The sequence below is a fragment of the Hoplias malabaricus genome, chromosome 10, assembly GCF_029633855.1.
Source record: "Hoplias malabaricus isolate fHopMal1 chromosome 10, fHopMal1.hap1, whole genome shotgun sequence".
NCBI classification, from domain to species: domain Eukaryota; kingdom Metazoa; phylum Chordata; class Actinopteri; order Characiformes; family Erythrinidae; genus Hoplias; species Hoplias malabaricus.
This window is the reverse complement of record NC_089809.1, coordinates 17,914,996-17,986,121: the sequence shown is the minus strand read 5'-3', so window position 1 is coordinate 17,986,121 and position 71,126 is coordinate 17,914,996. Positions and strand designations below refer to the sequence as shown.

The window sequence follows — 71,126 nt, the reverse complement described above, 5'->3', positions numbered from 1 at the left end:
ATAGACTCCAAACAACTGTGCACAATCCACATTAGGGAATATTTCAGTACTAAAACTGCTGTACATGAGATAAACATCCAAACTTGCTTTGAATCTGTTAACACAATGTGTCTGAAAGGATGTGTATCTGCCAAGAAGCTGTTACTGAGAAAAGGGGAAAAAAAATGAATATCCAAATCCTGCAAAGAAGCTTCTGTTGCTGGCTGTGGTGGAGTGTGTGGCCCCTCTCCCCTCCATCTGTCAGCCAACATAACATAACTGGACAGTAAGCTTACTCCTCTAAGCGTGCTCAGCTGTCTAGTGCTGTTGTGTTAGTGGCAGTTTGGAAAGAGGTGTTGGTCCTCCCAGTTTGGTAGCATCGTGTGAATGGGGGAATATTTGCAAAGGGGTATAACTGTCAATCACTAAATTAAAGAAAATCAGCTACAATTTGAAAAAGGAGACATAATATAAATTAAAAAAATGTTCAAGCTATTTTCACATTGCAGTGTAAAGACAGGGTTAAACAGAGTAACACAGACACAACAAAAACCTAAAAAAAACAAAAGATAATGGCTAAAAAAACAGCGTTTCTGCTCCTCGCACCAGGGATCTCACACTGTCAAAAGCTGTGGCTCATTCTCATTTAAAGGAACAGGCACAGAGACCAGCCATTCTGAACAGGGCTGTTTAGACAGGGGAGAAATGTGCTGTGTTGTATGAGCCTCATGGTATTCTGACCAAAGCAGGTCACATGTTTCATTACTGTGTTAATATGTGGTAAATGGGTATAACACAGTTTCATATAAGTCACTCCCTAAAGAAAATCATTTCAAACATCCAATCAATCCACGAGCTAATCTATCAAAACCATCATCATGGTAATTCGCCTGATTACACAAAACAGCTGGAAAGACTTTTTTCCCACGAGACTACACTGTGTGAGTCGCTGTGTACATTGACTAAGTGTGTGAACAAGTAGTGCCCCATTGTAGCGGGCAGAGTGAACTGAGATAAGACTGCACCCGCTCCTTTATCCCTGACCGTGACATGGAGCCAGTCACTGGAGAGGATCAGAGACAGACTTTGCAATCCCTACTGACCCATATTTACACACACCCACACATACACGGTGTTCCTGTACTAAGCAGTTCAGATAAAAGACTACGGAAACATTGGCACAGCAGAGGCAGGCATAAGCCGATCAACGGTGGTATCAGGAATCAATGATGAAAAGATAACATTATGGTGGCTATTAAGGCAGGCGATTTAAATCAGAAAGCATGCTATACAAGGCCTTTATATACACACAGGAGAATTATCTTTGTTTCATAATCTGTAGAATCAGTTGGTGGCAGAGGAAAACACTGAACGTTTGTGTTTTTGAAACAAGTGCAAGGGTTAAATAAAACTGCAAAAGAGCAGTCTTCCATAAAAATGCTTCAAACAGTAAGAGGAGGCAGTGAGGCCAAACACTCATTTGTCATGCATGAGAAGAGCACATGACTAACTGAGCAAATGTTAACATCATCAAAGTTTTAGTGTTGAGCTGTAGCCGAGAATCCCCTCCTTGGCTGAAAAATTGCATGTATAGTCCTTGTGGAGATTCTACTCTCCGTTCAATAAGAAGTGTTCTTCACGGAAGAGTCTGAAATTCAGGCAAACTGTTTCAGAAGAACAGGAGTTTTAAAACTATGCTAATAGTACATTAAAATGTACCGTTATGCTGTTTATCTTGCTCAGGTTATACATTAACTCATTTTTTAATTTCTAAATGCAATAACAAAATATTTCCAATATATCATCACTTTCCAAAGAAAAACATGTATCTACACTTATGTCAGTTTTAAATTTACTACATCATTTACTACATTCCTTCGTATTGTGTAAAAATTTCATGATGAATGAATGGACCAATAGAAATGCTCCAGCACTATTTGGAATCAAATATTTTTACATTGACTTCCATTGAAAGTTTAGAAGAATTTGGAAAAAGTTTTTTTTTTTTTTTTGACAGCGATGATATGCAGCACATTACCATCTGTTCTACAACAGTCAATCATCATCTTAAAGTATGTCAGCTTACATCTTTCTAAAGTACACTTATAAAGGACTGGGACACTTCTAACACAAGTTTTTAATTAGCCCTCTTCTCTCAACTCCCTCCTTTTTTTGGTGACAAGATGAAAGGCAAGTTTTCTCCAGCCTGGATTGAATGTGAATTAAAGCCCAGAGCAGCCTCAGCCAGGCTTCCTCCTTTCCAGCTGTACCCTCCAGCTTCACTCACTCTCAATTTCCTCTCTTCTCAGGCAGGACTCCCAAAAGCCTCAGGCCAAAGGTCAAAGACTGTCCTGAAGATATAGAGAGTGATTGGTGGACACCAGGGGAGTTGTGAGAGATCGAGAGGGAGGGGTGGGGACAGGGGGGGAAAGGGAAAAAAAAAACTAGTACTCCCTAGGGAAGCCTACAAGGAGAGTGACATGAGCCTTTTTTCAGGAACAAAAGAAGCTGACTGTGAGGGGGCCAGGGAACTGTCGTTGTGGACATGCGCAGGGTGGTGTTACGAGCCTCTGCTGTATGTGAAGGCGAAGATGAGGGTGGTTATAAACAGTGGGAGGTCCGGCACGCCTGTCCAGTGGAACAGATCCAGAGGCCTCACACAGCCTCTATGAGAAAGAGGGGGAGGAAGAAAGAGACGCAAACAGCTGAAGCTAATGACTTTGTTTACATGTGTTAAAGCTGTTTGGGAGGTTCAAGTTCAAGGTGCAGTCTAAGGTGTATCATTTAAAAGCTACCATCGGCTGGAAGTAGAACTTTCCAAAACGTTGCTGGGAATCTCTTCCTGCGGCAGGCAGCATACAAATGTACCCCATAATCATATTAATTACAATGCAGGAAAATCCCAGACATTAATATTACCTGATTATAATTCTTTAGAAAATGACTCAGTGTATCTTTAATTCTCAAATTCCACCACAGTTTTATAGGATCACTTAAATAAACGAATTTACACAGAGTGCACAAAACTGACTGGAAAACTGTTTACATAGTAGTGGAATAATAAAAGCTTTTTTTGTGTGAAGGACAACATTTGAAAATATTTTTCATTACACATGAGGATCCACATGATCAACAGGTCCAGTGCACAGAGTTACACACTGTTCTTTGGCACAACAGGAGAGTATGAGTTTGTAGAAATCTGTGTGGTTACCGCCATCACAAGAATGCCAAATCTTGAGAAAGACTGGAAATAACCAGCGTCTTGGCTGCACTCTGATATCTCTGTGATCAGGTTATTCTGCAAAACTAAAATGCACACTAAAGTGTGTTTTTAGCAAATATTAAAAAAAAAGGAAGCTGTTAGAAACGCTTTCACTTCTTATCATACTGGAGGTCACTAGAAGAACAAATTCACAGCTAGGGTGAATAAAACCTGATGACTATAATCAACTGCATGTTACTTTCAAATAAATGAATAAGTGGTACAGTCATCCATCTGGGTTTCCAAAGCTGTGAATTTGAAAGTTGGAGCAACCTTGCTGTTTAATAAGAGACTAAACATGTCTGGATTTGCTTTAATAACTATAACATATAGATGATCCTCTTTAAATTAGATTAGTGTTCTGGTCATGTAAAAACAGGTCATAATGTGCAGTCATCTCTCCTTTTATCCGTCTGCCTTTTCTCCATGTGAAAATTTCCTGAGATTAAAGCGCAACTGTTCTATGCATTACACTCCCTACTGCACTGAAAACAAGACACAAAACATGCAGGTATCTAAGGAAAGCTGTGTGATAATCAACAACTCGACACTCCATATGCTCAGATGATAAAATAACACTAAGTAACACTGAGAAGTCACGCTGTCTGCTCCAGTAACATAACAATATGCACTATTGATATGCTCAAAGTTTAAGGGTAATTACGATTTATGCAGTGACCCAGTGTCTACACGCCTTCAGCCGTGATTGCAGTAATAATCATCAGTGCTGAAGTTTCACTCAGAAGGTGCACCACATTAAATATGGTTCATCTGGAGCAGTCTGCACAATCAAGACAAAATTAGCCATACAATTAGGTTAAATTAGGGCCGATTCAAAGAATGACCCTCTCCTAAAGCACGCTGGGGAGAATTCTGCACACCTGCAATCAAGTGCTCATTTAGTTCAACCTTGTACTGACTTTATTATCAGAGCAGCCAGAGATTACAAAAACAATCTTCAATATAGCAGAATGTGCAGTGTTATTAAACTAAAAATTGGCTTGTGTCAGTGCAAGTTCATACCTGGAATTGAAAGGAAAAACGTAACCAAAAAAAGTATACTAAAGCACGTTTATAGACCAGGTCGTACTGAATTGCACTTTGGCTACCATATGTGTAAGATGCACCAAATTACCGGTAATGCAGCATAAGGCAATAGGTAGAGGGCATGGCCTTAGAAAAAATATGGCAAAATAAGGAAATATCTTCAGGCCTGTTCAACTATAAGAATGAGAACAAAAACATTACATGATGATGACAGTGATGATGGTGCAAATTAATGCAGTTTTACCGAATCAGAAACAGACTTGACCGCATACCATTTCATTGGAGCCATCTTCATTTTCTGTGATGCAGAATGTGGTAGAAAGAAATGGCCAATCAATGCTCTTATCACAGTTTCAGTCAAAGAAAATTGGTCATGTAATTGGCCTGGGGGATAAAACAACAGCTATACATATTGCAGTAGACATGTCATCGATAGGATTAAGAAAATGTTCAATAGACTTGCACTTAAATGTGTTACCGACAGGAAAGCACCAAATGAATATGCAGTGTTTGGCTTTATGAACACATTCCAAACTTCAACAGCCTATCAGATCCCTTTATAATGGACCATTCTATAGGAGACATGCAAACAGCTTATCACTTATAGATTTCGGTTGGAGATAAAACAGGCTGGTCAGCTCAGCAGTTGGAGAGTGATTATCAGTGTTTATCACTATTTATTAGTGGTGTATAAAATGAACAACTGGTGTGGTTGCAGTGACTTGTGGCTACCTTCTTTGACACTAGTTTATGTGTCTTAGCCCTCTAATGATTTGCAAGTACCAAAATATAACCTTTTACACATAACTGTCACATTTCTAATTCACATAACATACATGCTAATCTATGAGGAACGCATCCCCAATTAGATTCTGAAGCCTTGCTTCAGTGTGTTTTCCCTGAGGCCTCTCGTGAGTGGACTGCGCAGTGGAGAAAGCCCGGACAAGTCCTCAGGGAAATCCAACGCTGAGCCAATCAATGCGCCAGCCGCCGCTATTCTGCTGAGCCAGAAGTCTGGAGTGTGCCAGAGCAGCCACACAAGCCTGTGTGTGTGTGTGTGTGTGTGTGTGTGTGTGTGTGTGTGTACATGGAGCTCAAGTGTCCTAACTTTGTAAGACGTCTCTCCTTAGTTTAATAAAAAAAAGAAGAAGGGAAGAGCATTATTGGAAAGAAGAACAGCTTTTGTTTGTGAGACATATTAAGACATGAGGTCTCTCCAAGGCGAAAAGTATCAGGTTTCATATTGCAGTGCAAGACAATTTGTGGCATTGTGCTACTACACTTTTAGTATTAAACAGTCAAGTTCCTCTAGACATCACTGCTCAATTTAGGACTGGCAGCAATTGTAGTTTTGCATCCTTTAGCAATTTTAATTACATGGATGAAATCAAACAAATACAGTAATCCCTCAATGAAAACTACATGACAGTCTTTCTGCCCTCTCACAGCACCAAGAGTACCACTAACTTTAAAAGCATTTCCATCATACTAAGACTACTATGCAGATTTTCCAGGCTTTTTAACAGGAATGCAGGGAGCAAGGCCTCTGGATAATTTTCCATGGTAAGGCAGTGAGATTTCTGTTCCAGAAAAAAAAAAAAAAAAACCCTAGATCCCGACAACACCAACACTGGTTTACCAGTATTCAAAGCATGCAAAACATCAGCTGGACATGACAGTATTATTAACAGCATCAACTGTTGAGAACTGGGCAGAAAGAAAACTGATAATAAAATTAGCCTAATGCTGAATATATGTTAAAAAGACTCAAGTGTTTATTAAGCAAAATAATAATGCAACAGTGAGATTATTCTTGTTTATACTTGCTAATTAGTTTGGGGGAAAAAAACAACAAGAATCCCTCGTCTGCAGTAAATTAAATTAATTCAATTAAAAGTATTTTACAAGGCTGTAACACAAACAGTTTCTTAGGCAGTGCAGTAGGGGGGCACATCCAAAAGCCTCTTAACACAAAAACAATGTAATTCAGTTTGGCCACGCATGATGTTTAAGCCAAAGTCAGCACGTTTAGGAGATCATTCTCAGTCCTAAACAGCATGAGGCATGAGGATTAGCAAACTGGAAGCCCCAATCCTGCTCTTAAAGTACGCTATTCCCTGATCATTTTACTTCCTTTCCAGCTCTAACACACCCACATTAACTTCATTAAGGGTCAGGGTTAGGGAAACCCATCCCAGACTTGGTGACCACAGGCTTTGCATGTTTTCTTTTTCTTTCTATAATCTACACACTACTAAGAACTGTAGCGTTGTACAATGTAGTGCTTATAATGATCAAGTATCAAGGGATTGACATGTGGCGCCCTGTTCAGTGTTCCGCTATAGGTTCCACAAAGGACTGAAACAGTCTTTGAGCAAAATTGCATCAAGCGATGATTAGACCAGTGTTTCTCAACCCTGCCCTGCATATTTCAGCGGTTTCCCTGCTTTAATACACCCCCTGCAACTCTGAAAGTGGTTGTTAATGAGCTGATTAGGTGAATCAGGTGTGTGGGGTGCTGGGAAACTACTAAAATGTGCAGGGGAGGGTTCCTCCAGGACCAGGGGTTGAGAAACACTGGTCAGACCATGGATGCACAAACTTGTCCACAATGAAACAGTTCTTCAGCAAGTTTTAAATTCCATCAGGAATCAGGAATCAGGGGGCACCTCATAAAATTAATTCATATCCTAACAACATTCTGCCATCCACACCAGCCCCATGTAGATCACTGGTTTAGACTAGAAACTGTGCTTTTTCCTTGTTTTATTTTCTGATATTGATGCAGTATTTCTGCTAGAAAAACAAAAACTTTAAATTCTTACCCAAATTAGTTATTATTCCTCATTTTACATTAAATATCCTATATGTACAGCATAATTCACAGCCTACTCTTTACTGTAAATTTTTACTCCAGAGGAAGAAATCCACAGCCAGTAACATGACACCAAAATGCGGTATTTCATCCTGAATTTGTTACAGGATTAGATACTGTTTCCCTGTTGGGCCACATTTCTGCTTTTATTGGCCCAATACAAACCAGTGCTGATATGCTATCTCCAGTTTAGACTATAAATGTCCCAGGTGCTCTCCCCTGCACATTTTAATATTCAAGATGCTCCAAAATGCTCATCCGAAACCAGGGAGGGCTTGTTAATAGATCAAGCATGCAGTGAGTGGGCGTATTCCATTCAAATAAATATGATGAATACTCTCATAAACAACGTGGAAAAACACTAGTTGATTTTCTTCTTACGGTATAAACACATTCCTTAGGGTACCGTTTTGGAGTAGCCCAGAGTTTCTGAATATTATAGCCAGGGCTAATGGATCTGGAGTGAGCTAGATAACCTGAGCCTGTGAGAACTGTCCAAGTCACTTTTTCTATTAGACACATTGGACTTCAACTTTTCCTGTCTGGTTAAACTGACGAAGCCTGCTTGTGGAATACACTCAGGTGTGTGTCCACAGGACTTGAACAGGAGTAACATACTCACATTGTGCAAGGGCTTTGAACCATAGAAGAACCCAACTCTGAATGCCACGTGTTTGAAGACGAAGGTTACTCATATTTGCAGATTCTACCTGAACATTTCTCAACTCTTTCCCTTAAATGTGAAAATGAGATGGAGTGAGTGACTGAGGCAAATGACCTTCAATCAACTCAACTCCTGAAGGAAGTAAGAAAGGAGCTTCAAGACGTATCGCCTCTGCTTGGACAAAATAAAGTTTTCCCATGCCCAGTTCACCCACACCGCATTCTGGCTCCAAATACACATTGTGTTTCATGTTAATGTCTCAAAATGAGTGGAAAATTTCACCGAAACCAGGAGAAACCCCGTCTGGAAGTTACTATACTTTCCCTGGGCTGGGTTAGAAAAGCAACACACGTCCCAAACTATCTCCAACTGGCAAACACCCAGGAAAAAGCCAAACTGAGCTCGCGTTACTTTAAATGAAGTTGAGTAAAAAGAACAGGGAATGTGCCCTTTCTCCCTCTCTCTTCCCTGTTCTTCACCCAGAGAATAGAAAGAAGCGCCATGTTGAGGACGCTGCAGCAGTTTTCCACCTTCAGAGGAGGGGAAAGAGCAAAACAAAACAAACCGAGCCCACTCACCTTGGCTATGGCTTTCTTATACCTCATGGCGGCTTGCTGAATGAGACTGTGGACTTTAATATTCCCATCTCCGCACGGCACGACCACCCGGGTCCTTCCGAAACACACCGTCACTTTCATATTCACATTCACCGAGAGAGAGAAAGATCCGAGTCCGCTCACTTTAGTTCATGCACAGCTCCGACGTCTCATGGTCCCGCGGACACATTATATCCACAACAGAAGATCACAGCCGTGTGAAAATCCTCATAGTAACTCATCATAACTCCTCCATAGGTGAGAGAGAGCTGCAGCTGCGAACGAAGACCCACCTGTTCAGAGTGTATGAGCGGACCTGAGAGTGTGTGTGTGTGTGTGAGAACGGGGCTGGGCAAGAGAGCACTGACTCATCAGCACTTCACTGAAGAACACACCTCATTCCCTCCTTCTCCACACAAACACAGTCTGAGAAACCTTCTCCCCCCACGGCTTTGAAGTAAAGACTTATCAGTGACGGTCATATTTACAAAAAAATAGTGATGTCTCAGATGTTTAGGCCTATATAAGATTTTTTATTCTTTTAAATATAAAAACTAATTCACATTAAAAGAATATATTAATAACGTTTTCATTTAATATTTGTCATTTTTGGACAAAGTATGTCAATGTTTATATAACTCAAAATTTCGAGAAAGTTCCAGTAAATTTTAGAAGACAACTTAGCCGAGAGATTCCTTTTGGACAATCCTCACTGTCCATCTTCCCAAACCCTGCTTTGTGGAATAACCCTAGAAGAACATTCCCATTATGTTTACATACTAATATAGGCCTTAGACATGTTTTAAGTATGATATCATAATCTGAGAAGTTTTATGTTAAATGATGAGTAAAACAGGAGTAAGCATTTCTGTGAATCTGGTGAGACACACATCATTGGGTTGTTTCCCTCTGTTTTGCAGTGGACATGGGATTGATAAGTGTGGGAGTTGTTAAACTAAGGTGATGACCTCTTTGTTCTGCTTCTGTCTGAGATGTGTAACTTTTACCCTGATGCCTTATAATTTCAAATGTAAGGTAAAATAGATCATGCCAGAAACACCTGTATGTAACATGAATAGATTGTTCTTTATTTCTATATTCAGTGAGATAAATATGTAAATAAACTACATGTCCTTATTACGTGTATAAACACCTCTTTAAATTAGTGTTGCTTATTGCTTCTGCATATTGCACCCAATGGAGTCACACATGTTCAACTGAGCACACAGTTTCTATAACCTCAGAACAGAACGAAACAAAATGTGTGGATGGGGCTTTGAAGCAAATGCATATATAAGCTTAATGCCACAGTGCTCAAAACCAAAAAGCCATCCAGCCTGTGGAGCAGTGGAAATGCATTCTATGCTCTGGAGCACCATCCAATACCTTTGGGATGAGCTGGAGGAGCTGGAGTAAAGTTTGTAATACGGGATCCAACATCTGACCTCACTAAAGCTCTTATTGCTGAATGCCTTCAAATGCACAGTACTGTTCCAACATCTTCTCAGCACTGTAGAAGCTGTCCTTGCAGGAAAGAGGTACATCTACAATATTTTCCTTCATTTCAAAATGATGAATAGGTATTTGGCCCTGTTGTGTATCATAAAGGAATATGACTATAATATGACTATTAGGAGAAGCTTGTAATTCCACTATACATGCTGTGAATCAGTGGAAAAAGAAACCTCTGGTCAAGAACTGACACATTATGAAACCTAACGTGTCTGAACAAGCACAATGTGTTGAAAGTCTTCCAAAAAAAATCTTTTTTTTTTTTGCTCTAGTGTTCAAGACTGGTGCTCAACAACAGCTGTTCCAGCATCAGTTTTGCCTACGGGTCACTTTTAAAAAATCTGAAATATGATTAGCAGCAGATCCCTAAATCAAATGAACAGTAATGTGACCAGGACAACAGTATATTATTTGCAGTAATATGCAAAAAATAATAAAATACAGTATTACATATTTAAATACAGTACACCTGCCCTGATGGACCCGTTTTTCTAATGAACATCGCTAAAAGCATATTATGCAATAAATATGTGGTCGGTTTTGTAAGTGACACCTCTGCGGTGCAGGTACCAGTATTCTGCCTTACAACGATTTAATCACTGACCAAATTAAAACATACGCTTTATGAATACTTACAACGATTTGTCTCTTGAACGTTCTCCGATTATACCTGCTTTTTTGCCCCCCATGGGATTGTAGTTACTTTACTCTGCCCCCTAGTGGTAAGTTGCAGAACCTGTTCAGCAAGACTTGCTTCATGTACAAATGTTTATCTTTTTCCCCTGGGTAAATTGAAATGACATCATCGAAACCACAAAACTTAGTGCCTTAAATGAGATGACAGTATATTGCTTCAGAGTACACACAACATGCTTTGCTGATGATGCAAACACAGTGGAAATGTGGAGCTGATCAGAAATGCTCATGTGGATCCTATTTAAAGAAGTTCCTCAGCCAAGAGGTAGCAACAACTGAAGCTATGGAACTGTGCTTGGGCTTGAAGAGAATCGTTTAACCATAAAACATCTACCTGAGATTTTGTCATTGTTCCCTACATAGAAAAAAAAGTGCTCTGATTTAGACTACTCTTTCAGAACAATCAAATCTCTCAGGTATTTACTATATAATATCTACCAAAAGTTTTTTTTTCTTAGATTTATTTATTTGACAAGCAGCAGATTCATGTTTGTTACCTCTTATTTGTTTACTTCTTTACATTTTCAAAGTAAATACAATTATCAGTATAACGGTTTTATTACAATATTTTGTCCTCTTACTCTGATACATTAAAAAAGAAAAACACACAACAACTGCAAACGTGAGAAAAGAAAGCATGGTTGTTTTCCTCAGACACTTTTTAAAACTCTGACACAACTCAGTATATCCGTCCGCTCCCTTGGTTTCTCTGGTTACGATTATATCGTCTAAAATGTATTATCAGCTCTCAGTTGAATAGCTATAGGCATTTTTCTCTTTTGTTTTCATTTGACGCACTTGGCGTGGCACTGGTGATGTTGTAAACAGCATAAAATCAGAAAGGGTGGGCTGGAGGGGTGGTGGGGGTGTTGATGGCTGCTGCCTGGTTACTTGAAGGCTCCTCCCCCTTATAAGACGGAGGCACAGTCCCGCTTCGTCCCATAGGGAGAGAGCCAGAGCCAGCCACAGCCAAAAATAAAGACATGGTTTTGCGGTCCGACCGCTGAGTGACGTTTCGTTTAGGCGACGTAGCTGTACTCATCCGCAGACGTCTGGCTTCGCTCTATGTACTGCTTGTCGATAAGCACCTCGATGCACTTCTTGATCATGCTGATACTGGGGTTGAATCGAGCTTTTGACTGATTGATCACCTGAGGGGGAGGAAAGAAATCAAAATAAATGAGTTAGCTTTCTGGCTCACACAGGAACAGGATTTAATCTCAGGTATACTGAGAATAAAAGGATACATGATATGGTAGTATCATTATTATAATTTATATCATATAATGCTTTCTAATGGTAATTAATGAGCAACTGCTATTTTCAGGAAAACATAGGAGAAGTTGCAAAACGGTTAAACCTTAAATAATTTGTGTAAAACATGTTTGTGTCATACAGTTATCAAACATTCAGATGTAAATGAAAACCACTTAAAATTAACACATTCAAATTTGTGCAGCATAAAACTCAGTAGGCTTTATTTATTCCAAAAGCAATACCTATAGGATACTCTGAGGGGAAAGTAATGTGAGGTCCAGCTCTCTGAAGAAAAGCTTCAAACAAGTGGCAAACTGCCTTTTAAACATATACATAGACTTATTAGTATTTACTGGTATTTATTCTGATGTTAGTGGGGATTGTTTATGAATAATACATGTTTTCTCAGCTGGTTGACTTTTGTACAGTAATGTAGGACTTACTATATGACCCTATAGATGTAATTTGTTTAAAAGGCATGTTGTGACAGTGGACCACAATATAGTCTCTCACTGAAGCCCTTTCAGAGCAGTCATATCTCACTCTGAAGGAATTCAGCTTAAAGACACTCGATAAAATAACCTCAGGGCCAAACCTCACAGTAAAAAAAGCAATAAAAGTAATTGTATTAAAAAATGTACACAATATTACATTGTTCAAATTAGAGCCACCACCACCAGGACAGTGAAGCTGTCACAACTTGGGCAAGACTCTGGGTTTGTGTATAAGAATGTCTGAAAAATGTGAGGTAGTTGAAGAGATGATAAACCATATGAAGGCTAAATAAAATGGTTTCTTTCATTGATTAATCCTATGTAAACAAAAGCACTCATTCTATGTGTTTTTTTTTTCAGTTTTCTTCTGTATTCCCCATAAACATAATATAAACACACACCAAGTCCCTTGATACATGCAAAAGTTAATCAAAACAATTAGAAATAAAGACTCACTTCTTGTATGAGGGCATTGTGTCTCAGAACTTTCCTGGCTTTCATAATCCTCACAATAGCAGCCTGTAAATACATTTTTCTGTCTTCATCCACAGCGCTCCTCGTCTGTTCCAATTCCTAATCCAGACATACAAAAATACAGTCATAAAACAGGCTTAATTTGACTACACAAACACCAATAAGAAAGATTTGATTTTTACTGACATTTACATTAGATTGATATTTCAGGATTCATAGTTACAGCCCACAATGTTCCGATGAACATACATTTCCTACCATTAACACTGTTAAATGTGATTAAAACAGATTACATACTATATATCTTAAGCACTGTATCGTACCTGCGGTGTGTCCCTCTGCATTGACGTAGTGATCTTAAACTTGGTCCTTTTACTAGTGAAACTCATATTTAGTGAAAATGTAGATTCAGTCTCAATTTCCTCCTAGATGTAAAAAGAAATCCATGTTAAAAACCACATAAAATGAACTAATGTCCTAAAATGAACGTTGGGAATATGTATGAAATGGGTCCAATTTTTATCCATGATAATTACAACCAATTAATTTAACTGGCTAAGTCCAATGACACAAATAAATCGTATTGGGTTCTATGCTAGCTTACTTTCTGTGAGTCGTGATTGATCATCTTGACATCTAGCAGGGACTTGATGGTCTTCTGCAGCTCCTTCTCACTCATCTGTGTGCTGTCCTGCAGCTCTTTATATCCCACAGTTTCACTGTTATTGAAGGCCAGCAGCACTGCCATTTGATAGGTAGTGACCATAGCCACATAGGGCTTTGACAAGTAGTTCATCTTCACCTCACCTGCAAGTGTATAAATAAATGAGTAAATAAAAGAGTAAAACATGAAATTAAATATCACCAGAATGTCTTTAAATATTTTCCATATTAATGATGTTTTATGAAAATATACACATTGGGATATTTGCAAAAAAATAGCATCATAGGGAAGTGATAACATTGCCTTAAGCAGTTTTGCCTGATGTTATCAACTGCTTTAATGTTTGCAGAAAATCCTTGTTACATTTCTAAAGAATGAGTCAACAATAGCACTTCCACTGAAATGGCACTCATCAAAGACCCTGCTGTCAAAAATGTTACATAAGGCCCATTGAAAAAAGAAACACACACAAACAAAAAAACAACAACAAATACCACAGTCTCAAAAGATGTAACAACAAATGTTTGTGTATGGGCTTTTGCCTTCTGTGCTAGTGTAGGACTGCATATGTTTTTATGCTGCAAGACATATGGCTGACCTCTGTATATAGATAAATTAGTAAATATAAATCATTCTAATCATGTTTGAATCCCATGCCTTTAGGAATGACATTACTACATCAATAAAAGTGCACACAATATTTTATGTAATGATAAAGCAGTCACGAAAGTGTTTCTTCTCTTTATTAAGGCATGTCTTAGCCTTGTCAGCCAGTCAGACTGTTGTTGACCTCTATATTAGCCAAACTGTGTTCAATTATAAGTTAATCTATTGGCCAGCAGTTCCACATTGTTGAAGCCTTATGTATTTCACCACAGCTTGTTGTGTCATTCTCTAGTTGCAGGTTGGGTTGCTTTGTGCAGACATAGTGAATGAAGGTAGATTAGATCATCAGTCTTTCTTATTTGACCAGCTTCCAAGCATTACCCTGCACAGCCTGCTAATTACATTCAACACAGATCACTGCCTACACTCAGCTCAGAGACTTTATCCACAAAGGTCTATAATAGTCTAGAAGCCTAATATACCTAGAGGAACCTGTCTCTATTCAGTGAAAAGTTCTGCAAGACTTCAGGCATTAGTTGTCTGGGGTGTGTTAGGTATTAAGAAAATGTCTTAAGGTGATATTCTGTTTTGGTTTTAAATGTTATTTAAAGTAGATATATGAATTTTCAAGGGAAAAAAATTATATATATATATATATATATATATAAACACACACAGAGTACTGTGCAGATGTCTTAGGCACCTAAGATAATTATATATTTAAACTGATGCCTTATCAGTAAGCATGGTGCTTCTATAAAGTTATTATATAATATATATTATATATTATGTATTAAATGTATGAGTACATTAGCACATCATTGTCTTCCGTAGATAGCAGGCACTTTAAAGTTTTCCTTCTCATCCGAATTTCTCCAATCACAACACAGGACTAATATAAGTCTCCCCTATTACAGAGCTGTACACACGTTTATGTGAGGAGCGCAAAGACGAGATTAAACGTAGCAAAGCAAAGACATCAGTTGTGGATATTCAGTGGAATTAAATGGAGTGAAAACAAGAATGAAAAAGAAAGATAAAACGAAAGTGAAGATGTTTAATTTGTTTTTACAATTAAGTAAGCAAAGGTCCAGCTGAAACTTAAAGGCCATTTAAGTTCCCAAAACCTTGTGAGCGGCCTTAATAGGCACTGACTACGTAGGCAGTTCTTTAAGTAGGCAGCATTCTAACTAAAGTCAATCATCATAAGGCAGGTTTGTATTGAGATACTCTAGAGAGCAATTGTGTCACGGCTTGTTTCTGCCCACTGCATGCAACTGGTGTTTACTTCCTCAGCTTCTAGTGTCAACATGATGCATTCTGCTTCTTTTTTTTTATTATTTATTATCACATTTTTATTTACTTATTTATTTATTGCTCTGGATAAAGAGGGAACTAGATTTGTGCCTGCGATGCACTCAGGGATTGCCTCAGTGGCTGAAGAACAGTTCAATGCTGCTTTGAAATTTATCCTGATTAAGTTATCTCAATAGGCAGCATATTTAAGGTATATAAGAATTGGGACAGTCTATGTGTCTGGAGTGCACACACTCCAGACACAAAATGCCCTCTATCTAGACAGCTCACAAGTTTTTGGGACAGACGTTTAGTGTACTTCATGCTCTAATCATGATATACTAAATAATGCCATCTTTCTGATGCACTGTACTAGTTGATGTCTATGCATGGACTGTTCACCTGTGCAAAGGTAGTGTAGCCAGGTCAACTTCCTCCCGCTGAAATGCTGATTATAAAATAACTCAAACTGTAAGAAAAGAGACATCACCATAAGTGAATATGTACTCTGTAAAGAGGACCACGTATGAACTCATCTTTAAAGATAACTTTGTTTTTTACTGATCCTCAACAATTATGGACAGCACATTATTTTTGCTGCCTATGAGAACTCACCATCTGTACACTTTTCTCCAATTCCTGAGGGATGGCAAATGTAGAGGAGGGGACCTGGGTAAGAGGCCATGCTCCCGCCTGCAAAATGTAAATGTACACACACACACACACTCTCTCTCTTATTTTTGAAAATCCCCTCATGTCTCTCAAAACTGAATCTTTGGATTTAAACCTGTCTGAATTTGTCATTCTTTGGAAAAGTCATGTCAGGTGTAATGCATGTCAAATTATCTGTACTTTACGCTTGTTGAACACATTTCAAACAATAACTTCCCTCTAGCTGTAGATGCTTGTGTGTCACCTCTCTTTCTCTCACCTGTAACACATAGATCTGAAAACTGATGCCCAGATCCACCACTATCTCCTGGGTTTTGATGAAGTTGTTGAATTTGTTGTTGAGGTCGGCACTAACACTCATGTCTGTGTACATTCTGTGTAGTTTGCTTGTGAACTCATAGCCACATGCTTGCTGCAAAGTAAAGAACCGATTAAGTGAGGAAGGAAAAAGAAGCAAACTAAAAAAAAAAAATAAAACACAGCTTGCACACATTCATCAGAAGAGGCCTTTCATTTCTGCAGCTGATTAGACGTAATGACAGCTGGTGTGTAGCAGTGGGAGGACTGGTGATTACCACTGAGTCACATCTGTGCACAACCTTTATAGTCAGAGTGCAGTATTTTTCACCACTTCAAAGAGACCCAGTCTGAGACAAGACTGCTGCCTTACCTTTAGTTTGTTGATCATAGCTTCCTCAGAGTCCATGGATAATGACAGGCCGTGTATTAATCTCTTAGCAAGCATTCTTGCATAAAACTGAAACAGAAGATTAGTTACTTGCTGAGGTGTAAAACCAATAAGTATGAGAAAAATAATTAAATATTAATGACATTAATATATTTATTAAATATTAATAAATATTAATAATCATTCAGATTTGGCCAGTATGTGTAGGCAATGTGATAATTATTCTGATAAACGTCACTCTGTTTCAATAAAAAGTAAAGAAAAAAACCCTGCTATAAATCAGAATAAGTGATTAGACTACACAAACAGAATAACTCTATGTAATATCTCATGGCACATATTGAAAGGGTCTTTGTGATATTATATTTCTGCCCTAATTACCCACTCCTAGTGCTGAGTCATCTTTCCTGCTGAACATACCTTTTGAAAGACGTCTTTATCATCAATGTACTTGAAAACAGTAATAAAGCTAGTCAGCTTATCCTCCACCTCATTCTCCGTCATCCCCTTTGCTGATTTCTTCAGCAGATTGTCACAATACTTGGCAAGCTGTTCCCGCACAAAAGAGTGACAAAGAGATCACAAAAACACAAACACATACACCCATAAGTGCAGCACACACTATGAAAATCATGTTTCATAACAAAGCATATTATTCTCTTCTAAAATGTACAAGCGACACACGCACCAGTTCAGGCGCTTTACAGATGGATTTGGGCTCTCTGTAGTTTACTACTGAAGTCAAAGCCTGGAACAGAAACATAAAATGAACTCATAATTAATTGTAATGTTTCTACATGCCTCAGACAACTTAAGCCACAACCCTATGATGCCACCTGCTGGACTAAAATTATATATATAGTTAATTAAATATTGTTAGTACCTATACATCATTTGATGTATCAAAATTCAATGTATGCTCATTTAAGCACCCACACAGACAGGATTAACCAGTTGTAACATATTAAACACAAGTCATCTTGTAAAAAATGCTATAAAACTAGTACTCTGATTGCCTGTATAAGATTTATCTTAGCAGTTTCAATAAAGAACAATAAATACCATTATCTTTTCTTTTATCCTTTTCCTATTTGAAATAATGTAGAATGTACCTTGTCAAGTGCGCTCATGAAGTGTTGGTCCCCATTCAACACTGTATTGATCAACTGGACAAATTTACTATGGACCTCCAACACAGACTCCACAAATTGGGTTGGCATCTGCAGCAAAGACAGATAACAGTAAAAGCGTTTTAAAGTACCAGTGAAACCAAATCAGAAAAGAACACATAAACCTTTCTTTAGTAATAATGTCACAGAAAACAATCAATTGTTCCAAGACCAAATTACCCAACATCTATTCAAAGTAACATACCAATTAGCCTGGTTTTCCCAGGCGACCAGCAGCTGTGCTAGAATGCTGTAGGTCTTCCCTGCGATTGTGTAATTTCTTAAGATCAATTACTTTATTAAATTCAAATAAAAATAAATATGGATACTTACACTTCAATTCCTGTTAAGAAATGTAACAAATTTATTATGATGTGTATCTATTGCATTAATTAGAGTTCCCACCGAATATATGCAACCAAAGAAAAAAAATGAATTTGTATTAATTTATACACAAACTCACATTTTCCTGAGAGAGGTTACTGGTGGCTCGGAGCCCCTCATCATGAATGTGCACCTGCAGCTCCTGTATCATGTGAGGTAAGCCGTTGGAGACAGCCCGCAGCAGCGTGTACATGTTTGCCATGTCTGAAAACGAGCCAGCACAAGCCACATTAAATCTCCATATTCAGTAGTGAAAAACAGGGCTTTGTATTCTGACACAATCTCACTGTTCAGAATAAATGCTGGTTCACAGTCACCGTCACATTTGGAAATACCATGGCAGAGAATCATGGTTTGAAAGAGTAGTTATACACACGCCCACTCTGAATCATTATCCTTTCATTATCTCTACAACACCCCTCTGCTACTGAATGCCTTCAGACACGGAGAACTCATTCAGAACGGCCAGTGAATAGCATTCAATAGACTGTGAGTAACTGCCTTTTTTGTTTTTATGTTTGACAAATAACATTCATATTGAAAAGTTTAGACACTGGCAATCTAATTATATGTTTAATAATTTTTTAAAAGGAAAGTAAGTTATCACCCTCTTCCTGGGGTGCACATGCCTGCAAATGTTAATACACAATTTTTATTTGCTGGGTAAACATAATGAAGAAAAATATGTGGGCACATTCCACTTTTAAGTGTAAAACTTAACAAAAACAGTAATTGTAAAATTGAATTTTGGAGTGGCGTGTCCCTGTAGCAGATATACTGAATTATCTTCTTTTGAAAGATCAATCAGGATTATCAATCAGGCAAACCTAGATCAGACTAGGTGTGCCCAAACTTTCCTGCTTGTATAATTTAGTCCCTTATCTTTCCTAATTACAACTTGCCTAGTTCATTTTCTCCATTCCTTCACACTTGTGTACAATTACACAGTATTCTTCTGGCAAAGAATAGCTGATGGTCCCCAGGTTCAGACTGTTTACCATAGTTGGCTTGTCATTTAATGTTATGTGCTCAGACTTTGGAAAACCACCAATGTTAATCTGCGATCTTTGGCGTCACAGCAACAATTTCTCTGTCCTTGTTTCTCTTTTTTTCTATTGATTCACATTCGTATTAGGTAATAGAGAGGAAATTTACAGTCATTGGATTTTATCTACAGTTACCAAGGAGGAAAAAACAGTATGTGTGAAAACCTGTTTTTGATATGAAGCTAATGATAGTGTGGAGTTTACTGTCACTGTACTAACAATAACATTAAAAATGTTCACAAGCAAATATTAGCCCAATTCAATTTCTCTCTCTCTCTCTCTCTCTCTCTCTCTCTCTCTCTCTCTCTCTCAAAAACGCCTTTTAATATATTAAATTTACAGTTTTACAGATATTTACAGTTAGTTTAAAGTTTATATGCAAGCCAGAATGAACTTTAACATGAAACACATAAATAACTTTAACCACAAATGACTTTCCTTCCTTTTTAAAAAAATCACACTGCCAGGCTCCCTGCACCTGACATAAAGGCATTCCTGCAATAGTAACACAATTATTGACATTACAAGCCTTTCTTTTAGTAGTGTCAGATAATACTGTTTGTATAGTTTTTGTTCAAGTGTCATAAAGCTGTAATCACATATGTGATACTGCAGAAGCTAAACCGTAGCAAAAAATGCATTGCAACATAAAAGCAATTAAAATGCTTATTTGCCCATGTATCTTAATTATTCCAGCTAATATCAAGTGTCCCTAAAAGCTGGAAAATTCCTGTTTACAAATTAACGAACAAAGACTGGTGTGCAAGTAAATACAGTTAACAGAGCATTAAATCACATTTATCGCCTTGTGTAAATATATTATGGCAGTAAATGAAAAGTGCACACACCATCTCTCTTCTCTTGTCTGACGATGTTCTGGCACTCTCCGTGTAGAAACTGCAGGTGGTCGGCCACCATCCTCTGCTGGCATTCGTGAATGACTTTGGCATAGGAGCTTGGGTGCAGGTACTTCCGACATCGCACCTCTTCATCTTTCAACCGCCCTAAAACCTTCAACCAGAAAACAACAGACACGAATCATTAACCAGTAGAGACATGGAGGAGGCTATGGAGACATGCCAAGACACAACGTTTTCATTTTAACTGCTTCTGGATCTAATTCTACATAATTAGTAACTTACAACCAACATGATATTTAATGATTTCATTCATTTATTCAGTATTCATTAAAATCATTCCAGCTGCACAAAATCTTTAAAAAAAATCTTAGCACCATTTTTACCAATGTAATCTGAATGAAGCTATTCCAAGTGATTCTGGGAAGAGAGACACGCATATACAATAATCATGACAAAGAGCTTAGGGCTTATTCAACCACGTGGAAAATCCTTTTCTTTCTCAAGTAGGCCGATCAAAGCCCCACAGGTATACTAAACAGAATTAAGCTTTTATTTGATACACAATTGGATTCACCAAACCTTAAGGACCTGTGTCTAATCAGATGACATTTAAACCAAAATGAATAGTAAATAAAACATGTAACAGAAATCATAATGCCAAGTGTTTTGAGTATATCAACAATCAGCAGTCCAGGAAAACATCTACATTTAAGTGGAATTTCCACTGAATCCCAGAGTGGCCCTATCTCACTTTCCAGCAAAAAGAAATTTATGGAGAGATTACAAGCTTCCACACCAGCATGTCTGTGTTTGATTACAAGATTCAACAGCATAACAGCTGAAATATGACACAAACCTTTATTTAAAACACAACAAGCAGTATGTTGTAATGCACACTGAAAGATTGAATCTGACACATATGCACGAATTAAACAAGTATGTAATTACTGGGAAATTTTCCAACCAGTTAGACTATTGTACCAGATGTGCCAGGATGTCTTACAGGAAAAATAATATTTGGATTACAATCAGGTAAATAACCCAGACCAGCTGCAAAGTATCATGATGATTAAAATGTGTGCTTGCAGAAATGCAGGTTGAACTCACTACAACTGTTTTTAACCAGAAAAGAATTAACGTAACGTCAACAACATGAATGAAGTGATTCACAGGGGTCAGTCCGGAAACAAAAATAAAAAGACTCAGTATACATGCCAATAGTCCTACATTGCAGACATCATCTTACCTTTTCCATATACTGAGAACAATTGGACTCTTGCAGTAGGTTGGAGGCTTCTTGCTTGTAATACTCGCCTGTTTTTGTGAGAAATGGCCCTTCAAAAATCTCTTGATAAAACTAGAATGTAAAATAAAGGGTGTGATTGCAATGTAACAGACATGAAACATCTGTAGATTTTCAAAAATACTACAGCAGAACATACTGGCATGCTATTTTGCTTTTATTTGTTTTAAATTGACCTAGAGAGCTCTTAATAAAAGCTATAATCTTTAACCTAAAAGTATTAAATTAATCCAGAAACATAGACACAAAGACACAAATTAAGCTTAGGCCTATAATAAACTATTTTCCATTGATGGTCCACCACTGATTTGTGCAATTCAGTCTAAGACTAGGCATAATAGACAATGATAATGACAACAACAAATACTATAACTTGTCACTACTCTTTGTGGTACCCACCTTTAATGGAAACTTTTTCTTGTACTGTTCAACATGAACAAAGGAGTTGATAACCCCATGGATTACTTTCTGATTCGGATCCTCACCACACCGGTCGCTAAACAGAAAAAGCATTGAATAAAATTAAAATTTTTGCTATGCCAAATTTAGAGTTGGTTAGGGGTATTCTGAAATTTACGGAAGCCCTGAAGGTCAAGCTTAATACAAAACGTTTAAAGTATGTTCCTGAGACTAAGTTCCACATTATTTTTTTTTCTGCCTGTTATACACATCAAAAACAACTGAAAGAAAATATATTTCTAGCATCTTTGTACAATTTTAGCCGTCAAAGCATAATATATATTTTTCCTTCCACAATTTTTTTTCCTTCGAAGTAAGGTGTGCCTGAGAGTGAATAAATGATTAATAAGCTAATATTTTCCTCACTGTCCTTTTTTTTTTTACTTAAAAAAGTACCTGCAAAGTGTGTTTACTTAAAACGTTTGTCTTCTTATTCAACAATACATTACATATAACGTTGTGGGACACAAATGACATTCAACCAAAGAAGGCTGTGTCTCCTTACAATTATATTCAAAGAAGAAATAAGTAAAATATCATCGCTATCAGTAAAGTGTACAAATGTATGGTGTTCTGTACATGTGTTGTTCAAATTGGCCATTTTTAATGCACCCTCTGACGTTCAGGGCTTCCATTAAAACAAAACAAAAAATAATTCTAAGAAGTTAGAAAACTTACTAAAATGTACTGCTGAAGGACACGTTCATATCTATTTAAACATAACTGTTTTATTCACTTAAGTTCAACTCACTTTTTGATCTCTTTCAGAAGCATTCGGATCAGCATGGCTTGAAGTGACTCAATCATAAGCTTCCTCCACATATCCAGTGCAAGCTGAATGTGTAAAGCATATTTACATTTTATTAAAATAATTATTAATGTTGATTCAAATCAATTCTCTGCACTGTAAAACAGCCTTTAGTTAGCAAGCATTTATTTATGAATATTTGCAATTATAGAGTTGTATAATTGACTTAAAAATCATACACCATCATGTGACACATTTGTGTAAAATATTTATTCATTTCAGTTTAGGAACTGAACTTCCATTGAAATGTTTACCTCTCCAATCTCCATCAGTGGTTCATTCATATCTACCCCACCATAGCCATACTGCAGGTCTGCTTCAGTCAGTTTGTTTTTCTTTATAAACTGTGTGTTGAGATACCTAGGGCAAAGCAGTCAGACGATCAACATCAGATAATTAATTGTTGGTGCATATATTTCTGTGGGTTCCTTACATACAGATAGTAGCACATTTCAATGGAGTCACTGGGTGGAACATTAAAGATGAGAAACAAGCAACAATTACAACATTACAATGAACCACTGTCGGTAAGTTGTTTATTTCCACAGCCGGCCAAGCTCAGCAGGACAGTGACACTGCCACAGCCCAGCACTGTGAACTTCAGCATACTGAACTGCTCTTAACCTTTGAATGTGTCTGCAAGGCATTAACATTTGACATGAAATCAAATAAAAAACAGAAATAAAGGGCAATTCCAGTCTGGAATTGTCCATGTTCATGAGTTATTAAATGTCCATGTTCATGAGTTATTAAATGTCCATGTTCATGAGTTATTAAATGTCCATGTTCATGAGTTATTAAATGTCCATGTTCATGAGTTATTAAATAATGATTACGCACATGCTATGTTTACTCCAAATGTTAGTTATCTGATTTCCCTCTGCAGTCACCAGCCAGCAAACACATTTTAAACTGCTCACTTCGGGTTTGAACTTCAAATTGACAGTAGGTTTTTAAGCTCATCCCACTGCCAAGATGCATATTCAGATTTTTATTTTCTAATCTTTGAACTTTGATGATTCCCCACAAATACTTACAAACAGATATCAATGAGACAAGATACAGACACAATGGTTACATTTTTCAAATTTGTTGGTACAACATGTTGTAATGCTTTCTCACCAGGCCTTATTTAAACACAAAAATACACTGAGGTTCTTTCCAATCTGTACAACTTTTAAGCTAATAATATGAAATCTGATGTGTCAACCTCAAAAATGGGACAGCATATGGACTTGAAACACTTGTGAAATGCCTTAGGAATTACAACAGACTCACAGTATTAGAAATATGATTGTACCTCTTATAGCCGATTCTGGCAAAAGTGGAAAAATCTGAATTGAAATTCAATTCAGAGAGTTGGTGCTCAAATGTAACTACTGAGTTCCAGTTACTGCAGGTTTGCATGCAACATGAATATTAGCCAATCACTTTTATGCACTCTGAAAAGATGAGGAATGGCTGGATTTACTAAAAGACTTGAGGATAAAAGGCTTCATTTCCAAGGAAACCCGCCATCTAACAATAGGCTAAAAGATTCAAGGTATTAGTAAACAAACTACAGACCTGGATGAGCATGTTCATGGTGAATCATATATTTCAACACTTTAATAAGAAGTAAAAATGATAGGAAAATGCAAAAGCAAACACTTTCAAGCACACAATTGCATTTAAGCACACCCACCTGTATAAGCAATCCATGTAGTCAGCACCCTTACTGTATTCTTCCCAGTATCTATGATACATCAGCAGAACTTTCTCCTCAGACTCCAGCACTTTCTGCAAATAGAGACACACCTCAGCTTAACCCATCTTGGGCATTAGACATATAGACCCAGTACAATTAGATCCAAGCTCACAGTGTATAACATCAGGTCAACTGTAGCCCATCAACCGTACATACCTTATATAACTGCCGAACATGATTCTCCAGAAATATTTTAGTCTCTGTGTATAGCCGTTCACCCAGTGGTTCTGGGTACGCAACACACAATGCGTAAATGTCACTGATGGCTGGGTTAAAGTTAAAATATGTGTAATTTGGGAAACTGGAAAATTTACATTAAATGGATTAAAAAGTGCAGATAAGTTTGACAATAGATTCTTCATCTAACATTGGTTTAAATAACTTTTCATAATTGAAACCCCAAACAAAAATTTGAAAATAATGAAAATATGCCCTTGCAACATTTTATATACTAAGACTAATGCACTTGAAGCATGCCTAATAAGGTTTTCAGTCAATCATGTCACAGAATTACCTTGCACTAGCAAGTCAGAATGCAACAATTACACTGAAAGCCCAGTGGCCTAAATATGATACGTCTGGACACATGGAGCATGTTTTCTATTTAATGTAGGATACGAGAAACGATCGTTCCAAGTTGCTCTCTCCACGTAGTCAAGCATCACCACGGCCCTTATGGTCGTCAGCAGCTTGTTCCATGTCTCATCAAAGTCCACCACCCGCGGCTTTAACGACATTGTGTGTGGATTCCACCGCAAGCTGCAGGGAGAGGGAGAAAAAAATACTAAAAATAATGTTTTATGTACCTGAATAAAGGAAAGCATAAAGTTAAGACTAAAATGATCAGCTACACTAGATGTCCAAAATCTTAGCATTCTGTTAAAATAACTGTCCACTCTTTGCTGCAGCAATAATCTCTACCCTTTGGTACATGTTACAATATTGCTGTGAGGATATGATAACAAATAAGTTCAACTATTTAAGGTGGAAAAATTATGGATCACTTACGTTCACTCCACATAGTTTAAAATGTTTTGTGTGGCTCACCTTAAAAAAATTCACTATTTAGAAAATCTGCAAAAATACTTTTGGTCTTGTAGTGTAATTAATCCTTTATTAAGCTCCCAATACTGAAGCTGTCAATTCTGAAATATAGCAAAGCTACAAAAGATAAGATCGTCATCCAGGGAAACACAGTGCAACATATTAAAACAAGTTAGTGTGATGCTATAATACAGTTTAATAAAGAAAAAAACAGACTATTCACAAATATAATAAAATACAGTTTAACAACTATGTAACAGAACAAAGAAATGGCTGAACCTGGTGTTAGCACTGCAAATTTGAAATGAGTATGAATGATTGACAGCCCTGTGATCTACACTTTCAGCCTCTTATGTCACAGAAGCAGAACTAAACCCAATGCAGAAGAAACATGAGCAGAACCATCACTACATACTCAGGTCTTTCCGAAGGCTATCCCTACAATGCCTGTGGTTTATTAAAACATTTTATATGAAGCTGTCTTGGAACATAAGCTTCTTATTCACTTTTACAGTCCCAGACACAGCTGGATGAATGAATAGCCCACTGAACAGTTTTAACGAAAGACAAGCTAATCACTAGATGAATGACAAGCATTTACATATATTAACTAGTTCATTTATGCGTGTTATGTTTCTCGTGTTATATGTTTCTGATCCAGAGAGTAAGAGACTACAAACACACACACACACACATTGAAAAACATTGAAAACTTTGTTTTCTCAGAAATAACTTGAAACTGACTAAACTTGGCATCCATCATTGTTTACTCCATAGTGAATACAAATCAGGTTTTTAAATAAATGAAACCAAATGAAGAAGGCATGAATAAAACCATGAGACATTTAATCTAATATTTTGTTGCACAACTTTAAGCGAATGAGACTTCTGAACCTGAATGAGACTTCTGAACCTGTCTCAGGTTTAAAGAATGCCATCTACAGACTTCATGTTTTAGCTCTTTCCATAGATAAGACAGGATCCAGATCAGGGCTTACAGAACATTTCAGAACAATCCAGTGTTCTGGTCTTAGTCAGTCTTGAGCGCTTTTAATTGTGTGTTTTGTGGCATTATCCTGTTGGAAGACCCGTGACCTGTGACTGAGACAGAGCTTTCAGATACTTCACAGTATCTTGATAGACTTGGGATTTCATTGTGCACTGCACAGATTCAAGACATCCTGTAGCTGACACAGCAAAGCAGCCATTTTTCAAGTATGGTGTTTTCCTTACTTAGAAAGCTTCATCGTTTAATTTCTTTATATTTAAACTGGATTCACAAGAACATGAGGCTGCTTGTCTTATAGCCTTTTCCTTAAGCATGCTTGTCTTCTCTTTCTAACCCCCTCAGACAACACACTCGTTTGCTTTCAGTGGACCATGTTCAGTGTGTTACAAACAATGGTGCCCAACAGCGGTGACCACTTTTTTCATTTAAATAACTTTCATGCCAGATAAGACATGTGTGATACTAAATTAAGAAAACAATTATTAAAACATTACTATAATCCATTCATATTTATATTTATATTTGTTCTATGTGTACCAATAAATCTGTCTACGCTATTCCAAAATATATTTACAGAATAAGCATCTATTTATCGCTTTTCACATTAGCTTTGCTTCACTTTAATATATAACAAAGTCATGCAGTTATACATGAAAAATTGTTTTTAATTTCATCAGTTTTCAGGAGGAATTAAAAATTGTTTCAAGGAGCTGCAAGTGTACAGACACATTAGTCCATGTCGGCTGTGATACACATTTTGAAACAACTATTCAGTTTATGCTGATTTTGGACATAGCTGAAATGTGAAAGTGGCCATAAGTTTTTATTTCCCTTGTACTCGAAAGTAAGTTGAGTAAAATCTCTTTAGGGTGATAGTCACAAAAATGTTTCCTGAGATTTTAATCCTTTAGCTCCTTATTTTTTGACTGTTGACAAAAAAAATCATTGTAGAGTTAGTGTTTTATTAAAGTGACCACAAGACAAGTGTCAACAACAACAACAACCAGGGGGTGTTCCACACATCAGAATTGTTTTCCCAAAGTTAAGCATGTCCAATAATAAAAGAGCTTAAGTACACTTCTACTGGACGGTCATGAACTTTGGGTTTACTTTATCTATCTAAATGAGAAATACTGTTTTTTGTAATACCTCCCAATGTCCGCCGTGGTCCTGGTCTATCACTAGCGATATATAAAGCCACGGGGAGATTATGTGGTCGGTTATACTGTTAATTAGGAAGGTTAGATCTGAATGAAGGCTGAAGCTGAAGGTTTCAACGCGAGCTTAAGGGTTTAAAATGTGTTCTAGTTACTGAAAACAGGGCTAACGAATATAACTGTACAGAGGCCTAGTCAGTTAGCCTGGTTAGCATCCGGCTGCTCTGCAGTGACATTTCGGTTTCGTTTACAGAGCTGGAGCATGAGCTGGATAATAAAGACTACATTTACACTGAAATAGAGGTATAACGTGGGATGTTATCCTCGCGGTGAAGTCAGATTAACGGTCGTTTCAGTGTGAAATCTGAGCTCTAATGTTATTTGGACACACTCAGCGGCCAGTCGGCTAAACGTAGCCTTCTATACACTGAGCTTTTTATGATTTATTCCCTTTAACACTCACTGCCAGGTGTATGTATATGTTTATAAAACACTACTAATAACGGAGGCGGTGTGTAAATGTGCTTTACCTCGGGGTTCAGTGTCAGTGAGCTGAATAAAAGTGAAGAAGTTCCCCCGCTGTCAAAGTGCCTGAGACCTCTCACTTAAGACCATTCCATCGTACAACCTCAGGGGAGACAGCACTCAGTCAGCTGGAGGGGGTTCCGTACCAGAGTAAACTGTAATTCTTATTGAATGACTAAGAAACAAGGCTCAGAGTCTATCAACTGTGCATATTATTATTATAATAATTAAACTATGTCAAAACATTCCTGTTCTGGATAAAGAATAACTTCCCAAGTGTAATAGGTACTCCGTACTCCCCCCCTAGGGTTGATGGTATTTTCTTAAACTATGGTATCCTGCTCTGGACAAAAATCCATGCCCCAAGTGCGGGTAGTGTTTATGCTCCACGGCCGAGATACATCACATGACGTCATTCGTTAGAAAAGTAACTATGAAAGGGAAAAAAGCCAATAAGATAATCACTAATCATGGCCTTGCTATTCGTACAGAATGAGACGCTTTAATAGATCCAAGAAATTAAAAAATCACTTGTAGGGTTTGATGTAGTATGTGAAAAAAGTAGCAGCATCCTTTATTTATTTGTTTTATTTTTTTCAGTGAGCTGAACTGTCAGAAATACCTATATTAATTTTTACAGGTGCTAAACAGAAAAGATACAAAATGTCAAATTGATGATACCATCCTATAATCTGTAAGTTTTTACTGTACTGAATAAGTGTCATACAAGGTATCTAGGTGTGATGAATTATAAGCAACTATATATAGTTTTTTGGTGACATTTCTAAGTTATAATTGCTTGGGTTTGAATATCATGTTACAAAAAATATCATTCTGATATGCCCTTGCTTCTGTTGGTTTTACAAAAAAAAATTACATAATTTTATTTGTTCTGAAAATTATATCCTATATTCTCACCTGATTAGGGCCCCAGTGGTTATCAATGGCAGGCATATTCATTAAGCAGCACCTGCCACTAGTCCATTTTTGTTGCCAAATGAGGGTCCAAACCTTTGCTTCAGCTCCTCCATTTAACACTAGGTGATTTTGTTCTTTTTTTTTTTTTTTTTTTTTTCACTGCATTGCAAGAAACAAGGAAGGGGGAAAGCAAGAGGGGGTTTTGTGTCCCTTGAATATACCCAAAAAGTCACTGGGTGAATGCAGGTCACAGTGATAGGCTTTTGCATGTGTGCTATATCCCACATAGATTAGGATGTATAAAAGAAACCTCTGTAGGGCTTTGCCTTTCAGTGTTTATTAACCTCATTTATCTTGTGAGTATGTTTTAGTGTGAAGTCCATCCATTTTTTAGCATATATTGTAATTTAAAATAGAACTGTATGATACATTGAATAGTCCCCAGAAAAAAATATTGTACATCTAGAAATATAGTAAAAGAAAGACTGAAACCAGGCATATATTTTTTGCTCATCTACATATTTATTAGTAAATCTTTGTTTTTTTTTTCATGCCTAAAAGTGTTCTAAAATGCATAAAGTGACACCAGATTCAAAATTTAGTAATACTTTATTACTAGTATTATTATTTAAAGAGAATCAGAATCATTTCCCAGTGGTGAGCCAAATAAACATTCAACACTTCATTTTAAATATTAATATTATGTTATGATAATTCGTTTAAAATGTTTTCAGTAATACAAATGCTCCAAAATAATGTGGAATAAAATCTATTTACACTGATGTCCACTGAAAGTTAAGAATGTTTTCCTTCTCCTATTACTATCCTATTAACATTTCATTTTAGAGATGATGTGTAAGTTTGGTGATAACCTGATTTTGTTAACACTGCTGTGACTTGCCTGGCCAAAACTACATTCCCGCTTTCTATTACTCAACATTCCATCTTCTCCAATTACCATATCATACTTGTTAATCCTGAGTTTGAAAATTACATTTCAAATGCACTATAACAAAGTGCAACTAAAAATTAGGTGAATAATATTTTCACTAATTTAATTACATTTAAATAAAGCTACAAATAAAGCATTCAAATCTCTTTGTAAATAAAATATTAATATAAGTCTACCATATTGTGTATTGCACTCCATTTTGCCTATAACATTATAACTTTAATTTTGGTATCGAAATGCTTCCATAGGTAGGTTTTCTTTTAGTGTGTAGTTTCACTGAGTTAAAACGAACTTTGGGTCTAAATATCATGATAAAATATAGTCTAAAGTTGGTCTAAATTTGTTGAAGTGTTGAACACATTTTAAGCAGTCTCTATCCACAGGGTCAAAACAGCAAAAAATATAAAGACTTATTTGCATTCTATTCCAGCATGATATGTAAAGATTTTGCAGAATACATTGGGACAGAGTAGATTATTTTACAGAACATTAGGGTAGAGTTATGCTGTAGTAAGAGAGAAACAGTCATTGAAATGCAGGGTGTCCACATGGAATGAATGAAGGTGAGGGTTTCAGATGTTCATCCAGCATATAAAGTAGTTCGCTACAGGACAAACTGCTTTACTGATCCTTTCATTCCTTCATTCATTTTCTGTAACAGCTGTTTGCTGATTAGAGTCATGATGTGTGCAAGGCAGGTACACACCATGGAGAGGGCACCAGTCCATTGCAGCGCATCACACACTCAAGCACTCTCCTGAAGGCAATTTTACAAAGCCAATTCACCTACCAATTTGTTATTGGATTATGACATAAATGCAGACCACCAGGAGGAGACCCAAGCAAACACAGAGAGAACACCTCAAACTCCTCACAGTCAGTCATCCAAGGCAGGAATTGAAGTCACAACCCCAGGACCATTAGGTTGGGTGGCAGTGACACTACCAGTTGCACCACTGTATTTTGCTTTGCTGATCCTAAAGAATGAAAAACAGTTAAATATTAGATCAATGGCAACATATTACCGTCTCACTCAGCCACTTCAGTGATTAGTAACATTTACTTCAGTACATGTGCATTTTTACATATTACTGTAGAAATGGATCAACATTTTATTCAGTTAAATAATACCCAAGTAACACTACTTGATTATGGACTAGGGCCACTGTACACTGTACACACGTACTGAAATGACTTCTTTATAGTTGAGCCTGTCACAATACATACATTATCATCTTATTATACAATATATAGACAATTCCTCAATAATTTTTGTTGACCTCAGTATTTCCCCATAGAGTTTACTTGTGTGTTTCGCTCTGTTCTATTCTCTGGGCTCTATATTTTGGGGCCATTATGTTGATTTGATTCAGTGGTTTTATTTTATTTCTGTTTTATACATAAATATATTGTAAACATTTTTTATTTTCCAGTTCTAAAAACTAAACATACTTACAAAGTCAGTTTTTGCAAAACGTTCATTGTATGTTAAAGGTGTGTAATCTCATAATAATGCTATTATATCATCATAATATCAGTGGAATTATATGGCGTTAAAAAATAAAATTATATTGTTTATCTCAATTATTTCAGGGGGAATGTATCAACCATAAAAATAGCTATTGTGACAAACCCCCCCAGTTTTATATTAATCTTATTTAAAATTGCATTGAAGATTAAATCTTTGGGAGATCTACACTGACTTGATCACTGGAACCAGGGGTGGAGCTGGATCTGGTCCAGAGTGGGACGGTCTGCTGGTTCAGCACTCAGACACCACTGGATCAGCTGACAGCAATCTGTTACACAACAACCAATATATACCATTATAACCAACAAACCTATTGAGATGACAGTGCCATTATATATATACATACATACTTGCGCCCGATGATTCCAGGTAGGCTCTGGACCCCCCGCGACCCTAAATTGGATAAGCGGTTACAGATAATGGATGGATGGATGGATATATATATATATATATATATATATATATATATATATATATATATATACACACAAACCGGATTCCAAAAAAGTTGGGGCACTAAACAAATTGTGAATAAAAACTGAATGCAATGATGTGGAGATGGCAAATGTCAATATTTTATTCGTAATAGAACATAGATGACAGATCAAAAGTTTAATCTGAGTAAATGTAACATTTTAAAATAAAAATATGTTGATTCAAAATTTCACAATGTCAACAAATCCCAAAAAAGTTGGGACAAGTAGCAATAGGTGACTGGAAAAAGGAAATTGAGCATATAATGAACAGCTGGAAGACCAATTAACACTAATTAGGTCAATTGACAACATGATTGGGAATAAAAAGAGCTTCTCAGTGTGTCAGTGTCTCTCTGAAGCCAATATGGTAAGAGGATCACCAATTCCACCATTGTTGTGCAGAAAGATAGTGCAGCAATACCAGAATGGTGTTACACAGCATAAAATAGCAAAGACTTTTAAGTTATCATCATCAACCGTGCATAACATCATCAAAAGATTCAGAGAATCTGGAACAATTGCTGTGTGTAAGGATCAAGGCTGTAAAACTCTACTGGATGCTCATGATCTCAGGGCCCTTAAATGCCACTGCACCTCAAACAGGAATGCCACTGTCAAGGAAATAACAGAATGGGCTCAGGAATACTTCCAGAAAGCATTGTCAGTGAACACAATCCACCGTGCCATCCACCGTTGCCAGCTGAAACAATACAGTGCAAAGAGGAGGCCATTTCTAAGCAAGCTCCACAAGCTCAGACGTTTGCACTGGGCCAGGGGTCTTTTAAAATGGAGTGTGGCAAAATGGAAGACTGTTCTGTGGTCAGATGAGTCACGATTTGAAGTTCTTTATGGAACACTGGGACGCCATGTCATCCGGACCAGAGAGGACAAGGATAACCCAAGTTGTTATCAACGCTCCGTTCAGAAGCCTGCATCACTGGTGGTATGGGGTTGCATGAGTGCTTGTGGCAGGGGCAGCTTTCATGTCTGGAAAGGCACCATTAATGCAGAGAACTATGTTCAGGTTCTAGAACAACATATGCTCCCATCTAGACGTCATCTCTTTCAGGGAAGACCCTGCATTTTTCAACAAGATAATGTCAGACCACATTCTGCAGCAATCACAACAACATGGCTACGTAGGAGAAGGATCCGGGTACTGAAATGGCAGCCTGCAGTCAAGATCTTTCACCTATAGAGAACATTTGGCGCATCATAAAGAGGAAGGTGCGACAAAGAAGGCCCAAGATGATTGAACAGTTAGAGGCTTGTATTAGACATGAATGGGAGAGCATTCCTATTTCTAAACTTGAGAAACGGGTCTCCTCTGTCCCAGACGTCTGTTGTGTTGTAAGAAGGGGGGATGCCACACATTGGTAAAATTGTCCCAACTTTTTTGGGATTTGTTGACGGCATGAAATTTTTAAACAACGTATTTTCCCTTAAAATGATACATTCTCTCAGTTTAAACTTTTGATCTGTGATTTGTGTTCTATTCTGAATAAAATATTAGATGTCAGCACCTCCACATCATTGCATTCAGTTTTTATTCACAATTTGTTCAGTGTCCTAACTTTTTTGGAATCAGGTTTATATATATATATATATATATATATATATATATATATATATATATATATATATATATATATATATATATATACGTGATCACTGCAATGTGTGTGTGTGTACGTTCATTGCCACAGCTGAGTTAAATGCAGAAGACAAATTTCACTGTACATTGTACAATAACAAATTAACCATCCTCATGATTCTGTGTCAGTAAATAGTGATCCAGAGGGAGGTGAGTAATGTTGAAATATTCAGCATCTACTACTATTTTCAACAAAGCAATCAACTACATGCTGTTTTACTGAGCAAAAGAAGAATATTTTTAAACTTTAAATTGACGGTCCTCTCTGCACTCACGAAACTGAATGGACTAAAGAATAAAAACAAAGGCTGGATTTTTTTACAGTCATACTTTGTTACATATCACAATGTTGTCATTTGGACTGATGACATCCCACAGTGTTGACAGTGAGTATGCATCTGTATTTATATAGAAAGGTTTTTGATCTCTTTCCACTTTATAGCATCTACATTTTCAGTTTTGAGCCATGTTCTGTTTGATAGATTTTATTAAGTTATTTACTTAAATACAAGAATTGTAAATTGTGAAATGCCATCATTGTGCACAGCATATACTGCCTATTACAAATGTGCTGTTTAAGATTTCAGCATCTTCACCTTCAAATGCATAGAAGTAGTACTCCAAATGGTGTGCTGTTGTATATGTGTGCGTGTATTTTCTTGCCTGTGGATAGGCCCTCAGGGAAGCACACTTGGGCTTTGACGATGTTTTGGTCATTAGTGAAAGGCATGAAGCCACACACCATTTTGAAGAGCATCACTCCCACAGACCACACAGTGGTAGGCTCTGCCTGATAGCGACGATGCTGAAACCACTCAGGAGGTGCATAATCCAGTGTACCTTTAAACATGAAGAGAGAAGATACAGACATACATTTTAATTTTGCAGATGCATGTGCGACTGCTCCATAGCATTGAGCTGTCCTATCTTATGTGCTTTGTTTTCTATTGTGAATACCAGCTTTGAGCACCTGTTTCAGCAATGAGCTCACCTTAAAATAGCTACCATTGTATATACAGTGTACTCATATAAAACTAAAAGCAAACTAAAAGAAATGCACTGTAAAATATCTGTCTGAGATAGATCACCTGCAAAGTGCTTGTAAGCGGACTTCTGGAGCAGGTCCCCACAGCCAAAGTCGAAGAGCTTGATGTTAAGAGACTCTGTGTTGACCAGGATGTTAGCAGGTTTCACGTCTCTGTGCAGGACTCCACAGAGCTGACAGTGGTGCAGGGCGTTCAGCAGCTGCTTCATTACTGCCCGAGCGAAACCCTCACACACACTGCCGCCGTGGCTCCTACAGAAGGCTCTCAGGTCCTGACATGGCTCTGGCCGCTCCAGTACCATTATATAACGGAACCGCTGATCAAACCAGTCCAGCAGCTGCAGGACATTGGAGCATTCTGGACCCTCATTCACCAAAATCATGAGAGCAACCTCTAGAGGAACACTGCCCACTCCAGGCTGCACAGGGGGAGGACAGGGTGAAGTGGGCCAAGGGAAGTTACAGAAGCTTAGTTAAAACCCCGAAACAGGCAACAAATGCTCAGTGTCATATGAAAACCTTATCTCTGTTTTTGTTTTCTACACTACACTATAAAACAGGTCATCAGTTCCTTTTAAACAAGTTATTCAGCGTGACTTTGTTTGTTAATAAAATGATACTGAGATTTTGAAGAATAGAAGGAGTCCCCCTTTAACTAAATATAATCTACCACAACTTATCTAATTTATCTAAACTAGCAGTGTATTAGATCTTGACCGGTCTTGACATCTAGGAGATCTATATAATCACTTTTGGACCAAAACCCTGCATCTTCAAAATGACAACTTACAGGAGAAGCAAGAAATCTTCACTTTCACTATAAATTAATGTAAAAAAATATTTAATTCACATTCAAGCTGAATGCTAGCTGGTATTTTTCAAATTATTACAAAAGAAAGGCTGTTTTCCCTAAAGCAATGACATACACATAAAATGATGATGAAACAAACTTACAAGCTCAAGCCTCTTCTGTCCTTGATGTTTGGAGACGTACTTGATTGCTACCTGAAGAAATATTACACTTTTGCTGAGAGATGTGCTATAGCTTGCTATCAAAGGCAGAGGCCAAAGTCATGGGTTTCTTATTGTAGTACAACACAGAGCCGCAGCATCTTACAAAATAAATACATATCGTGCAGATACTTGACATTTCAGAAAAAGTGCACAACATGCAATAAATACATTTACATTTATGACATTAGGCACACTAACTTATACAGAATTCACACTCTTTCATACAAACCGGATTCCAAAAAAGTTGGGACACTAAACAAATTGTGAATTAAAACTGAATGCAATGATGTGGAAATGAATAATGTCAATATTTTATTCATAATAGAACATAGATGACAGATCAAAAGTTTAATCTGAGTAAATGTAACATTTTAAAATAAAAATATGTTGATTCAAAATTTCACAGTGTCAACAAATCCCAAAAAAGTTGGAACAAGTAGCAATAGGTGACTGGAAAAAGGAAATTGAGCATATAACGAACAGCTGGAAGACCAATTAACACTAATTAGGTCAATTGACAACATGATTGGGTATAAAAAGAGCTTCTCAGGGTGTCAGTGTCTCTCTGAAGCCAAGATGGTAAGAGGATCACCAATTCCACCATTGTTGCGCAGAAAGATAGTGCAGCAATACCAGAATGGTGTTACCCAGCATAAAATAGCAAAGATTTTTAAGTTATCATCATCAACCGTGCATAACATCATCAAAAGATTCAGAGAATCTGGAACAATTGCTGTACCTAAGGGTCAAGGCCGTAAAACTCTAATGGATGTTCGTGATCTCCGGGCCCTTAAACGTCACTGCACCTCAAACAGGAATGCCACTGTCAAGGAAATAACAGAATGGGCTCAGAAATACTTCCAGAAAGCATTGTCAATGAACACTGCATAGTGTTCCACCGTGTCATCCGTCGTTGCCAGCTGAAACTCTACAGTGCAAAAAGGAAGCCATTTCTAAGCAAGCTCCACAAACTCAGACGTTTGCACTGGGCCAGGGGTCTTTTAAAATGGAGTGTGGCAAAATGGAAGACTGTTCTGTGGTCAGATGAGTCACGATTTAATTTTCATGTCTGGAAAGGCACCATTAATGCATAGAACTATGTTCAGGTTCTAGAACAACATATGCTCCCATCTAGACGTCATCTCTTTCAGGGAAGACTCTGCATTTTTCAACAAGATAATGCCAGACCACATTCTGCAGCAATCACAACATCATGGCTACGTAGGAGAAGGATCCGGGTACTGAATTGGCCAGCCTGCAGTCAAGATCTTTCACCTATAGAGAACATTTTGGCGCATCATAAAGAGGAAGGTGCGACAAAGAAGGCCCAAGATGATTGAACAGTTAGAGGCTTGTATTAGACATGATTGGGAGAGCATTCCTATTTCTAAACTTGAGAAACTGGTCTCCTCTGTCCCCAGACATCTGAGTGTTGTAAGAAGGGGGGATACCACACAGTGGTAAAAAATGGCCTTGTCCCAACTTTTTTGGTATTTGTTGACACTGTGAAATTTTGAATCAACATATTTTTCCTTTAAAATGTTACATTTACTCCGATTAAACTTTTGAACTGTGATCTATGTTCTATTACGATTAAAATATTGACATTATTCATCTCCACATCATTGCATTCCGTTTTTATTCACAATTTGTTTAGTGTCCCAACTTTTTTGGAATCTGGTTTGTATACAATTTGAAATATTTTCCATATTTGGGCTAATGGTCTAATGTTCTGGTCAGAGTGCTGTGTAGAAGCTGAAGGCTGGTAATTTTTTTTACATAATATAAGGCAGTTTTGTGTTCAGACTTACTGGCATGCCATCTGCTCTTCGAATGCCGGCATACACTGAGCCAAATCCGCCTTTGCCCAGCAAAGGTCCCTTCCCATAAAGTCTCTTGCGAGCTGTAACATATTTCAAACATCAGTCCAGTGAGACATAGTGTTATTTTTCCACCAGCTATACTTCAAGATATGGGCAATGCTTTACTGATTTTGTCATTGTTAAAAATGCATATACAATATTTACTAAACATTTTCCCTGGAAACTAAAGTGTTTCTTAACCTATGGACACTCCACATTCACAAAAGTAAAAGCATCTCCATAATGTTAACACAAAAATAAATAAATAAATATATAAAACAATAAAAAAAGCCATGTGTTACATCTGCGAATCTCCTTTGCTGACTGGACAATTGGACAGGGGTCAAGCTGCTCCTGAAAGGTCTGCTCCTGGTCTTTGGTGATCTTTTGGCCCAACTCATGCCTCTCTGTGCGACACCAGTACTTCTGTGTTTTGTGGCCTGTGGCTTGTTCCAGAGGAAAGACATGGGCCGGCGGAGGGGGCGCATGTGCCACACAACCCCTAATGACCTCCGTCACATCCCTGGTGTACAGAGCATCAAAAGTCCGTCTACGTTTCTGCTGAGCCTCAGGAGGTGGTTTGTCCTGGGGCCGGGTTCTCTTCCTCTTGCCTGCCTTTGTGCCAGAGCTGCACCCAGTGCTTGCTGAAGCTAAACAGCATAAAGGAAGTCAAAAAGAAAGGTGTCGAATGACATATTCCTGTCTAGAGAAAAACTATTTTCTACAACAATGGAAACCTCTCTTTACTCTGAAGGAGGATTTCACAGTGAGGGATTAAAAGAGTTTTAATGTAATAAACTGTAATAAAATGTTTTTACATTATTTTATATTATTGTTTTTGTCTTTATTGTAAAGTATAAATTACATATTAATTTTTAAAAATAAAGCAATCATATGTGCAGATCATTTGATATGGTGACAGGACACAAGTATTTTAATATTGTAATAATTTAGTATAATTTTATATTATGTTAAAAATCTTTAACATAGCATTTTTATTATTTCAAAAAGTAGTATGTGTTTTGTAAGCTAGTTTTAAAGCTAGTGTTTTTGTTTGTTTATTTATTTGTTTGTTTTGTTTGCGTGTGACGTAGTGAAAAGTATGTAAACACTGGTATAAATTTACAGATTCAGATATCACTAAGATTCAGATTCAGCACTAGCTCCAAAAAACAAATTGTGTACAGAAAGCAGCTGGTTACTAACTGTGTGTTTTTACAGCACGGTGTGAAGGTAATTCAAAAAAGTTCCTGTTAAAAATATGGTCAGAAAGTTTGTAACTCTTAGCAGTTCTGTAGTCTCAGCTGTTAGCGCGGGGAACAGCGCCCCTCGGCGGATGTACAGCGGTGTGTTTTGAAGCGGTGTTACGGTCAGTTCGCCAGCAGATGGCGCTGGAGAAAAAAACTCTCACTCACCTGCTGCTGTTTGGCGCCTCATTTTCGCAGTCAAAAGGAAATATGGAGTCAGAAATTTTGAGAGAAAATAGAGAAAAAATCACAAGTGCGCTAAGAGAAAAGCTCGTTGTTTGAGTTTGAATGTTGTGTTTGTTTGAGGTTGAAATTCTCCTTAGTGACGGTACCTGAGTGACGTCACGTTCCACTCCGGGTTCTGCAGTTATGTCATCATCGTCTTTGCGTCCTATAGACTGGGTTTAATGAGACCAAAGACATTCATGCATTAGTGGCCTGCATAAAACTCGCCGTGCACTGTAAACAACTGTTTTAACCCAGTTAAAAGTGCGAATTACTCAGTATTACAATGTAACCTGCGCACCAATTGTTTACCGATGATCCCTTGATGGCCACAACATTTTTTAACTAAGAGTTAACAGCGTAGAACCCATCATTACTTTATAGAACATTACGTGTTAGATTTCATTTTGCAGGTTTTTAGTATTTAATCTATAATGCACTTTAACGTACTGTATTGACACAGAAATTGAGATTCACTGTGCTGATACAATATTTTCATTTGTGGATTTAAAACACTGATGAACCTGACATATTGATGCATTCAGTTTTATATTTACTTGTCATCCACCGTAGGTGACCTAAACATCCTTTAATGTATTAAATCTTATAAAGGGGTTATAGTAAATTAAGGTAAAATATTCTAATACTTTATTTTATGTATTAGCCCCAAAAGAAGTTCAGATGATGTTTTTCAAAGAACAAAGACTTTCATTCTGTATTTGTGCCAAATGTATTCGCAAGTTTAAAAATCATGTAATGCAATATACATATTTTACTTTTCAATAGCTATATGCAGAATATAATCCAAAATGGTCGAAATATCACAGCCATTTGCAAAACAATGTAACATATGTAGAAGAAATAAATATGCTCAATCTTCACGTGGTGTATGCTTCCTGCAAATTTCATGTGTACTTACATCGTGTGAATTCAGTCATTTCTAACTTTATGGATAGTGACAGGTCTTGTTCCTTTTGTGAATCTGCTGATGAACTTCATTTATTCTTTGCAACTTGAATTAACATAACAGTTTCTAGTCTAACTTTGTAATGGGTCTGTCAAAGGGGTGCAACATATATTGGAAAAGTAGGATGGGGAGCACACCGGGGATGTGTGAACACCATGCACTTGCATACTGGGATTATATACTTTTTTAATAGCTGAGAAGTAAGTCCAGAATCAAATCTAATCGTATAGGTTTATGTGGTTTCAGACATAGCCATAAACAAGTGGCTCTCAGTCGTGGTCTTGTTGGTTAATCAGTTGGTTGATTGGTTAATCACTAGCAATCACTGGGGAGTTAAAAAAAAAAAAAAAAGAAGAGAGACACCAGACCCAACAATGCAGACCAGCTGAACGCAGCTTTCAGAGCCACCTGGGCTTCCATAACTCCTCAGCACCTCATTCATCTACAGCCAATGTACAAGCCCAAAGTACAGAGGCTACCAGCCACCACACGCACCTTCAGGAAATGGACACCTGAAGCAGGTGAGGCTCTGAGAGACTGCTTCGGATCCACAGACTGGAGTGTGCTGCAGAGTGGGGAGGACTTAGAGGAGGTCACACACTGCACTACGGACTACCTGAACTTCTGTATGGACATTGTTGTTCCCACGAGAACTGTACGCTGCTTTCCCAACAACAAGCCTTGGATTACCAGCAATGTCAAGGCCCTTCTCAATAGGAAGAAAATGGCGTTTAGAGAGGGAGACATGGCAGAGCTGAGGCGCGTACAAGGGGAACTCAAAGTTAAGCTGAAAGAGGCTAAGGAGGACTACAGAAAGAAGGTGGAACAGAAGCTGCAGGAGAACGACATGAGGGAGGTTTGGGATGGTATGAAGACCATCACTGGCCTCAAAAAGAGCAGCAGTTCTGTGGAGGGGGATCTAGACATGGCGAATCAGCTGAACCAGTTCTACTGCAGGTTTGACCGCCCTGATCCGGATCCAGCTCCGATGGCAGTGGTATGCCAGCCACCCCTTACTGACTCGGACACTGCTCTTGTGTGCTTGCCCGACCAACCAACACCTCCTTCACACTCTAGGCGACCCCCATCACAGGCTATCACACCCCTCCCCCACACGGTGTCAACGGCTGCAGTCAACAGCCATCAGTCTCCAGCCATCCAACTACCCCCCGAGACAATCACCTCCCCTGCCCCCATCCCCCTTCCCCCCATCGTCACGGCTGATCAGGTCAGAGGACAGCTGAGGAGACTACAACCTGGTAAGGCTGCCGGGCCGGACAGACTGTGTCCAAGGCTGCTCAAGGCCTGTGCTGCTGAACTGGGTGAGCCACTGAAGCACATCTTCAACCTGAGTCTCCGTCTTGGTCGAGTTCCAACACTGTGGAAGACATCATGTCTCACCCCTGTCCCTAAGAAGCCACACCCGAGTGAATTTAACGACTACAGGCCTGTGGCTCTAACATCACATGTGATGAAGACAATGGAGAGACTGGTCTTATGCATACTGAGACCCCAGGTACGTCATGCACTGGACCCACTACAGTTTGCATACCAGGAGAAAGTGGGCGTGGAGGATGCCATCACTTATCTCCTACACAGGACACATTCACACCTGGACAAGGGGAACAGTGCTGTGAGAATCATGTTCTTTGACTTCTCAAGCGCTTTCAACACCATCCAACCTCTCAGACTGGGAGACAAGCTCCAACAGATGGGTGTGGACGCTCACCTGGTAACCTGGATTACAGATTATCTGTTAGAGCGGCCACAGTACGTGAGATTGAAGAACTGTCTCTCCGACACTATGATCTGCAGCACAGGAGCTCCGCAAGGAACTGTGCTCTCACCAGTCCTGTTCACCCTGTACACATCTGACTTCTGCTACAACACTGAGTCGTGCCACATGCAGAAGTTCTCTGATGATACTGCGATTGTGGGGTGTATCAGGAACGAGCAGGAGGAGGAGTACAGGAGCCTGGTGGAGGTCTTTGTGCAATGGTGCAAACTGAACCACCTCCAACTGAACACTTCAAAGACCAAGGAGATGGTGGTGGACTTCCGCAGGTCAAAGCCTGTCCTGCTACCAGTCACCATCGATGGGGTCGACGTGGAGGTGGTGGACACCTATAAGTATCTGGGCTTACACCTAGACAATAAACTGGACTGGTCAGCCAACACTGAAGCACTCTACAAGAAAGGGCAGAGCAGGCTGTACTTCCTGAGGAGGTTGGGGTCCTTCAATGTCTGCAGTAAGCTCCTCAGGATGTTTTACCAGACTGTTGTTGCCAGTGTCCTCTTTTATGCTGTGGTATGCTGGGGAGGAAGCATAAAGAAGAGGGATGCTGGGCGACTAGACAGGCTGGTTAAGAAAGCTGGCTCTGTGGTGGGGGCTGAACTGGAGTGCATCACTTCCATATCAAACAAGAGGACCCTGAACAAACTGATTAGCATCTTGGACAATGAGTGCCATCCACTCCACAGTATCATAACCAAGCAGAAGAGCTTGATCAGCTGGAGACTTTGCTCACTGCCAGGCTCAACTGACAGACTGAGGAAGTCATTTGTCCCCAGGGCTATTGAGCTGTTCAATGCTTCACTAAAGGGGAGAGGAGAGTTGGACTTCTCTGCATAGTCTGTCTGTCCATCCAACACCACCACCACCTCCACCTCCTCCATATTGCACATGTGTACCTAATTGGACAATAGACAGGTCAACCACTGGACAAGTCAACCAACTCATCTACCTCATGTGTACCTTAATCTGACAGCTACAATAGTAGGTGTATACTTAATACAGGTACATTGCACTAAATTGCCTTGCACTATTTTATTTAATATATTTATTTCTAATTCTGAAACTGCACTGTTATTGCACTGTACTTATATTGCACATTCCATACCCTTTGCATTATCCACACTTTTTCAACTTTTAAATCATATGCTGCACTAAAGAGATCATCCCCAGCTGCTCACAGTATCACAGATTCTTGCCAGGCTATGTTTGATTACTCTGACGATTGATTGATTGATTATTCTTAAGCACACTGTCAACTTCTTGGGTATTTGATTTTGATTTTTTTTTTTTTTTTTTAAACTCTATTAGTCCATTGCTGTTTAGTGATTCGTGTATGTGATGTCTAAGTCTGTAAGCTACTGAGACCTTGAATTTCCCCTGGGGATCAATAAAGTATCTATCTATCTATCTAGCAGTGCCACAGGCTGATCGCCTCCACATTAATACAGTAAATCATGCAAAAGGAGCCCCAACCAAGTATTGAGTGCCTATATTGTACATACTTTCAGTCGGTCATTTAAACTGGTCTCATATTATATTCTAATTTTCTGAGAAAATGACTTTGGGTTTTCATTGGCTGTTAGCCATAATCATCAACATTAAAGGGTCTAAACACTTGAAATAAATCACTCTGTTTGTAATGAGTATATGTAATAAACGAGGTTCACTTTTTGAATTGAATTACTAAAATAATATAAACTTTTTGATGATATTCAAATTTACTGAGATGCAGGTGTGTATGAAGCAGATAGATTTTTTATACTGATCAGGTATTTTCACCATTGACAAAGCCAAAAGAAGCATGTGTGAATTAAATGATATAAAATATATATTTAGGCTCATTTATTTTTTTTAATGCTGCTTTTAATGCTGCCAAATTGGCAATTAATTATCGATAATACTTATGAATAATTTCTTCCCAAAAATATCAGTATATTTGGTCCTGTAGGTTGTTTCCGCAATAACCTCACACCAGTAGGGGGCGACCATTTTCTACAGTCATTGGTTTTCAGCCTCTCTTTGGGTTTAGAGGGCGGGCAGTGGCTGAGACTCAAATGGCTGTCTTCTCCCTACACACTGACATAGTGCACTACTTGGGAATTAAAATACTTCTTCACTTCACCCAAAACAACCGATAAAATGAATAAGAAACTAAAAGCTTGGATTCAAGCACATGAAAGAGTATTCAAAGAATTAGTGCAGAATATGTATTTTGAAGTCACTAGTTTTGCAACGCGGCCAGTGTACCGAGCAGGTCGCCATTTGGAAGTCACAGTGTGCTGATCGTTCATAGGTTCATTCAGACAGAAGAGAGAGAGAGTGAGAGAGGGTTATAGAGAGAGAGAGAGGGAGAGAGAGAGAGAGAGAGGGGAGAGAGAGAGAGAGAGTGAGTGAGAGAGAGAGAGAGAGAGGGGAGAGAGAGAGAGAGAGTGAGTGAGTGAGAGAGAGAGAGAGAGGGTTATAGAGAGAGAGAGTGAGGGGAGATCGCTGATCAAAGGATCAGTACAGTAGTTAAAGAAGGAGGAAGATGATGACGATGATGGCTTCTGTCTCTCAGTTAAGGTCGTTTACACGGATAGTGTTAAGACAAGTGAAGAGCGAGCGACAGTTAAGGACTTTTAGGCGGATCAACAACATTCCGGTAGGAAACGTTTTCAGTTTCTTTCAGTATCTGTCTCTCTCATTCAGCTGTTTTGACTTTTCGAGGCTGTCGGAGAGCGTGTTTAATTGGAATGTTCCGTTCCACCTTAAATGAGACTGCTGCAGTAGCGCTGAAGGTGGAACGGAACATTCAATTAGGATTAATTAAGTTACAAAATATCACAGAATGAACCGAAGCATAATGCTAGAGCCCAGATGCGGTGATTGGTCACAATAACGTCGGTAGATAGCTAGTCTGGATTTTATTTTTGTATTCCTATGTCTGAATAAAACGAGCGACAGGTTCCCTAATCTGATTTTGCGAAGTAAATACAAGCGAAAGAGCAGCCTGACAGACTCACATTCTCGTTCAGTTAAAAATGAAGGCAGAGAAATTACTATAGGTGGTCGTAATTGTACTGTGGCTTTCTCACAGCAGGTTCAACTGATTATTGCTTAATGTTCTCAGTATTTTTCAAATTTTAAACAGAGTTTAAATTCAATAAAATTAGAACTAGAAATTAGGGTAGATGGCGTCATAGTGTCCCACTGATTAAAATATGGGAGTAGGTTCATGAAAAGGGCATTTAAAAGCATGTGCAATTTTAGAGATAGCCTAAACGTTCCTTCAAAAGCACTTAAATGAAATTAAATTTATTTATATAGCGCTCTTTACAACTAATGTTGTCACAAAGCAGTTTCACAGAATTCCTGTAAAACAAAGTCTTTACATGAAATGTAAAAATCCCCAGGTGAGCAAGCTAAGGGCAACAGTGGCAAGGAAAAACTCTCTCAGAGCTGAGGAAGAAACCTTGGGAGGAACCAAGGCTCATAATCTACAAATCCTCTGGTCAATCTACTGGTAATAGTTAGGAGTCCATGAAAACTTCAGTGTAGGGCGGGCAGCTCCAAGGCAATTGGTGTTGGCTGGAGCATTGGTAGCTGGTTTGAGCTTGAACAGTCATCAGAGTCCAACCGGACAGGTGGGCGGTAGTTTTCTCAGAAAAAGGTAAAGGGTTGGAATTAGTTTTGATCTGTTTGGGTGAATGTGTTTCCAGAGTGTGGCTAATGATTCCGGCAAATCTGACTATGACAGCTTTAACTTAAAAGAGAGAACCAGAAGGACACACAGATGTGGGAGCATCCTGAAACACTAACATTCTTCTGCTCCACCGTCAACAAACCTGAGTGATCGCGTGAAGTGGAGGGACGACAGCATCAGCATCTCAGTTTACTATTATTCCGTGTCCATGGACCCCCTGGATCTGCCACCTTTATCTATGGGGGAGCATTAACTACCAAAAGATAAACTAAACCAATTAGTTTTTAGCCAAGATTTGAAGATTGCTACTCTGTCTGAGTCCCAAACATTCTCTGGAAGATCATTCCAGAGTTGGGGGGGGGGGCTTTGTAAGAAAAAGCTCTTCCCCCAGCTCAGGCCTTCTGAATTCTAAGAACTATTAAAAGTCCAGTTCTCTGTGATCTGAGTAATTGTGGAGGCTCATAATAGGAAATAATATCGAAGGTATTCAGGAGTGGGCCCATGTAAAGCTTTATACGTTAATAACAGAATGTTGTAGTCAATATGGAATGGCTAGGGTAATGGAAACCCTATGGCTAGGGTTTGTTGACTATTTTGTGTAATTGTATGTAATGGTGAATCAACAAAATTATCACAGATATCACAGTTTAATAAGAGATTGTCTTGAGCGCACACACACACAAAGTTAAGGCAGTGAATATTCCTAGTCCTAGAAATAAAGTTGAAAGCAAAGTTCACAAATCAAAGAAAACACTGGTTACCCTACCTGGGCATGGCAGAATGATTAAACTTACAAGCTGTCACCAGGTAATCAAAAACCCTTGAGTGACGGTAAAGTTTGATGGCAGTAGGCAGAGAATTTTGTTTGCGTAGAAAGATGCATGCTAAACGCTGAAAGTTTCCATGCCTGGAGGTTAACACACTCTTGTTAATCTAAAATGCAAGAAAATTTGGCTTTAAAATGCTCAAAACCAAATCAGCAGGCCACAGAAGTTTTGGGATTCTGTTCTGTTGAGCTTTTCTCTGGAACTTTAAGACAAAGTATCATGCACTGAATAAAATGCCTATAGTGAAGCATGGTGGTGAGTAAACCTGTGGATGGATGGAATTAAAAATATAAGACATCCTATGATAAAACACCAGGTCTTCTGTGAGGAAGCTGAAACTTGGGCAACATTAGACATTCCAACAGGACAATGATCTCAAGTGTACCTCAAAATCCACCAAGACTTTGTTTAGAAGGAGGACGTTACGCAACATCCAGCCTTTTACATATTCCTCTATTTTCTTTGATCAGTGTTTATCATCGGGTTTGGCTGATACGTACAATTGCGTGTCGTCTGTGTAACAGTGAAAATTCCCAGATCACTGCAACTAAATTAAAATTTAGATATCCTATACTTCCTTTAAACTTTTTCTATACTTTCTATACATTTATATTATTTGTGTATTCACGTGAACCCGTTCAACAGCTTGATATGTTCTTTTTGTTTTTTGTGAATTATCAATTAATGTTACACATGTTTAACCTGCTCACCTTCATCCCTAGAATAATGAAATGTTAGCAAAATATATCTCATGGTACATGAATGAACCATTTACTACCTTTACCTTAATATAGTTTGAAATAAATATATTTTTAAAATATAAACAAATCAGTAGAGGCTCATTGATGTCATCAATCCATTAGCATAGATGCAAATTAGCCATATTGTGACTTTGCTAATCTAATTAATAAACAAACCCTCTAACCTGTTCTCGTATAATCCACTCTCAACATTGATATCTTGTGAATGAAATATTGTTCCTGAAATTTAGTTGACAGACATTCTGAATGAGTAAATGTCTGTTTTAGTTTATTTGAAGCTGAGAGATACTAAAAAATAAGCAGCAAACCTGAAATCAACCAAACTAGGTGTATCAGGCATAGTACCCTATACTTTGACCTCTCTGATTTTCTTTGCAGACTGTGACTTCTGTGGGTTTGCTGGCAGTAATGTGTGTGTGTTTTTCTTTTTTTTTTGCTGTGACCCAAACTAGGCTAGAAAGGTTGCATTCCTGACTGCTATACCTGCACTATCTTATCTGGGATATGAAGTACACAAACATGTGTCTTGTGCAACTACAGTCTTTGCACTTAACAAAGGTACAATTTCTAATGATATTTGGTTATTCCATTTATTTAAAGATTTTAACTTCAGCTTCATTACTATTCATCTTTTCCCACTGTACAGCTGAAGAAGTTTTAGAACAAGCAGACTACTTATACAGCTGTGGAGAGACAGAGAAGCTTTACCTACTGCTGCTACAGTATAAGAACAGGTAAATGATGGCCAAATATGAACTCAGATGCATTTAAACTCAGTCACCACCCTCAGACATTACTAGCGGTCAGTATCAAGCGCTGAGCATTACTGGCGGGCAATGACCTTCGTTAACCTCAGAGTGGGCTCTGTGTTGAGCAATGAATAGCTTTGACAATAGGTCTTTTCAGGACTCTTTAAACTTGGTCCAAGTCTCTGGTGATGCAGTACATTAGAAAAAATACAAGAATTTTCTAAGTTGTAGAAAACAGTTTTACTTTTCCATACAGTGTCTGTAAAGTTCATAGACTCAGGTCACACCAAATGCTTGGTTTTCTTGGTATTAGTGAGTAGAGGCTATTCTTCTAAAATAAACAATCAAAATTATTAATGGCCCATTGCAGATTGGGTTTAGTAGCAAAATTGACAAACTTTCAAATGTTGGCAAAAATGAATAAAACAATTTAAATAGCTCAGCACAACTAATATAACAAGTGGTTTCTCCAGATTCAACACCAAATGCCACTTTTAATGATTGCTGCACACTCAATTCTTTATCCTCCTGAATAGAATCCCTCATAAGAGCACACATTTGCAAATCGGGTCACGTCTCAAGTACCCTGGTGCAACTTATCAAAGGCATCACAGTTGCATGAAGTGTGTTTGATATAAAACACATTGAATATTTGGATCGGCTAGGGGTTTGTTGACTATTATGTGTAATTGTATGTGTTGGTGAATCAACAATTTTCAGATGGTTTAATAAGAGATTGTCTTGGACACAAAAAAAGTAAAGGCAGTGAATATTCCTAGAAATAAAGTTGAAAGCAAATTGAAAATCAAAGGAACACAGGTTACACTACCTGGGCATGGCAGAAAGATTAAACTTACAAGCTGTCACCAGATTCACAAGGAGGGAGATAATCAAAAACCCTTGAGTGATGGTAAAGTTTGATGGCACTAGGCAGTGAGTTTTGTTTGCACAAAGATGCATGCTAAACGCTGAGAGTTTCCATGCCTGAACTTCAAGACACACACCCTTGTTAATCTAAAATGCAAGAAAATTTGGCTTTAAAATGCTCAAAACCATATCAGAAGGCCACAGAATTCTGTTCTGTTGAGCTTTTCTGTGGAACTTTAAGACAAAGTATCATGCACTGAATAAAATGCCCTGCCTATAGTGAAGCATGGTGTTGAGTAAACCTGTGGATGGATGGAATTAAAAATATAAGACATCCTATGAGAAAACACCAGGTCTTCTGTGAGGAAGCTGAAACTTGGGCAACATTAGACATTCCAACAGGACAATGATCTCAAGTGTACCTCAAAATCCACCAAGACTTTGTTGCAGGAGACATGGAGAATTCTGGAATTGCCGTCAAATCACCTGACTTGAACCTAATAGAAAACTTTGCTGGGATATTTAGAAGGTTATTACAGTACAGAAACTCCGGATTATTAATCGGGGACACTGCATAAAAAGCAGATTTTTCAGGAATTGATTTGCTATGGAATTTTTGCAAGAGAATAATGTCAGATTTTAATGTCTAGGGGCACCTTAAAATAGCCGATTTCAAAAATGAAACTTCTGGATGTAAAGTTTATATTGACAGGAGTCAAGGTTTTGCTTCTTTCAGTATTCAGTGGCTACTGCTGCCATCAGCTCTCTACCTTATAAACGTTGTTTAGTGCTGTTTAACTTTGTTCACTGCCGGTGGTACTGACCAAATAAACTGACACAATTTTGAGGTTATAATATTCAAATACATGATACCCTTTCATTATCTGATAATTGTAAAATTATCACATGAATAATTAGATTGAATGCAAAACATGTTTTGCTCCTAAAAATCAGTGAGGTTCAGAACTCATTAAACATTCTGTGGAGAGAAATGCTCTGCACACATCATGCAGTGTAGTATTTCTGACCCTCTAGTGATGATGCTGAATTCCTGTGGCGGTTGGCACGAGCCTCTCGAGACCTTGCATTGCTGCCCAACATTGCTGCTGACCAGAAAAAGAAGCTCACCTATGAGTCCTTTGACTACGCTAAAAAAGCACTGGAGAAAAACGAGACCTGTTTTGCTGCACACAAAGTAACTGACATGCTGTACTGAACATTAATTTCAACATTTCAACAATAGAGCATCAGCATTTATTATAAAAAAAACTGTTTTTAACAATACTTTTAATTTCAGTGGTATGCTGTGTGTCTGAGCGATGTAGGCGATTATGAAGGAACCAAAGTTAAAATCGGAAATTCTTACATCATTAAGGACCACTTGGAGGTAAGCTGAGCATGGTTTTAGAAATGGCTAAAGTGATATATTCTCAGGTTACAGATAATGAATGAATGAATTAATATATTCTCAGAACAAGTGCAAAACATCAGCCATTAACTTTGCTAGGAATTTGGACCATGTGTGGGTCTCCTAGATTTGTGTGTTGATCAAAATTTAGGAGATTCAAAAAGAGAGCACGAGTTACCATGGTCCATATTCTGAATGAGTCACTTCATTTTAGCTAGTTTTAATATCCTATTTTTTTTTTTTTTTTTTTTTTTTTTTTAATAATTTCCAAAGATGTAATCATTCTCAGAAAAGCATATGGTCAAAATTTATACACACAGCTGTGAGAATAACTGGAACCAAACAGAATGCACATATAATATGTAGGACATCAAGTTTTAAAATGGCCCGGGTGTGTAATTTTATCCCGTTTGTGTTTTGTGCTGAATCAGATATAAATTAAAAATATAAAAAGTAGAGTTATTTTGTAGTGTAACTGTAATATCCCTCCCTCCAGAAAATATTAAACTGCCTTGTTTATAAAAAAATTCTCCTCCATTTTTAATTTAGAAATGGGATTTTAGAGCCCAAGTTGGTGTGTTCTCCCCGTGTCCGCGTGGGTTTCCTCCCACAGTCCAAAAACACACGTTGCAGGTGGATTGGCGACTCGAAAGTGTCTGTAGGTGTGAGTGTGTGAGTGAATGTGTGTGTGTCTGTGTTGCCCTGTGAAGGACTGGCGCCCCCTCCAGGGTGTATTCCCGCCTTGCGCCCAATGATTCCAGGTAGGCTCTGGACCCCCCGCGACCCTAAATTGGATAAGCGGTTACAGATAATGGATGGATGGATTTTAGAGCCCAGAAAACTAAATGCACCCCCTAAAATCAACTATCGTTGGTTATAGCTATATATACATTTTTAAGTTGTGTGACACCAGTCAACCATGTAGATAACATCGTTTTGGTAAGCCATTTCATCATGAGAGGAAATGAGCTGCACTATTAATGCCATTAGCAAAGTTGTATTCTAAATGAAACACGAGCTGTTCAATGATTTGTGCATGAAGAATATAGCAAATGAAATCGCACATACACTTGTGGGTTCCTACATAACGTTGAAGGACTTGACGGTTTGTTGTTCGTTTAACTGTCTGGGTTATTGGCCCCAGAAATCCAGTACAGTTTAACTCCTAATCTGAAGAGGCAGTTAAATAATGGGAGGGTATTTAAAGTAAAGTTGAACAAATCTAGAGATGCATTGGGACACACGGGGGGACACATCATCTGTGATGTTACCTGGAATCACCAGGTGCTTTGGTCCAGGCAACCCAGCTGGGAGTCCAAGCAGCATGGGCCCACGCGGAGCTTCTCCTGATCCACAGACACATCTTTATATTAAAAAGCTTTGTAGACATTTATGCCCCAGTTTGTCTATGTATTTCTGAGATGTTCTTTATTATTCCAGTCAAACTAAGGCAAAAATTAAGGAATGAGTCAATTCTGCATTAGTTAATAAGTGAATGGAAATCCTAACAGTAAAACAAGCAAGCAATTTTTTTTTTCTCTCAGTAAATGGAAAATATATCATACTAATGTCAGTGTTACAACTCAAACAGCCTTAAGCTAATTTTATATAAAAATACATTTAAAAAAATGCTGAATATTACTTTGTATGCAAAAGTAGTTAAATTCAAGATCTTAAGTGTAGTGTTAACTATGTCATTTCCACAGCGAGCTATTGAACTAAATCCAAAAGATGCCACATCTATCCACATCTTGGGTTACTGGTAAGTGTATGTCCTCTAAATGCAGAGACAAAAATTATCACATGGATTTTTATGAATATATTTTTAGAACTTTTTCATTTTAATTATCATTATCAATTAGAAAATGCTACAAGTGTACCGTCAGTTCTGTAAATTCTGTTCTTTTTAATTCAGGTGTTTTGCCTTTGCTGAATTGCCATGGTACCAGCGTAAAGTGGCAGCACTTATTTTTGCATCACCGCCCACCTCTACATATGAAGAGGTAAAAGGCAAAGTGTAAGCTCTTAGAGACAAGTGTAGATTCTCAGTCATTTGCACTTTATATATGTTTCTAGTTGGACAAGCGATACCTTAATGTTATGCAGTTTGTTTATTTATTTTATTTTTTTGCTTAATCACCTGACATTCGGATATATCTTCTATTATTAGGCTTTGGATTATTTCCTGAAAGCTGAGAAAGGTAGGAATTTATTTTCCTTCTAGAATGTTATGAAGTTACTGTATGTTTACATGAATGTCTTATGAATGTCTCCATGGTCATAGGGCGATAAAAGCACTTTTGGATTTGTTTCTATTCAGTTGACCCCAGTTTCTATAGCATGAACCTTCTGATGCTTGGGAAGACATACATGATGCTTAAGGACCAGGAGAAGGCCATTCTTTGGTTGAACAAAGCACGAGACTATCCTGCCATAACAGAAGAGGATAAACGGGTTAGGACAGACTTTGACCCTCTAAATATTGCCAATATTTGTCAATAGAAATAGTAATGTTTAACCGTATTCTACATATGCTCAATAAACATAAAAAAACTCTTTATTGTCCATTTGATCAGATACACTTTGGTTTTGCAGTCACAGACTGTAGTCTCTGTTGCTCTGCATACTATTAAAGTTCAGAACCACCACAGTCCAGTTATTATTTGGGAGGTGGATCGTTCTCAGCAGTAAACATACCGATCCAGTCCATTCACTTTGTAGATGCAAAGTCAGAGAGAAGTAGTTCATCTGTTGCCGCACAATTTGTGGTAATCATCCTCTAGTCCTTTATCAGTGGTCCTGAACACTGGAGAGCAATATAAAAGGTGGATACAAACTACGCAGACAATAGATAGCATGATTTTAGAAATACAAAATGTACATATAAATTTGTGGAGTTTGTATGTACAGTGATCATCCTAAATTTGTGATCTGTGATCCCCTTTAGGCTCACAAAGAAGCTGTTGACCTGCTCAAGAAACTCGGCGGCTGATGGATACTAAACAGACCTGAATGAAATGCCTTAATTTTTCAGTGTAGAAATATTATTTTAATTGTAGCGACCTTTTAAAGAAACGAAGTTCTGAATGTTGAGTTAGTCTGTTTTTAACGGTTGTGGGATGAGAAGATGGCCTTGTTATTCATTAATTCATTCAGTAATTCTTTTTGGTGTTCATTTCAGATTTTAACTGAACAAATATGAATTCATGAGTGGTATGGGTCATGATTTGAAACAAAGTCACATTCAATGTAAAGATGGTCATATACATTTATTAAATATGGTTCTCTCCACAGTCAAGATCCAATCAATTACCCCCCCCTCAAAAAAAAAAAAAAAAAAAAAAACTTGAATAAAAACTAATACGCCACACCCTCCCTCATGTCTTTTTCCACAGGACAAAGGGTAGGTTTTAATTTTCCATAAATCAGATTAGTCTATTTAAATGGTTGAAGTAGATTAAAAATTTTACTTTTTTTTTTTAAACACAAGTCTCCGACTGGGGGCATTTACATTGTTTACAGTGTCTATCTACACATGATATGTTACAATTCTGATAGGAACAAGGCATCATAGAGCCTGTTGATGTTGCTGCTCCAAATACAACCAATTACGTACATTTCTAGGATAGCTATAAGCTGCTTTTTCTTTAAGTTGTAGATTTCAGATGGAAGCACAGTATTGTGGTGATGAGGCTTATTTAGTAATTGCTGTTGTTCAAGCCAATAGTTACAGACAAAAAGCGATGGGGTCCTCATACCAAATGGTTTTACTCTTTCAGTGAGGAGTATTCATTATGTACACAACTAATGGACAAATTGAATTTAACCCACAATGAAGTGTCAGTGTAATGAATTGATCGTAACACAACAGCTTGCTGACAAAAGAATTTTAGTTGGACTGAGCAGCTCCCTGCTCAAGTTATATCTGACAGAAAGCACCAGAGGCAGATTTTGGTAGTTTTCACATAAAAAAAAAAAAACAAACAAAAAAAAAAAAAAACTAAGAAACTTCGATAATTACAAAAAACAACCCAGCGTAACCAAACAGCCTCTACAATTCTGGCCTCTCAGGCTTGGACTGTCTCAGGGAAGAATGAGAATGTCTACGGATGTTTATTCTGTGGTGCTTCTAGTAAAAGTGTAAAAAAAAAAAAATATAAAAAAAAAAGCATTTTGGAGACCTGAGGCAAAAGTAATGATTTAATTTAATTTTTTTACTGCCAGTCTAAGTACTAATAATCCAAGTTTCTTCCTGCTGTTCAACTATTTTAGTTCTTCCTTTGTGAATACCACCATATTCTGTCTGTATATATATATATATATATATATATATATATATATATATACACATATACACACACATTTATATACACATACATTTTATCCAGAAGTATCTAGACACCACTTCTAATCAGTGTGTTAAGGTGCACCGATGTCCAATATGTTTTAATTACGCACACAGAGCTTAACTTAATAGACAAGCATTGCCAACAGAAAGGGTTTCCTAGGAGAAGCTGCACATGAGCATAAAGTCACAGTGCCTAATGTCAAGCATCGACTCAAGGACTATAAAGCAGTGGGACTGCTGATGGAGCAACATCCAATACCAGTGAGATGAGTTAGAGAGATGTTTCTAAGCCAATCATCCAACATCAGTATTTGACCTCACTATTACTTGTGGCTGAACGTAATCAAAACTGAACATCAATGTTTACCAGCGTTTACAAAGAAACGTATGATCTCCCTCGTATTAAAAAGGTGTATGTGAATATTTTAATGTCTCTGAATATTTCATTACATTAAACACGTATTAAATATTCAACCGTATTTAAAATGGTGTCATGACATAAATTTAAAAATCTCGCCCCATATAGTTTTGTTCTTTTTCACTCCAACTGTCCCTATTGCAATGTTTGTCTAGAATCCTGGTGTTCAACCTTATTACAAAATGAAACAGTGTAATAAATCATAACAAATTTTGTTTAAAAGTTTAAAACACAGCAACAGTGATGAAAAAAAGATTCCAGTGATAGGTCTGTGACCAGAAAAGTTATTCATTCTCTTTCTCTCTTCCTAGTGAAGTATGTTCTGCCGAAAAATCAATTTTTCATAGAAACCGCTGTAAGATTGCACAAGTTTTACAGAATCCCATTAAAGCTAATGAGACCATAAAGTACATATCAAGATCTGAGCTGGGTGCATTAATTTCAAATTATGCTTCTTCTCCACTGTTTTGTTACTTTTTAATGCATTTTTAATTTTAATGGGTGATCTAGCTCATGTTTGCATCGTGGCAAATTTGCTGTTGCTGTGCCCAACTAGATTAACAAAACCCAGCATCATAGCACAGCACTTTAACCTGGATACCCACACTCTTACAAGGTTACTCTACAACTGTGCAAAACAAGTTCAATGGAATTTTGCAATGGTCCTGTAAAACCTCCCGGACCTGATAACAGCAATTTTGTATTTAAAAGAAAAGACAAAAAAGCATGTACAAGGTTGTTCATACCACTGCATGCCTCCCTACATCCTGCTGTAGTAAGGAAATGCAGGATTACATTTATGTAGCTGTTTATAGGTGACAGAGCCAGCTTATCAATCAGGGCACACTGATGTAGAACAGCTAACATTATGTAAAAACTGATATGCTGATATATTTAAATTTTTTTTAACAGTTCTGAAACAAGTTTTGTAGAAATTAGGAGCCTGTTTCTTCAGTGTAATTCCACAGGCACATGTCATGCAAAGATGGTGAGGAAATTTATGAATGAGCAATCCTTTCCCCAGGAGTTAAAACTCATAACTAGTACAATGCAGAACTATTCTCATATGAAGACTCTACTATGCAGCAAAAGAATGGAGGAAAATACACTTTTGGTCTACAGTGACGACAACAATACTGTCAGAACCCAGGTCTCTTAGATGATATGAAACAGAGATTATGGATTTGGTGCATGGTGTATTTGGGGGCAGGGGGGTAGGGGGTTGATCTTCTCTGGAGACAGCCATGCAAGCGCAGCACACTCACAACTAAAGAAACAACTTAAAAAAAAATATATATATATATATCCCAGGCACCAGACCGAACACTACAATCATCCTTTAAGAGCTCTATAAAACTAGAGCTGTAGTTAAGGTTTAATTATAAAATCCTCTTGATTTTTTTTTCCATCTCCTTTAAAAACAGCCAGAAAGGAAAATAATATTATTGTATTTAGACTTCTGCTTTTAAAAGATAAGAAAAGCTGAAATGCTTGCATAATCATGGGGAAAAATGTTATGGAGATTGCTAAATGAGGTTTTGGATTAAGTTTTGGTTTAAAATGACAAAATAGCTTATGTACATTGGTAGTTATCTGTGCAATTTTACTTTTTTTTCTCTCCTCTCTGTATTCTGACTTGGCCAGTCATTGCTACAGAAAGAAACTGTTCTCTACTCTTGGCCAAATCCTTCTGTTTCCTCGATTGCAAAAAGCAGCTTCTCTTTCAACTGTTCAAAGCTTTTGTATGGGGGTAAGTCCAGTCGGTTAAAGCTGCAAGAAAAATAAGACAACACTTCAAATGAGTAACAAGACTTAAATGAGTAACTGTAACTTTGCTGTAATAAAAAAAAATAACAAAAACAGTGTATTTACCATGTATGACTCCTAGGAAGCCAAGTGTCCTTGCCGACCTTCTCAATACAAAATTTCTGAGGTCCATTACTCCCTGTTAAAACGACATAGTCTTAACATATAAAGTCTAGACAGAAAATGTCATATATTAAATATTTATTTTCCCTAATAACTGAGTACTGCTGCTTTTTTTTGGCATATTTTGTATATTTTTTGTCCCTCACCCATGAGCTCAGCGAAGCCCCCCAAAGGCAGCCTGCAGGTGCCTGTGACGAACTGCAGTAGCCGCAAACGGACCTCATTGTCCACCTCTTTCACAAACTGTATAAACACACAATATTTCAAATAAGGACAGGATTTTCGAAATACTAAAACCAAATTTATGAATATAAATAAATAATTAAATATACTAAAGAGCACAGCCACAATCGCTTACAATGAAGTATAAAAAGAGGTGTAACGCACCTGCCAAAACCACATGATCTGTTTGCTGTTCCTGGTGTAATGGCGATACACAGTGTTCCTCTGCCAGTCCTGCAGATCCACCTCCTGCATCCCGCAAAGCATAACCTAGAAACGTGTCAGACACATACAAAAACAGACACAGACACAAAGAAATATGTCACTTTCTCTGGTGCATACCAGTAAATGATCTCTACACTTAAAGACAGGGGGGATGATCCACAAAATGTCCCACCTCAAGAATGCACAGTCAAAACATATTTGGTTCAACATTGCAAACACAAAACTCACCTCTAACTCCTTTTCATCAAAATACTGCAACCATTGCAAGGGAACCACCTCATTAAAGCCGTCCAGAAATGCTTTGGTCTGTCCCTCAACACCTCGTGAAAACCGCCATTCTGCCATCAACCTGCAGAGGGCAGTGAAAAATGCAGATGCATTAGTCATCGTGCAGAGCAGACACATTACACTGCCTGTCTGGCTGTGAGGGGGGGGGGGATTATAAAATAAATAAATAAACACCCTGTACCCGATATACTCTTCTTTGTTTTCCTCTGTCACTAGAATATTAGCACCATCTGGTTTCAGGTCGTGAGATGTGATTTTGCCAAGAATCTCCATGTCAACAGAGAAATACATTTCCAAACTGCACTCCTCAATATTGTTGTCCCTGCAAGCAAAAAGAAGAAAAGTAATGGTGGTAACACCAAATAAAGAATGACTTATCATTTTTATATCAAAAGTGACACCATGCAAGAATTGGGGTAGACATTTGAATACAGAGCTTAAGAAATATATTCAAGTATTTATTTATTTATACATAAATGTGATTTTAATATAATAGAAAATGAGAGAGAGGGAGAAAGAGAGAGAGAACCAGAAAAGCACCAATAAACAAACTGCAGTCTTGTATCTAAAAAAACAATTAAAACTCAATTAACAATTAAAGAATAAATCAGAAAGAAACTGTAGGCTTAAGGTTAAGCCATGGCAGGTCTCTAGCATTTAATTTTGTAGTATTCTTTTTGCGTTGTACTTCATCTATATAATTTATGCATAACTTGATCGATGATTTAATCTCCAAGTGCTCTTTATTGCAAATTTTTTTCAGTCGTTCATTCATTCTCTATAACCACATTATGCAATCCAAGGTTGCAGTGGGTCCAGGACCCTACCTGGAATCATTGGGAGAAAGGTAAGAACACACCCTGTACAGTGTGAGAGTCCATCACAGGGCATCACACACACTCACACCTACGAACATTTTCACACAACCAATCCACATACCAACGTGTGTGTTTGGCCTGAGAGAGGAAAGTGGAGCACCCAGAGGAAACCCACGCACAGCAGTGCCCCGAGGCTTGAACCCACAACCCCAGGGCCATGGACATGCATGATAGCAACATTACCTGAGGCTCCACAATACCACCACATTTAATATATTTTTAATTAATTATTTGTTTAACTTTTTTTCCTATTTGTTAAGTTTTTTTGAGCTGCTATATGTATTGCTCTGCGTACATTAGAGTTAAGCGAGGATTACAGACAGGTTCAGTGCATACCTGATCCAAATCAAAGAGTTGTAGAACTCTGGATCGATGGACTCCAGGTCTTTAAGGAGGAGTTTCTTGTTAAGCATGCGCTTGTAGAAGGGCAGCGAGAAGCCTGTGTCAATAAACTTGCCATGGAAGAGTGCCTACAGACAGTACATAATGACACTGGTTAAGAGAGTTTTGTTTTACCATTTAATTTGTGAAAAAAGCACTTACAGCTAAAATCTTCCTTACAAATTAGGAGCATTAACCAACATAAATTAGCTAAGAGTGTGGAGGAAAGCACTTACCATGGCGATGAAGCGGCCAATAAAGCAGAAGTAGGACAGGTGGTCTGGGTTGATTGTGGAGGCAGGATTTATCTGCAGACAGTAGTTACTTTTGCCGGCATACTCAAATAGACAGTACATAGGGTTCAAGACTTCATGCGAGAGGAGGAAAAACCATTCCCTATCAAAAAAAAATGTGCAGGTCCATCAGAAAATATGCTTGGAAATAAATTTATGTTCATAATTGATTTCAGTATAAATGAGGAAAAAAAAACATGCAGGTAAATGTAAACGATGAACACAATACTACAAAGATGACAGTGATAATTTGGTGATTTAAAGGAAGCTACATGTGTATGAGTTCTATAAACATTTATAAACAAACCTGGCAAGGCCTCCATAGTCCAGACCCTCCTCCCCTCGAAAAATGACATAAAGCCTTCTCCTAAGGTCATATGGTTTCAGAGCCATTATCTAGAAAATAATAATTCACCCAGAATTAAACACACAGTCCAGGCAAAAGAGACAGCTTTACGTGTGTGGTGAAAAATTAACTTGAAATGTTACAAATATAACCAGGGCACGAGCGACATTAATGGCTGGTGCTTGTACTAGAAATCATTATAGGTCTGTTCCAGAACCTAGTGAGCTGCTTAGGTAGGCACTGACTGCAAAGACAGCTGTTTAAGTAGACAGCTTTTTAACAGTCATCTGTCCGCATGAGGCAGATTTTTGAGATGCTCTAGTTACAGAGAGATTGTGTTACAGCTTGTTCTCACCCACTGCATGTAACCATTTTTTTTTTTTTTTTTTTTTTTTTAAACCTCAGTGGCTAGTGTTGCTCCAGTGTGGTGGATTCTAATATTCTCCTATTTATTGTGTTTTTAATTATTTTTGCTCTGGAAGAAGAGCGAAATGGTCAGGAGTTGTTTTTGCAATGCATCCTGGGATTGCCTTCGCAGCTAAGGAAGGGTTTGATGCTGTCTTAAAATTTGGCCAAAGTAAGATATCTTAGTAGACAGCATAATGAGGTATCTAATAATTGGCACAGCCTACGTATCAGGAGTGAGCACACTGTGACGTAAAATGCTCTCTAGTCAGACAGCTCACTAGGTTTAGAGACAGACTCTATGATGTTGGATTTGGGGACATGCTCCACGTACAGGAAGAAGTGCGAAAACTCTCTTACTTGCTGGAAAGAGTCTTCAAACAACGTCTGTCTAGAGACTGTGATCTTAACATGGCTGGGTAGTGCGTTGGACTGTAAAAGAAAAAGAAACAAATGGCTGTGATGTACATGGAAACGGGAATATTTGTGTGCTAAACATAGCATTCAAATGCAGAAGATAGTCATGCTCAGAACTACCGGTACCTGGCATAGGTAGCGGAAGTGAGCTAGTTTCCATCTGAAGCTGCGCTCGTATGCAATCTGGGGTCCTTTGGTGCTGCAAATATCAGAATGAACATTGATCAAAGGAAATGAAAGTAATTTTAAACTGTTACAGACAAAATAAGACAAAACATTAATAAAAAGACATGGCAGCCATGTTTATAAGTAGCCTGTATAACCTATCAATAACCTCACCAATATCTCAAGCTGAATAGAATTGGTCAGAATGTGCACCGAATACAGTAGTCTGACCATTCTGAGGCCATTCTGAATACATTTTTCATCTGAATAAGGCAGGTATTTCTCTAAATTTAACACTGCCCAATTAGAAAGTTTAGGCATGTTCTACGCATGGGCCAAGTTTGTACAAAACAATAACATGCATTATTACTGGAATAGGTTACTGTATGTATCTGCAGGGATAGATCAATCTTTCATCAAATCACATACAATCATGAATGACTGCCATGTCATATGGTAATTTTGCTTCCACTCAAAATGTGTGAACTGCTTCAGTACAGCTCTCTCCAACACATCTTTGCTGCAATTTCATCCAGACAATTCATGTCATCAGCAGTGGGACTGGCATCCAGCTTGTGTGACTAGGTATGTTGTCGGACAAGATGACTCACCCCTTCATTTATACGTGCATGTAAAGCACATTCTTCCAAGTACTCCATAATTTTAAAGCAACTAAAAACAAACAAACATCAACTGAAACTACCGGTAAAATACTGCTGTTCCTCTCTGATTGAATTTTGCACATGTACCATGATCATTACCTATTACTACAACCATGTCATGTTAATGGGTGCATTTAACATTACTGCAAGGATACGTATCATTACTTGTAGCCTGCATGCAACTGAGAATTTCATCAGATTGTTGTGTGTACGTATAAACACCACATCTTAAACTAGGATTGACGTTCAATCAGAATGGAGAAATCTAGTGAGCTCTGAGCATTGGGGATGAACACTTACACAGAGGACTTGCCAGTTCTCGGGTCACTAAACGTGGTGGTGCGTGTGTTGTGATCCACAAAGTAGCGAACCCCTTCTCGGGTGTAGCGGATCTCCCAACCCTCTGGGAGAGGGTCCTCATTCTGTAGCCTACAGATAGAGAGAGACAGACACAGAGAGACAGAGAGAGAGAGAGAGAGAGAGAGAGAGGAGAGAATATTAGCAGAAATAATGTACCTGAAGTGCTGTATGGAATGGTGTTTATGACTAAACTTGCTATGAACGTAGCTGTATACTTCAAATAACTGAAGTACTAAACAATAAAGAACATCAAAATAAAAAGAGCAAGTATACTCTAAAACAGCTTCTACACTGGTCAATCACAACCATAAAGCCACTGACAGCTGAAGTGAATAACACTGATTTTAAATTCAGTTTAATATATAGAGTGCTTTCTACAACTGATGATGTTACAAAGAGCAGTATATAAGTAAACTGGAGTGTACAAACATAGAGCAGTATGAATGAAGAATTACAGAAATACGAATGCACTGTATTCTTGATTATCGCATTACAATGACACCTGTCATGAGTAGCATAAATTAGGCAGCAAGTGAACAGTAAGTTCAGGAAAGACAGCAAATCACACAGTCATAAAAGGGGGGCCTCTGAACTAAAAAAGTGACGTTCCATTTAGGAGCTCACATGAACTGCACTATATGAAGTCAAACCCCCATGTATTTTGGGTCTAAGGAGATCTTTTCTGCCTTGAAATACCTTTCTTTCTTCAAGCATGTTGCTGGGAGAAGACAGCACACTTCGACTAAGTACCTTGGTGAAGTTGCTATTTTTAATAGTTTTCAATGTCCTGGTTGAGGACTTACCCTTGTGTGCGGGGGTCTTCCCACTGGGTAGTCTTCGTATTGTGATTGACAAAATACACACGATCGTTTGAATCCACACGTCGCTCTGAGAGAACAGGGTTAGACAGAATATGATTGCTTATCCTCTAACAAACTATCAGTCAAAGTTGGCTCATGTCTTATTTGCCTATAAAGAACAAGCAGGCACTGCACCATAGAATTGACTTACCCCAACCAGGAGGTAGTGGACCAAGAGGGTCATTTTCTGCTGACATCATTGAAGCCTGTGTCCGAGACAGGACCAAGAACATATTAAAACAACGCGAGAGAGAGAGACGGAGAGACATTAAAGAACAGAAATTTTTATCCCAGTTTACGTAAGGTTAAGACTGATGCTCGCTCTGCTTATCCACCTCATTAACTGTCCTCCTGACTATAGTACTCCTGACTATATACCACCAGGTCCCTCAAGGCTAAATAAGCTAATCAATGTCATCAAACTGAGATGAGATTAACCATCTTTAAAAGGCCCATCAAAACAGGCATTTAAAAAAAATCTGCAGTGGTGTGTAGTAGCAGCTAATCAAGCCCTTGAAAGGTAGAGTGTTTAATCACTCAACCTGCACCAGTTCATATGGAAATCCCAAAAGTCTCTGAAATGTAAAATTTCAAATGAAAGAGAGAGAAAAAAGAAAGGTCCATTTTCACTCAAAAGGAAGCCAAATAGGTGAACTAGACCGTTTAGAAAAGTTACATTTTTGGTTTAAACTTAAGTACATGAATAAATACAACCCATAAAACGTACCTTTGTGGTTCAGCTGTTAAAAATGTAATAGAATATTATAGACTTATTTTATTGTGTATTTTGTTTTGTACTTTTATTAAATTATTTATTTATGTTATAGTTTTATGAAATTATTATTTTATATGCAATTTTGTTCATAAATTAAATTTATGTGCATGCATAAGAGCACATCTGTAGTTATCTGTGTTCAGTAGATCTGTCTGACACGTGCTGCTTAAATCTTTGTGGGTATTCATACCGAGTAGAGGTATCTCTGGTTGAACTGGTGCATAGCTCCTTGTAGCTGGCTGCGCTGAGACTGCCATTGCTCAAAGTTGCGCACTGACTCCATGGTGGGCCTCTGCCATGTGGTGGTCCGCGTGTTGTGGTCCACATAGTAGATCCGGCCCCGATCGTCTACTCGCCTCTCCCAACTATGCAACACACACACACACACAGAGAATTAAACACTATGTCTCATCATTATGAAGCTGTATATCGTGCTGATAGACTGACATACCCTGGTGGCAGGGGCTGTGGTCTTTCCCATGTTGTGGTTCTTGTATTGTGATCGACATAGTACGTTCTGCCATGTGGATCCTTCCTCTGTTCCCACCTGACAATGTTATAAGGTCATAAGAGCAAAAGCATTAAATGATCGGCTGTGACTGCTCAAATAGGGTTATCGGTTTTCAAATGACTGATTCCAAACAAGCGCTGGAAACAAAAAATGAAACCGCAAATACTGTCAAAGTCTTATCATATCATAGTTTTTAGTAAATATCATAAATCACTGAATAAAAATGATTACGACCATTTTACATGTTATTGGCATTTTATTTGCTCTTGCTCTGCAGAAAATTTTGGGGTTTGGCATAAAAACCTAGGTCTGTTACTGACTTGTCAGTGATTGTATATTAAACCTACATTATAGCATTTAAAAAAACACGATTTGTTCACTCTTTTTGTTTTTAACAAAGCGTACACTTTACCCAGGAGGCAAAGGATCTGAAATGCTGGAGCTGGGGGCTTGCTGGCGAGGTTTGGCACCGTCTGTGACTGTGCTGTTGCCCGAGGCAGCGTCTGATGCTGAGCTGGAGGATGCAACATCTGCTGCTGCTGCTGCTACTGCTACTGCTTCTGCTGTCGCTGCCTGGGAAGGTATAGATGAGGAAGAGGAGGCAGCAGCGGTAGTGGCACTGGTGTTCTGTGTGTTGGAGGGAGCAGCAGGCTGCCGTGGTGACAAAGAACAGGCAGATTCACTGCCTTCTTCACTCCCGCAAACAAGAGGAAGCTCCTCCTCTACTGAGGTGGATGCAGGAGCAGGATTCTCCCCATTAACTGCAGAGAGTGAGACAGTAAGACATTGTGTGTGTGTGTGTGTGTGTGTGTGTGTGTATGAGAGAGAGAGTGAGTGAGTGAGTGAGTGAGTGTGAGTGAGTGAGTGAGTGAGTGAGTGAGTGAGTGAGTGAGAGAGAGACTGCTTCACCAGGAGATTCACTGCTATGCATATTTAAATGAATAAAACAATGTTAGGCTCATTTTAACCTGTTTCTGTCTTTAGCTCCCAGTCACAATCCCAGAAGCCACACCCCTGAGTGTGTCTTTGGTTTGACCTGTTCTGGCTACTTGCTTTCCAAGCTCAGCTGAGCACAGTTGCTGACAGCAGAATGGATTAGAAGGCACCTTAATGACAATGAGCCCCAGTAGGGACTCCCTCTATTAAATAGTAAATCCTCTACTTTGCTCTCCCCACACTTAGATAATCACTGTGGAGTACACTGCTGAAAATGAGCAATACCCCACCAGCAACAAATCACTAAGTTTACTTATTTTACGAGGGGCATACAACTCTGTAATAACGTGTGCTTATCAAATAAATATGTGCATAATGCAATTAACAATATAAGCATAATATGGATTTTTAAAATCAAAATATTTAGAAATTTTGATCCAGCCATGTTCACATCAATTTCCAAATAACCCCATATTCATATTTACTCAAAATATTTTACTGTACAGCTGCTTATATTAAACAAATCAAATTTTCAGTTCTGAATCCCTCAGACACCAACTAGTCCCAGAATGCAAATGGAGTAGTCCTTACCAGTCAAAACAGACGTGTCCCTCTCTGCAGCGTTCAGGGTGGACGTGGCCTTAGGGCTGGTGATCTGACATGTAGGTGTGGACTCTGCATCGCCGTTTACGACAGGGGCGAAGCTACCTTCACTGTTGCCAGAGGAGGTGGATGGTGCCTCACTTTCAACTTCATTGGTGCCATTCACTGAACTGCATGACAGATCAGACAGATGTACTGGAATTTACAAAGAGCTGAGGGTATCAGTACAAACAGGCTGACTTTTGATAAGAAGTCAAGCCTGCCATTTTTAAAATAGCTGAAAAACTGATATTAAAAAGGTACAAATTATAAAAACAGTTTAACGTCCACTGCATTCTTCAGTTTCATTCTTCAAATGTGGTCTCTCACACATTCTTTTGTAAAAATAGTCTAGGAATTGTCAGTGCTCTCATTTCTATATGATATATTTCTCTTTAAAAAAAAAAAAAAAAAAAAAAAAAAAAATTCAGATTCTCATAATCATTTACAGCAAAGAGTGGTGAAGACCACCCAGGGCATTTTAGAGCCTGCAGCATCTGGGTCCAGCCCATCAGAACTCCCCCCACCCACACCCCGTATAACCTTCTGCCATCCTGAAGGAGAAAGGAGTACAATCATGCCAAAACAATCACTTCAAGACCAGCTTCTTCCCAACATCCCCTACTCTATTGAACTCGATTCTACACTGATAGACATCACCACCATGCTACACCACTGGACATATAACTTTATATTAAAAATAAATATATAAATAAATAATATATATATATATATTAATACTATTTCCAAACAAATTGGGATGCTGTGCAAAATAGTGTGTTAAATTGAAAATATGACAACTTTTCAAATTAAAAATTGAAACTGAGAACGTTTGTTTTTTGCCTATTTTGAATCTGATATTAGCAACATGTTAAAGAAAATTTGAACCCCAGTGCTGCATCACCTCTTTACTTATTACTCTGTAATATGATTGGGCTGTATAATGGTAATTTAAAAATGTGGATGGTATCTCCAAATGAGGGTAGTATTTATGAAAGGTGTGTGGTATGTCAAATTTCAGTGTCTTAAATGCACATGAATAAACTTTTTGGCCTTGTACTTGAAGAGAGCCACAGGGAAGGGGTGCTGTGGGAGCTCACTGACTGGTGATGTTACACTCTGATAACGAGCCCAGTAGCCCACCACAGTTAGTTGTGAGTTGGGTTAAAAGAGAGGAAGGAAGAAAACTTGGTGCTCACAGGAATGAGGCTTTATCTATAAATGTGTTCTGGGCTAGGCTCTGTAAACCTTTGAGAACAGAGGAGACCAATTGCTGTAGATTTAAAAGTGAATTTGTTTTCAGCTGGGGTTAGGGTTCAGTTGTGGTGTTTTTCATTTCATAATTTACCAATAGTTTAATGGGTGATAGGTCTGGGCTAGCATCCAGAGTCATTATTAAAAGATCCATGCTAATGTTATCCCAGCTAAATGTGGATTGGCCATGTTTTATGTTGCTCCAAAGCCAACATAATTCAACATTAAATGCTGCCTTCATCGATGGACAAGTCATCCATGCCATGGGCACTAATGCACCTCCATATCATCATGGATGTTCTCGTTTGTACCCTGCACTTATAACAAGCAAGATGTTCCCCTTCCTCTTCATCCCAGAGGTTGCAGCATTCATAATCTCTAAAAAGGATTTAAATTTTTGATGCATCTGGCCACAAGGCACTTAGCCAGTTCACTTCAATCCATCTTAAATGAGCTTGGGCCCAGAGAAACGTGTGGCATATCTGGATCTTGTTTATATATTGTTTCTACTTTGCATTGGTGGCTGCAGTGACGAAGTGTTCACAGATACTAGTTTTCCCCTACCAAATGGCGTCAGTTTTTAATTCAGTGCCACATTAGGGCTTGAAGATAACAACAAGCCTGTACTGATTTAGGGCCTTGTCCTTGAATAAAGATTTCTCCAGATTCTCTGAAATTTGTAATGATTATGTATAGTAGATAATGCCCAGGTTCTTTGAGAAATGATATTCTGCCTTTTACAGAATCGTGGATCTTTACCTCTGAAATATTTAACCTCTTTTAGATGGTTGCTTGTTTTTGTTTTTTTTAACACAATCATGTCCCAATTGTTTTGGAACATGTTGCTGGAACCTATTTCAAAATGAGCACATATTTCCAAAAAGAAACTAATACAATTTCTCACTTCTGAAATGCTGTCTTTTTACTGTGTTCAATTAAACATAAAATATTTAAATCATTTGCACAGCACACCAACATACCTGGAAATAGGGTTTGTACATGTACTTAATACAACCCTACTGTGCATCCTGCTAAATAATAATGGCCTTTAGCTGCCTTGTACTGAACAACGAGCATGTTTAATCTGTCTGTGATTCTCTCCCAATCCACCCATCCTGCAAGTCAAAGAGGACAAACCTAATTTGTGTCTCGTGGGATTCTTCTGAAAATATGCTTGCATTATATTAATGTTGTCCAAGTCAGTATTAAAACCCAGGTAAAAATCTGTTTACTTTTTTTTTTTTTTTTTTTGTGGTTTGCACAAAAGTCCAGACACATAACCAAAGCTAGACTTGGCAGCCAGACCAAATAAACTGTTCAGAGAGAGCAGCCGTGCAGGCTGCAGCCATATGACAACAGAAGAATGCAGTCTTTGGCCTGTTTGTAGTGTTCAAGGAAAAGGAAGTAGTGACGCGTCTTGTTTTAATGAGTGGTAGATGAGAAGAGAGGCCACTCACGACTCATTCACCAGCCTGACATTGACTCCATTGTTATGCAGGACACAGAAGGCGGAGGGCAGTCATGATGATGAATTGATAAATAAAGTGTTGGGCTCTTCAAAGCAGTGCTTCTTCAAAGGTGCTGCCAGCAATCACATACTGGCATGCATGTCAAGCCAAAATAATTTTAATAAGAAGGTTGGGCTTTCCTCATTGATTTACTTTATAAAAAATTTAAAGCATAGAATTTAATATGATACATGTATGACTATTAAGCTGCAAAATCATACAATTTAGGATTGATTTATGTAATGCTGTTACAGACGTATCCATATACATACCCAATCACAGTTTAACCCAAATCCTATAAAGAAGTGTTTCAACCCTGAGTGAATCATTAATCAGGCTCCATCAATAGCCCCATCCATTTTCTGTAACTACTTCTTCCTGATCAGGATCATGGTGGGTTCAGAGTCCATCCAGAATCATTGGATGCAAGGCAGGAACAGAGCAGGACACCAGTCCATCATATCAGAGATTAATTACATAATACATACTGTTGAAAACAAATACTTACATACATGTAGACTAAATAATTTTAACTCTTTCCTGGCATATACATTTTGACATATCAACAGTTAAAATAAGGTAATAAGCCATTTCAAAATAATGAATCAAATAATAGATCACAAGTTGGCATATCACTTAACACTACGTATCTGGTGGTTTGGCCGTTTAATTGCTCAACTTGTATCAAATTCTTAGGGTAGCTTTACACAAGCATCTTTCACCACTTTTTAATAGAACTGTAGCTCATGGGCCCTGACAAATGCAGTCATTAATTCAAGTTTGTTAACCTCCATGCTTGTGCTTTTTCAGACCAGCCCAAAATATTGGTATGGAAATCAGGGCAAGGCTTTCTGATGGCTAAATCAATACATTCACCCTGTCCTTAAGCTATTTACAATTTTATAGGAATACTTAGGATCATTGTCCTGCTGGAAGACTCATTTAAAACAAAGTTGTAGCTTTCTGACTGAGGCCTTGAGTTTTTGCGTCGGTGTTTCTAAGGAATCCTCCTCCTTCAATATGTCTTCTACTTTCTGAAGTGCAGCTGTCCCTTTACCAGCAAAACTGTACCACAATATGATGCCACCACCACTGAGCTTTACATTTGGGATAGCGTTCTTCAGATTAAACGCCTAACCAGTTTCCCCCTATACATAGTGTCTACTTAATGTCATTCTTGCACTTGGGCTTCTTTCTTGCATGGCAACTTTTTGTAATGGTAATGTAGCAGTCCATTAATAGTGGATGTAGACACTTTGGTACCACGGCCTTCCTGAATGATGTAACATTTTTTGTTTTTTCTGATTTTTGGTACAGTTGCTTGTGGCAGCTTTAGCTGTTTGAATATTGCCAGAAGGAACCAGACTTATTTTTTTCCCCTGATGTTTTGAATGAGTTGCTTGAAATTTCCCATTTTATCAAGAGCAAAAGATGGTTGACCTATAAATACAGTAATAGATTAAATAATTAACTTTCTAAATAATTTCTAAAATGTTATTACATCAGCTCTTGAAATACCTTAGACTGTTTACATTGTATTTGTAAATTCTGACTCACTGAATATCTGATGAATAAATTAAAGATTAAATAAATCTGCCCCTAATAAATAGTTTCAGATATGAACAACATGGATGCCCTTATTGACTTGCCAAAATAAATTAAGAGTGACATGTCTCTGAAGGGTTTTATTCATTCATTGTCTTTAACTGCTTATCCAGTTCAGGGTTGTGGTGGGACTGGAGCCTACCAAAAATCACAGGACATAAAAGGTAGTATCACACCCTAGACAGGGTGCCACTACATTAGACACTACAGTACAGACAGAGACACTACTTGTTGTGCCACAGTGCCATAAGGTAAATAAGACCTTGATATGGTAAGACCACTTTAACAAACTTCCTTGACCTTTTTTCAAATTTAGTCACATATCTTGATGTTGATGCACACACGCATGTACAATTTCTAGTAGTGATGATATTTTAGTGGCAAGGAAGAGGAGTGCTAATCTGACGCAAAATAACTTAGGAAACAGAAAGTTGTGTCTGTCATATCAGAAATCTTTGACACCTCAACCACAGTAAAAAAAAACAACTTTTGCTTTTAGATACCATGGGGCCTGCAAGAGCAGCTAAATCTAACAATGACAGCAGAATGGCCTTCGAGGAAGTTTTCTCAAAACTGAGTTTGTGGCTATGACACCTGGCATCAGCTGGTTTGCAAACACTTTTCTGATTGAAGAGAAAGTTAAAGAATTATGTCACAACAATAAGAGGTAAAGATAAGTTGTAGTCAAAGACATAAATCCTGAGGGGAATTGCTGTGGTGCAATTCTCAGAGCACTACCAAGATGATGACACAGTTAATGACACCACACAGATGTAGAATATCACTTGTTTGTCACGCAGTTGTCCAAAGTCAGCCAAAGAAAACAGTCTATCATTTTATTGGAGTTCCATACAAATACATCTTGAAAAACATAAAGTGGTCTCACCTCTGGGCCCTGTTGGTGCTTTCCTCCCCATTCTCATGAATTGCATCTCCATTCTGCTGCACTTCTAAGAGGATACAAAGGTGAATGGAAGTTTAACAAAGTGTTTAAAACTAATTTAAACTGAGATGCAGGAATAAGTTCATAATACAAACAGAAACAGCAAAAGCCCAGAGTGTAAAAAGATTCAGTCAGGGTCATCACTGACAAAAATACTCACTAGTTGTAGTGGTGGCGTTCCCATTACGTAAAGGCTCCTGGTCAACAGTGAGGCCATCCAAGATGACTGTGAGTTCTCCAGAGGCTACCACACCATTCTTATTTTCCAGAGTCAGCTTCAGCACCTCTTTCACATTCTCAACTGTATGCACACACAAAATGACTCAGTGCAATGATTTTTTTTTTTTTAAACTAGGGCACACTGTGCACATGAAAATTAAGAAAACTCTTTTTGAAGAAGACATTTGGCACGATACAATAAAAGCAGAATATTTAGTAAACATAAACAAATTTAGACTTTAAGCATGCAATACTCTCCAAAG

The 71,126-nt window shown here is 38.1% G+C and overlaps 5 protein-coding genes across 12 annotated transcripts in view; 1 reads left to right on the top strand and 4 right to left on the bottom strand.

Moving 5' to 3' along the window:
- Positions 1–8,832, bottom strand: part of pard3aa (par-3 family cell polarity regulator alpha, a) — a 469,619-nt gene extending 460,787 nt beyond the window's left edge. For all 5 annotated transcript variants that reach the window (XM_066683465.1, XM_066683467.1, XM_066683466.1 and 2 more), the window contains exon 1: positions 8,406–8,832. In XM_066683465.1, the coding sequence (XP_066539562.1) occupies positions 8,406–8,525 (120 nt within the window). In that variant the 5' untranslated portion in view covers positions 8,526–8,832. The remainder of the gene's footprint in view (positions 1–8,405) is intronic.
- A 2,251-nt stretch (positions 8,833–11,083) lies between these two features.
- Positions 11,084–28,439, bottom strand: cul2 (cullin 2). Its single transcript, XM_066682817.1, has 21 exons — positions 28,299–28,439; positions 25,177–25,317; positions 24,715–24,817; positions 24,496–24,590; positions 23,066–23,171; positions 22,755–22,837; positions 21,944–22,040; positions 21,488–21,598; positions 20,230–20,392; positions 18,415–18,539; positions 17,895–18,002; positions 17,471–17,530; positions 17,203–17,331; positions 16,765–16,851; positions 16,354–16,506; positions 16,038–16,115; positions 15,825–15,891; positions 13,461–13,663; positions 13,180–13,281; positions 12,839–12,955; positions 11,084–11,782 (listed from the first exon to the last, which is right to left on the bottom strand). Exons 2-21 carry the CDS (start codon positions 25,293–25,295, stop codon positions 11,651–11,653), a joined length of 2,238 nt encoding a protein of 745 aa, XP_066538914.1. The 5' UTR covers positions 25,296–25,317; positions 28,299–28,439; the 3' UTR covers positions 11,084–11,650.
- A 1,693-nt stretch (positions 28,440–30,132) lies between these two features.
- Positions 30,133–39,182, bottom strand: LOC136708645 (serine/threonine-protein kinase pim-1-like). The gene is made up of 8 exons (XM_066683324.1): positions 39,161–39,182; positions 38,048–38,395; positions 37,695–37,786; positions 35,824–35,874; positions 34,913–35,288; positions 34,488–34,664; positions 31,867–31,962; positions 30,133–31,140 (listed from the first exon to the last, which is right to left on the bottom strand). The coding sequence occupies exons 1-7, from the start codon at positions 39,180–39,182 to the stop codon at positions 31,871–31,873; spliced, it is 1,158 nt and encodes a 385-aa protein (XP_066539421.1). The 3' UTR covers positions 30,133–31,140; positions 31,867–31,870.
- A 5,201-nt stretch (positions 39,183–44,383) lies between these two features.
- On the top strand, positions 44,384–53,782 carry rmdn1 (regulator of microtubule dynamics 1). Its single transcript, XM_066684139.1, has 10 exons — positions 44,384–44,620; positions 47,702–47,807; positions 47,896–47,983; positions 49,901–50,060; positions 50,163–50,252; positions 51,980–52,035; positions 52,189–52,276; positions 52,444–52,474; positions 52,594–52,727; positions 53,221–53,782. The coding sequence occupies exons 1-10, from the start codon at positions 44,507–44,509 to the stop codon at positions 53,263–53,265; spliced, it is 912 nt and encodes a 303-aa protein (XP_066540236.1). The 5' UTR covers positions 44,384–44,506; the 3' UTR covers positions 53,266–53,782.
- Positions 53,783–53,787: 5 nt separating this feature from the next.
- The window catches only part of LOC136709107 (NEDD4-like E3 ubiquitin-protein ligase WWP1), a 49,396-nt gene continuing 32,057 nt past the window's right edge, over positions 53,788–71,126 (bottom strand). For all 4 annotated transcript variants that reach the window (XM_066684135.1, XM_066684137.1, XM_066684138.1 and 1 more), the window contains exons 6-25: positions 70,805–70,945; positions 70,588–70,651; positions 65,284–65,465; positions 64,169–64,517; positions 63,697–63,792; positions 63,436–63,610; positions 62,622–62,676; positions 62,414–62,498; positions 61,551–61,679; positions 60,550–60,622; positions 60,367–60,438; positions 59,563–59,651; positions 59,199–59,358; positions 58,918–59,051; positions 57,885–58,025; positions 57,644–57,764; positions 57,356–57,460; positions 57,115–57,211; positions 56,912–56,984; positions 53,788–56,809 (exon numbers count right to left, since the gene is read on the bottom strand). In XM_066684135.1, coding sequence (XP_066540232.1) covers positions 56,710–56,809; positions 56,912–56,984; positions 57,115–57,211; positions 57,356–57,460; positions 57,644–57,764; positions 57,885–58,025; positions 58,918–59,051; positions 59,199–59,358; positions 59,563–59,651; positions 60,367–60,438; positions 60,550–60,622; positions 61,551–61,679; positions 62,414–62,498; positions 62,622–62,676; positions 63,436–63,610; positions 63,697–63,792; positions 64,169–64,517; positions 65,284–65,465; positions 70,588–70,651; positions 70,805–70,945 — 2,441 coding nt within the window. In that variant the 3' untranslated portion in view covers positions 53,788–56,709. The remainder of the gene's footprint in view (positions 56,810–56,911; positions 56,985–57,114; positions 57,212–57,355; positions 57,461–57,643; positions 57,765–57,884; positions 58,026–58,917; positions 59,052–59,198; positions 59,359–59,562; positions 59,652–60,366; positions 60,439–60,549; positions 60,623–61,550; positions 61,680–62,413; positions 62,499–62,621; positions 62,677–63,435; positions 63,611–63,696; positions 63,793–64,168; positions 64,518–65,283; positions 65,466–70,587; positions 70,652–70,804; positions 70,946–71,126) is intronic.

What these genes read in the sequence shown, in the direction of transcription:
- cul2 (XM_066682817.1), bottom strand. Translation starts at nt 25,295, where the DNA reads ATGTCGTTAAAGCCGCGGGTGGTGGACTTTGATGAGACATGGAACAAG. An exon ending in CTATGATCAACAAACTAAAG is followed by an intron (nt 16,507 to 16,764) that starts GTAAGGCAGCAG and finishes TTTACTTTGCAG; the next exon opens with CAAGCATGTGGCTATGAGTT. An exon ending in ACAATGCCCTCATACAAGAA is followed by an intron (nt 11,783 to 12,838) that starts GTGAGTCTTTAT and finishes CCTCCCCCTCAG; the next exon opens with GTGATCAATCAGTCAAAAGC.
- LOC136708645 (XM_066683324.1), bottom strand. Translation starts at nt 39,182, where the DNA reads ATGAGGCGCCAAACAGCAGCAG. An exon ending in AGCAAAGGAGATTCGCAGAT is followed by an intron (nt 37,787 to 38,047) that starts GTAACACATGGC and finishes AATATGTTACAG; the next exon opens with CTCGCAAGAGACTTTATGGG. An exon ending in GACAGAAGAGGCTTGAGCTT is followed by an intron (nt 35,289 to 35,823) that starts GTAAGTTTGTTT and finishes CCCCCTGTGCAG; the next exon opens with CCTGGAGTGGGCAGTGTTCC.
- rmdn1 (XM_066684139.1), top strand. Translation starts at nt 44,507, where the DNA reads ATGATGACGATGATGGCTTCTGTCTCTCAGTTAAGGTCGTTTACACGG. An exon ending in TCATTAAGGACCACTTGGAG is followed by an intron (nt 50,253 to 51,979) that starts GTAAGCTGAGCA and finishes TCATTTCCACAG; the next exon opens with CGAGCTATTGAACTAAATCC. An exon ending in CCACCTCTACATATGAAGAG is followed by an intron (nt 52,277 to 52,443) that starts GTAAAAGGCAAA and finishes TTCTATTATTAG; the next exon opens with GCTTTGGATTATTTCCTGAA.